The 72,089-nt window shown below is 39.9% G+C and overlaps 1 protein-coding gene across 3 annotated transcripts; it reads right to left on the bottom strand.

Moving 5' to 3' along the window:
* Positions 1-19,013: 19,013 nt before the first annotated feature.
* LNX2 (ligand of numb-protein X 2) lies at positions 19,014-71,629 on the bottom strand. Of its 3 annotated transcripts, none has more exons than XM_026074321.1 (10): positions 71,194-71,629; positions 46,874-47,375; positions 37,319-37,557; positions 36,108-36,307; positions 32,240-32,611; positions 30,542-30,688; positions 28,148-28,325; positions 26,140-26,371; positions 24,212-24,370; positions 19,014-20,474 (listed from the first exon to the last, which is right to left on the bottom strand). In XM_026074321.1, exons 2-10 carry the CDS (start codon positions 47,272-47,274, stop codon positions 20,339-20,341), a joined length of 2,064 nt encoding a protein of 687 aa, XP_025930106.1. In that variant the 5' UTR covers positions 47,275-47,375; positions 71,194-71,629; the 3' UTR covers positions 19,014-20,338. The 3 variants fall into 3 exon arrangements, with proteins under 3 accessions (XP_025930106.1, XP_025930107.1, XP_025930108.1); XM_026074322.1 differs by lacking the exon at positions 71,194-71,629 and adding an exon at positions 61,510-61,672; XM_026074323.1 differs by lacking the exon at positions 71,194-71,629 and adding an exon at positions 60,866-60,885.
* Between the last annotated feature and the right edge of the window lie 460 nt (positions 71,630-72,089).

The following is a 72,089-nucleotide window of genomic DNA, read 5'->3' as shown; positions in this document are numbered from 1 at the left end:
TGGTGTAAGAGCTCACTGGAACTTTTTTCTTGTTTGTGAATTCCCACACTGACTGAACATTTTTTAGCATTCAAAATAGCTGTTAGCAAGCTGAAAGATTCAGCATTCCCTCCATGAATGAACACATAYAGGCCATTGTAAAGACATTGAGCCAAGTTCACACTGGTGCAAATAGACGCAGCTCCTGTTGAATTCAGTGCAAAAATATGCTTACAAATGAAAGCTGAATTTCAGCTGGAGTCTCTTTATTCTGTAATAAATTACTAAATGGATTGTCAGATTTGATATTTTCTCATAAATATCTAATTAAGGAAAAAGCAAACCTCTGCTTCATAAAATCTCTGCCTGATAGTACAATAAAATGTCATAAATTCAATGAATGTTGTGATGATGCTTTTAGAGACTAATTGCCTTTCATTATCATTAGCACAGAACTGATCAGCACTGAGACTAAGACACTGCTATGCTGTGATGACTTCGCTGGATACAGGGCAGGCACTGGCCATATGGAAGYGGGGGAAGGGAGGACATTTGTATCAGATGTCAGCTTCAGCACTTGCCCTACCTGTCTATGGGCTGCAGACCACCTTGCATATCTGGGAAAGGGGAGCCCAGTTTAAATACCCCTTGGCTCAAAAGGATGTGCCTTGACCTCAGAGACTGTGGGTGATGCTCACTCCTTTACAGTTTGTTAGGATTGATGTTTCCAGGTCTAGTTACACAGACAGCAGTGAMACCAGCTGAAGGTGCTCTGGTCTCCACCTGCTCCTGTGCCCAATCTGATGCTCTTCAGTCATGCTGGTGCTCCTCACCATGGGGCCAGGCTGCAAGCAGGATATTATCCAAAAACCTGAGCAGCTCCTCAAGTACCTGGGGCAGCAGCTGGTTCCCTGAGCAGGCCAGGAGCTCTGGAGTAGGAAAACAAGAGACCAAGGGAAAGGAGAGGCTGGATATTTTAAGCTAGTTTTGCCACCAAAGAATAATAAAGGCCCATCAGGGCAATAAACAATGTGAATGACATCTGGAAACTGTTATTTTATCTTCCATCTGTTTCCAGGTGCACTGATTGCTCTGTTTCAACCATGCTGCTGTAAGTCTTACCTTTGGGAAGGCAGAACCAAGGGGAGGTGCATTTCCTGGAAGAGCAGCGAATGATGAGGTCTCTACCCAGGCCCAGGCCTTTGGGAGCTCACTGGTGTGGGCCATGCCCATGCAAGGAAAGACTTTTTGCATAATTTGCTGCTAGCAAAGCTGTGGAACCCATTGCCAGAGGGTAAAAGAGAGGTCAGGAGGGACTCACAGTGGATGGGACATTTACATGTAAAACACCTGGAGTTCTAGTGGACAGTGAGAAAGTTTTGAAGGAATATAAATAAATTTTTCTAGAGCTCATATTTTTCTCCCTCTGTCTATTCTCATATTTACTGTACTTTAGATGGGAGTATCTAATGGTGAGCACTGTCTGAGAAAGCAGGCTGAATCTCACAGCACGGGTCTCGAATTGGTCTCTGTGTATTAATGGTACAGCTGTTGCGATCTTCCTTGACCCAAGAGATTGCTTATTCCAAAATCTTAACCCAGGCTTGCTTTTGTTGACGATGTCCAGTGTGACATTCATATGATCATCAATTAGATCATTTAATAAACCATCTCATTTCATGCTGTTTTATGTAAGGCATTTTAGTTCACTTTATTTATTGCATTGCTTTGTATTCCTTTAAACCCAGACAATACAAATCACTGTAGTGCTGTTATTGTTGCCKCTAGAATGTTTACTCCTAGCTCTCTTTAGGACCTAAAAGGCTGAAAACTGCATCATAATTGCCCAATTAGTCCTAATGCTGCGTAGTGTTGACTGTTTAGTTACCATATATTGTGTACAGAACTAATTGTGGTGAAAGTAAATGAATGTGAAGGAAACAAACAAGCTACTAGAAAATAATTACTTGGAGTGTTTCTTTTTAGTACCTGTACAGCAGATTTCATTATAGTCAACAGCTTCTAAAGCTGCTTGAAATAGTGGTATTTGTCATTTTCATAGAAACTTGATAATGACATTAATTTATCTTAATGGTCTGTTCTATTGTTATAAATAGTAAAATTAGCTTAAATTGTCTTGCTTTTGCTGGTTTTGGATGGCTCCAAAGGGCCCCACAACAGCAGATGAGTAGATAATTTGGTGTGCTTGACAGATTTCCAATAATTTGTTATGTGGAACATGAGGTAATGCTAGTACCATTAATGTTCATTTTCCTCTAAATTCATTACTGCCCTTTTCCCTTTTATCTTTTTTAATGTCTGGGCCATTTTTCTATGTTTCAAGTGGAGCTACAAAGCCTATTCATATTCAGCTATAGTAGCTATTAACATTCTGCACATAGAGAACATCATGTAGAAAAACAACTCTTTATGAAATGATGAGGCTGGTGGCTATTTATGCTGGAAAGTAGGCAAAATGGGTTGTTTGCTGGTATTAGGGATTGGCTGTAATTAAGTCAAATGTAATTTTAAAGAAATTTAAATGTTTTCATTTTTATAGCAAAGGTAAAACACAATTCAGGGAAATTCTAAGAAGGTATAAATGCATTAATAAAAACTATTTTCCCCATGTTCTGCCACTCCTGTTTAAACTTCACAGAGGATCTTATTCAAGGCTATTTATTTGCACAATATTGTCTACCCAGTTTAAACCTAATTAGTCTTGGGAAAGTATTAAAATTAACAGTAATTTTATGTGGGTTTGCTGATATGATAATGATCTGAACAAACAGGAGAGCTTTTTATGAGTGAAAAATTATTTTGGCTTCTTCTCCTTTTCTTTCTTTTTACTTTTGCATCTAACTCACATGTGCATTCTCCTTCCCTCTGGATACAGAGCAATGGAAAGTGAGAAAGGAGATGCGGTTTTGCTTTGGCGCTGTCCATATCTTTCTAACGCACAAGCAGGACTTATGGAAATGTGAGCAGAAGTAGCCAGGCACAGGGCTGGCCACAGCCAGGATGATTATGGCAGGCTGCACACCACCACTGCCACATCCCTGTTGTCCCCTGCCCTCAGCTACCACCTCCTCCACTGCTGCAGAGGCTCTTGCTTGCTTTCCCACATCCCTTCCACCTGTGAGCCGCTGCGTCCTTCCTTTCTTTGGAGGCCATCATGTTTTCATCCCTTCCTTAATAGGGCAGTCATTTTTCTCCACTTGCAAATGGGGATTTTAAACCACAGTTTAGCCAGGACAAGGTCTCCCTCTTACTGGAAGAGGCAACAATTGCAGAGATGCAAAGTGCTGCAACTGCTTACTGAGGTTTCCTCGAGGCTCCCAAGTGTCCCTGCCAGCCCGGAGCCTCCAGTTGGGCGCAGGAGAAGAACAGCCAGGGGGATATGGCAGCATGGCGAGGTGACGACCACTTTCTGCTGCAATGCACATCTTTAGCTGTGAATCTTGGCAGGCCGACATAAATGTTTCCAGCAAAGCATATCTGATGAAACTTCGAAGAAAAAACACACCTAAATGACGGAAGTATTTTTGAAAACTGTCATTTCATAAAAACTCTTGTCTTTCAAGGAAAACTTTCATCAAAAATGTTCCTCATTTTTGTGTTATTTATACATTACTTTTGGCTTTCTTCAGTTTAAGTGTATAAGGCAACATGCACCTCTGAGAGCCCATGAATTAACGCAATAACCAAAACAATGTATTATTTTAAACTTATCTTTAAAACCAGCTGCTGCTTATCACTGATGGAAATGTCCTACCCTTCAATCTACCTCCCAGCGTTCCTGCTTGGTTCTGAGGGCGTGAAAACAGGACCCCTCTTGCTGGGCTCAGCCATGCAAGGGGTGCTCCCAGCCAGCCCCCTCTCCAGTCGAGGGCACAAACCCACCAGAGGTGATCCAGCCCTTTCCAGAGAAACAACTAAGGCAAACGGAGAGCTCACCTTCCTCATCACCCTGCTGATTACAGAGACAAGATTAGATGCTTAACTTCCAGATGGGTGAAGTGAACCGAGATGAATCCTCCCCACAGCCTCCATTTCCCAGCAATACCATCTACCCAGGAGAGCTTCGATTTCCCCCAGAGGGTCTACGCTGTAGTGCAGTGTGGCTGTCCCAGGTGACACGACCCACAAAGTGGGTCCCCTGCCAAGGCCGAGGGTCACCTGTGCTGGCCCATCTGCCASGGGAGGGAGGACCCTCTGCTTGGCCCTCTTTGCTGAGCTCCAGGACACGACACGGAGCAGGTCCTTAACCAGGACCCGTTTTCAGGAGCCTGAACATTATGTGCTGCCTGTCACAGCCCGTCAGGCTCTCTGTACCCATATGCAGGAGCCTCGATACTTCCAGCAGTCAGCGAGGAAGCAGACGTTTGCAAAGGGCAATTCATTCCGTAGTTACATGATGCAAATATGCCCCAAAGAGATCACATTTCTCCAATAGCCCCCAGATCACAGTGTCTGAGCTTGATATTCTCACATATATGCCATTTCCAGCCCTGGGACACTTTAAAAGAGATGGCTTGACCTTCCTGAGTCCCTCAGTCCTTGGGACTCCCTCAGGGCACTTCATTTTGGACCCTTATGGATGAGTCACCTGGGGCTGCAGCTAGAACTGATCTGCCAGAGGCCCTGGGCATGGGAAACCCTGTGGTTAATGCTCTCTGATATTGCCTCCCTCTTCTAATTTACTATCCTTTCCTACTGGTGTCTGCACCAAAGCTTAATGCAATGGTACRCCATCCTCATCTACAAAACACCTATTTCTTTTATCTATCAGAAACAGATTTTTAAATGCTTTTCTTCTGGTGAGAAGAGAAAGAAGCCTGGAAGAAAACCATCAGTGGCATTTGGAAAATTCAGGCACAAGGTSCTGAGTAAACTGCTGAGATAGATACACTATTTGATCATTAGCATCGGTCTGGAGCAATTCCTTCCCYGTGGAAACAGACTAGTCCCGGAGTCATGTGGGAGGGTTTACTAGAGAGGGGCCGCAGCCACTAGGTGCTGCTGGGGGATTGCCCTCACCTGGGAACGCGTGTGGGGTCTGGGCACCAGCAGACAGCAGATGGTTGCTCTCACATGTGTCTGTGGGAGCAGCAAGAAGCTGCACTTGTTGTCACACAACACACGACTCTCAACCCCAGGCTGCAGAGTCCTTTCTGGCGCTTTCTTATTGTGCAGCATAGCCAGAACAGGCATGACCTCCTCCTGGGAGGATGTGGAAACAGTGCTGTTCTCCAGCCCGAACTGCCACCCTGCACCAGGACATGGGCACTTTCCTCTGTGCTGTGTCTGTTCCCCAGACTCACAACCCACCCCCTTCTGAACGACTCTTCTCTCCCTCCTCTCCCCAGTGAATCCCGGTTCTGGGCGCCAGGGGAGAAGGGTTCGCAGGCCAGACCCAGGCGCATATGGACAACGCAGAGTGGCGCTGGCAACTTGTGTCACGAGGACACGGCTGAGAGGACTCCAGGTCCTGCTCAGTTCTCAACCTGCACCATCTTCTCTTCCTGTTTTTTGTGCAGTCTTTGGCCAAAGGAGGTGTTTTACTCAAACACAAAGTGATTTGACCAGGCTATTTTACCAAATCAGAAACTTAAATTTTCTTGATTGACAGCTGCTGGATCTCAAAACCAGCCTCTCTTAGAGAATTTACATATGACTTATTTGGACCGTCCTGCAAAGTGCTATGTTGCAACTCATCTCACCCTACTTCAGATGCTATTGTGCAAAAGTCTATACCTCAGGTAGTCATCCTGGGTTTCCTTTAAAGACGCGCAAAAAAATACTACATCTACAGTGTGGGTCATCTGATTTATTTATTTTTTTACATTAGGATGTAAGCAGCACCTAAAAGTGCCAATTTCTCTTCATTAACTAGAGAGCCCAAACTCCCTCGTATAACCATTAGATATCAACATGACAGGTATCTCTGACTGGGCAGATCATTTCTGTCCTTAGTGCTTAGAATCAAACTGTCCAAGGGAGAGACGCCCATGTCTGGCACAGGCGAATTAGGAAAGTTAAGATAGCCTTTTACATCTTAGCTTAGCTGAGGGGATTTATGGGAATTTATTAAATGACTGGTGGAAAACTAAGATTTCACARATAACAAAGCAAACAAACCTATTATCTCCCTCCTCTCTCTCCTCTCCCCTCTATTTTTCTCTTTTTATAGGTGAAATTCTCCTTCATCATGAAGCTTCTGGTTAGCTCAAAGATGGCATGGACACACTTAGAGTTGTGTCTTTACTTAAGGTATGAAAGTGTGATGTAATTATGGCTCTTACCAGACTTCCAAAGCTTACGTTTCTTTCAAAGTTTGGGCTTAAGCTTAGCTGCAGTTTTCCCAAAGGTCCAATTTGCTGTTCCTGTTTTGTATATATGAGTTTTACATCTTTTTTAAAGATCTGCTTGTCCTATTTCTAAACTGTGGGAATGTAGATATGCACTCTGAATTTTCAGAAAATGCTTTTTGTCTGTCACTGCTCCTGTGCTGAGAAATATATTGACTTGACTGAACATTTAGAATTAAAATATCTGATATTCAAAGCTTCCAAAGACTAAGTGACAGTTAAGCACACCTGGATGAAGCTGGAAATGGAACATTTTATCTGTTGTTTGAAAGCATCTGTCACAACATGCCAGGTTTACTTTTTGCTTCTTGGTTATCTTTTATCTGTTTGACATTGAAAAATCACACTAAATGAAGGGGAAATTTGCATTGCAAAGACATATTTTTGTGCTCAGCCTTCCTTCCTCATGATAAAGTTAGTTTTTGATTAAAGCATCACAAGCAATACAGCAAGTAAAATCCACTTGTGAGCCCAGGTGAGCATTCCTTATTCTTCTTTGAGAATGGGAGGCAATGGAGGAATGATATAGTGCGTGAAGGATATGGTTCATAAAATATTTACCCTAAAACAATGAGTATGTCCATCTGACTTTTCATTTATAGAATAATAACCAAAGAATGAGTCATAAGCTACATATCTTATTCGATTCTGTTGACTTTACCTAGAGTCCATTAGCCTAAGTTGTGGTGTGTGCTTGGGAAGACAGCGCATGTCTGCAGCAGCTCATGAAAGACAAACGGCATTAGGCAATGGGATAATGACCGGGTCATCCATGAAAATGGCTGCAAGCAATGGACTGTCAGCATTTCCATTAAAACCTCCTGTTTCAGGGCTTTAACACACATGTATAGAAGATTGATTTGATTTGGGGTTTTGCACAGAGGAGTTTGTTCGAGGAGCAAGTTCTTGTTTTAATTTTGTTTCAGAAACAACTTAAATTCTTCAGCCATAATAAACAGCAATAACTGAGGAGCTGTGGTTTCTTGTGCTAACAAGGCACATATTGAGACATGGTCAAGCCATTACAGAAATCTCTCATCACTAATCCATGTATTGCATAGTTGTGGATCCTGTGAGAAAAGAGTATGCACAAAGACTTTGACATAGTTGATTGGTCAATCAAGTGATTGGTTAATAGAATTAACCAATTCTAAAAATAAATTAAGGAACTTCTAAAAGCAGACAAATGCAATAGACTTCAGTAGATCTGGGAACGTTTTCCTCTGTCTCACGGAAGACTGGAGTGCAGGGGCAGATATCTGCCTTCCGAAGTTTCTGWAGCAGCTCCAGTTTGCATCTAAATTGATTCCACTCCTGATTTAAAGCAAGCAAACAAACATTTTCCTCCACCTTCCCTGCCTGTCAACAAAAATAATGAGACACAAAAATAAAATGAAATGAATGTGGACAGGCACATAACCGACAGATGCCTTCAAAGCCTGTCTGAGATGGGTTTGAATCACCTGTCCTGGTTGTAGCTGGCAGCAGCTTTTCCTTATCTTTGTGCAACATGCGATAAAGGGCCATTTCCTTCATCTCCTGGTTCCCCCTGTGGGCTCCTTGCAGCAGCCAGTGCTGCTCCAGCTTCCTTCACTGCTGCTGCCCCTCGCCTGGGAGACTTTCCCTGGGGCATGCAGCTCTCAGGGACACTGGGACTGCCCTTCAGAAACCCGGCTCAGGAGGGCTCATAGCACTCAAAACGATGGCATTTGGCCTGCTCCGATGATTGCAGTGCTCTAGGAGCTGCTCTGAGTACCCCAGGGATGCTCCAAGTGCCCCTGGCATGTCACTTGGGGGGCATGATTGTTGCTACAACATTTGATAGAGGAAGTGTTAGCAGAAACATGCAAAGAATTAAAACCTGGAGCTCTTCTATCAGTGTCGAGGTTCAAGCTGAGCTGGTAGGAATTGCCCACTTCTGAGTCGGAGTATACAGCCCCRGACATAGGTAGCCGGGGGCCCCAAGAGCCTCCTCCCTCTGGCTGCAGGGCTTTCTCAAGCCCGTTGCTGCAGCTTGAGACTGAAAAATGTTTAGGAGGGCCCCCCAAATGTGCCCCTCTTAGCAGCTTTGGGGAACTCCTTTGCATGGCTTGACATTTTGAGAAAAGGTGCAGCATGTCTTGAAGGTGAGAGGAAGATGAATTAACAGAGAAGGAAGCAAAGAAAAATGTGCGTGTTTTTTCACCTAGATAAGAATGATTTACAGCTCTCTAGGAAAACAGATCCATACCCTGAGGAGCTCAGCATCTGAAAGGAGAACAAATGAGTGAAATTCAATCTAGCCCAAACCTGGGCCACCCAAAAGGCTGCTACCTTTTTGGTAATTGCCTATAATTTATTACCTATAATACATAGGTAATTATATAGGTAATTATGATATATAGGTAATAAAATATATTTATTATCTATGATAGGAAATTACTTATAATTTCCCTATCTTGTGTTTTTGATTGTTTATTCACCTGTGTTCCTGACCACATTAAATATCACCTACATGTTGGGAAATAGGATGCTATTAAAACTAGTCATTGTGCAAGCACTGGTGTTGCAAGTTTTTCTGGTTGCAGGTGAGTGTTTTGGAGCATTTTGTTAGAGATTAATGCCAACCAACCTCACAGAGGATACCTGAGAGGACTACCGAAGTACAGCTTCATGTATATGGCCAGTGATGGAGGCAAGATTTTTCTTTAAGGGTGTGGGGAGAAATCCCAGGAGACATGATTGATGAGGAGTATTTTTCTATGCTTGATGAATCAGTAGATTTCTGGCAGATGCCTTCAGATAGAAAAAGGAGGGCAAGCTCTTTATTCAATAAGCTGCTTGGGAAATATAGGTTCTATAGACTGCAGTTTAGGTTGCTCTGGGCATCTGACATATTTGTTCTGAAAATAAAACTATTTTTGATGTCAGGAAAGGTACTAAAATTTGCATAGATGATGCTGTGTTCCAGGGAAAAGCTAGTAGAATAGAAAGGAGAGAGAACAACTGGAGATACTGAAAAAAAATAACCCCATGAAATTCCCCTTGGCAGGATATAGCATACCTGAGTGGAGCTTACTGTGTACATAGGTGTAACCTGAGGAGAGGGCTTCTTAGGCAAAGAGGAAGAGAGGCCCAGGGCTATACCTGCATTGCTAAATAAAGCAGGGCCAGGAAAGCAAGTCCAGGTGCTAACTTGTTGATTATATATATTGCCACTCTTTGGTGTACTTTAAGCTTTGGCCCACTTTCTGGGCCAGACAGCATATCAAATTTGGGATATCATTTGGGAGAGAGTGGAGGGCAGGGGCTGCTCCCCAAAGGCAGCATGTCTGTTCCTGCACCGGGCTCATCTCCCACCACCCCCCAGCACTTTTGCTCTGTCAGGCTTTGCACCCTTTGGGGCTCGCTCTCACACCACCTTCAGTTTTACATCATAAAAACCACCCCCAACAACAAAACACTGATGTGGGCTGCAACACAGTCCTTACACTRTTCCAGACACTTTGTGACCCTAAGACATAATTGTTATTTACTGTAATGTGACTTTTCAGTTCATTTCTGCTCTTCCAGTTGAAAAGCATGCACAATAAATAGTACTTATGTCTTAGAGGCCCAGAGGGGCTCCAGGGCTAAGTGACTTGGCCTTTTGGAGCCACTTTTCCTCTAAGGGCCAGCGAACGTCCCGGGCTGTTGGGTGCAGCCTGCAGGTTGTCTCCCCCTCGACTGGTGGCCAGCCCCACCGTGGCTTCCCCAGTCCCACTGCCCACCATGGTAGGCAACACCCCATGAGCAAAGGTTTTGTTCAGCCAGGCAGGGAGGGGATGCAAAGGCTGCTGGCAGCAATATGTCTGCTAGGACACCTGGGACACCTGGGTCTAATCTAGCTGCCCAGACCAGCAACTCAAAAGTTTCACCATATAAAGGTGGATGTAAGATAGAAATGCTAAGGCAGGTGAGAAACTGAAGAAGTGTTGTGAGATACTATACCATGACCATAGAAATGATCTTCTAAGGATGATTAAAGGGATATTCACACAGGTTTCTGAAAACAGTGTGGCCAGTCCTGGAAACCTATGGCTATAGTATTGGCTAATGCTAATCAGCAATTCAGCATCCATCCATGCAAAAGCCAGTGATACAGAAAGTTTCACATAAACATTTATAGGAAACTAATATTGCCTGAAAATGGTCAGTGGCTATTCATGGCTGTTGTGAAACTGGACTTGCTTATACTGACTGGAGGCCAAAGATGTTTAAACTTTTTTAAAATGAGCTGTGATGCTGAAGGAGCATGCAGGGCTTGTTGCATGTGGCAAAAACAAGGCAGCGCTGAAGGCACAGAAAGAGAGTTCAGCGTTGATTTACACACACTTCATGGGGAAAAAGCCTTGCATTTTGTTCCCAGTAGTTATTCTCACTTCTCTGAACCTGCTCTGGGTCTCCGTTATCCCCAGGACACAGGTTGGTTTCACCAYGGGAAGTGTTACTGGAAGAGATGGACTGCTGAACTAGAGTCTGGTCCGTTTTAAGCACAGTTAACGTACAGCATGGCACCAGGAAGAGAGGGGCTGCTCCCGGCTTACATTTCCGTTCAGTCAGAGAGGGAAGGCAAGGACGCCTGCCCTGCTAGGACTGGCTCTGGTCAGTGGGTAAGGAGGTACGCGGGGAGGCAGATGCAGCCAAAAACACCCAATGTGTGAGAACCTGGCACTTTCTACTGTCCTGAAAAATACTGCATGCATCTACAATGGCAAAGAACAGCAAGGAAGTCACAGAAGTAGCTTTATATTGCTGGGAAGTTGTAACCCAATGGGCAGCAAAGGGGGAGGCAAGGCAGCCTCCAAATACCAAGAGAGGCTCTTTGGTCTGGGAAGCTCCCAGATAAGCAGCTACCTTTGTACATGACAGCTATGGCATAATTAGAAGAAATGCCATGTATTTAATATCCACTGGCAAAAGTGAGGATGTGCTGGAAGATGCCTTGTGCAGGACACCTTAGAAATGACCTGATTGTTACTAGCTGGAGTAGTTATTAGATTAGATACTGAAAATTTCTTATTACTGTTGCCTGTGAGTTGTTATTTTTGCATGTGGGTGGAAGAGGCAGGGAGTAATGTTTTTGCATACATGAGCTATTTGTCGCCTGTTGCTGTGAGGTGTAGGGGCTTATGCTGTACAATGTAAGTTAACTGAAATTTAACAAAGCAGATGTCTGTGGCCTCCTTGGTGCTGCGTGGTTACTGACAGGCTCACTTCTGAGATCGGTCGCAACACACCAACATTGCTAGAGAAACTGCTCCTAATCACGGTCTGCGTATAACTGAGTTGAGCTGGAGACAGGGAAATTGAAATTCAACAAGTCTTGGAATATTTGCTATTTTGCTCCTGCAAGAACTCCCACAAACATATTTTTCAAGTTTTGTGGTAAAACCCATTTGTGCAGCTCAGGGCAGGCTGTAGCTCTTTTCTGCATCATTARTTCTCCGGTTTATTTTTCTCTTTTCAAATTTCTCTGCAGGTCACTCCCTGAAACATTCCCTGGCTAGGAATGGAAGAGCACATTGAAATCATTATTGATAAACAGTTACGTCTTTGAGCTACACAGAGCCATTATTCCACAAAGATGTGAACAAAATGGTTTTGCATTGTGTGAATTATTTTCCTATTTGAAACACAGAATCTCTCTCAAACAGCTTTAAAACCCATATTGTAGTGAAGCATCCAGTTTGTTCCATTAACTACTCACAGAGTCAACTGGAGAACCACTGTTATTAATTTCAATGGAAAGCTAAAATGCAGTTCATTTTCTGTAATTGCAGGCCCATCACCTAAAGACCCAGCAAAAGCTTTTAATCCGAGGCATTTTCAGATGGGTATGATCAGAATTACATCGCATATCTTCATAAGGTGCATAATTATGAGGGCTTCAGTCACAAAGACGTAAAAAGAGCTAAACTTCCTGTGCCATCACAAAATGGCTCCATCTTGGGGCTGGGGGGGCGCTGCGGAGGGCACTGGGGGGTGGCGGGCTCAGGGTTGGTCCCTGTATGGGGCTGGCCCAGCGCTGCCGCTGCAGCCCTCTCCCCCACCACTGTGGTTCTCTCCCCCACTTCGACCCTCTCCCCTCCTGCCCTCTGCTCCACCGCCGCTATGGCCCTCTCCCCATGCAGCCCTCTCCTCCGCGGCCCTCTCCCCTGCTGCCCCACGGCCGCCATGCGGCACTGATGGCTGATGCCGGTGTGGGGCCAACCCTGCCGTCCTCCGAGCCTCCCCTTTGGATTTCTACCAGCTCCTCTTTTACTGGGTTGGCCATTTTACTTTAATTCCTGGTCAAGCCCCAAGGTTTCTTGGGGACAAGGAGCAACCTGAATGCCTTCCCAGGATCTAGGAGTGGTGCTTCCCCCACGACAAGGAGCAGAAAATAAAAAGCCGCCCTGGAGCCAGACCGCCAGTGCCAGTGGCAAAGGAAAGCGGGTGAGAAGGGAGCCTGGAGATACCCTTGCTGCCTCCCTGCCACCGGGGCACTTAGTGGGGGTAAGATCCTCTCTCCCGGCTGCAGCCGCCAGGGAGGAGAGGAGAGACGCCTCCACGGAGTGCAGCAATGAACGCCAGTGCTCTGGCCCCACCGCACTGACGTCCCAGCCTCCGACGGGACTGAAACATCTCCGAGGACCAGGCGTGCATGCGTGACATGCCGGGCCGGCGTTTTGCCAGCCTCCGGCAGCCTGGGGACATCCTGAGCTAGAGCTCTGCCACTGGGGAGACCAACCCGTGTGTGTGCATGTGAACACATGCAGCAGAATCAGACACCACCACTCCATTTTCAGCTTGGAAAGAAGCATTAATCTGAAAATCCATTTTTCACTGAGGTGAAGCATGGAGGGGAACAGTTTGGTCTATCTCACCATCTTCAGAAAGTTGGTAGCGACTCAGGGCTGGCACGTCTGGGATGCAGCTCATTCAATGCCCGAACTTGGGAGATGGCAGCTCAGGAGCGCAGAGCATGCATCGCCTGTTCAAATAGGATGCAGGGAGAGCCCGGAGGCTGGGAAAGGCATTAGCAGGCTGGCCAGGTGCTTTAGAAAAAACAGCACTTCAAAGGGTCATAGGGGAGCAGCCAGGCAACCACTGCAGAGGGAACTGGGGCTGCAATAGGCAAAGATGTGCAAAAAGGTCAGGAAAAACCTACAGAAAGCTTGGCAAGAAAAACCTGAGGATAAATGCCATTTAGTTTAAGGATGAGAAGGCCCCTGTGAGGGGCAGAAGATTCAGCGGAATAAAGCTACACCCCATCACAGCAGGAAAGGAAACCACAGCACAGCGGCATAGCCAAGCACAGGGCTCGCACATCCTTGTTAAAGAAACGAACCACCATGATTACGTGGTGTCGCGGGTTATTGATTCAAGGAATGCAGGCCTGGGAAGGATCTTCTGGTGGCTGTAGGCAAGGTGCTGGATGCGCAACAGCAGGACTTACAGCTGAGCATTTGTTAGACCCATTTCAGTGCAAGGCCACAGTTTTCAAGTGGAGTCCTTTGTATGAAGCTCTTAAATCTGAATTACAGAGGGCTCCTGGAGAAACTCAGATCAGTGGAAATATGTAGATGCCAGAAGACCAACTCACTTAAATGAGGTGTTTAACATGGATTAACAACCTCTTCAGCACCCCTTTCCTTACAGTCATGGCTACGGTCTTCTACTTTGACTAGAAAGTACTGATGGATGTTAAGCCTGTGACTGCAGTGGTGTAGGTACAACAGAGCTGAAGCATATTTCTTTCCAGCAGCGTTTTAACAATAAAGAATAGAAACATAGTACAGCATTGCAAAGTGATGATACTGTCCTGGGTGCTGAAGGACTCAACCCTTCATCTTTAATTGATTTCAAAAAGAGCTAAGTGTCCTTAGTACCTTGGTGGATGAGGACTCAGCAGACAAAGGTGGATAATTGGGGCAGCAGAAGTAGCTGTCTGGGAAGCAATTTAATTAAAAAAAAAACAAAAAAAACCCMAAAAGGTCAAGCCTTTCCTCTGCTGTGCTTCATTTAATCTGCACATGTACAGAGGAATTCAGGCTCCAGGGTTTTTTTTAGCTGGCACATTTCCCCAAACACGATAACATTTTTAACATTAGTGGATGACATTTCATAATATGTTTAAAGATCTGTAATATTTTATGCTTGTAGCTTTTTGTGATTGTTGTTCCAATATGGCATTGATGTCAGTATTAAAGTTTAATAYGATTATAAAGCTCAATTGTATAACCAAGGGTTATACTCTTTATCTGTTCTAATCTGATTAAAATGCTTCTCCTCAGTGGCTTTCCACAATCACTTTATATCAAAATCTGGGAGCAAAGCCACCAGCAGTTTGGTTTGTCCCAGATCAAAAGAAATACCAAGTAGGTTCCTTATTTGTGTATTTCATTACTTATCATACAAAGATTGATCCAAACTACAAACCCAAGTCTATTTGGCTTTAGTAGAACTATTCCCCAACAAAGTTTGTGGAATTGGTCTCTGATGGAAAACCAAGGGCCAGTGCTTGCCGCGAGGCTGTTTGTTAAAGAGTTTCAATACCTGCCTCCGTTAGGGGAAGAGGAAAGGCATTTTGGATCTTGCTGCCTAGTGCTGAGGTTGCTAGGCAATGAAGTAACCACAAGTAGCTAATGTCACTGCTGCATCTAAAACCCATCACAGCATTAAATTCATCATTGTAATTAAATTCTCTCACTGCTTATGATACCATCTCCCTTATGTGAAGTATCTAGTCTAGTCTAGTGGTAAACCAGTTAATGCAGCAGACACATCCAACTCTAATTTCTGTTGCCATTTGGTGCTCATATACACATAATTTATTTTGAATCTGAAGGCACAGTACATAAAATGTACTGCAATCAGAGAATGTGATTAGTCCACACATAGGAAAAAGCATGAAGAGGTCTGCTTTACTAAAACTAATATCCTGTAAGACAAACTCTTCCTCTAATGATTTCCAACACTAGCGTGGCAGAAAAGCTGTGTATAGCCAAATATACCTGCTGAAATAGTGATGCTTTTACACCATGCTTTGGGGGTAAACCAGAATTGCTAGATGAGTCTGCTACACAGCAGAGGTTTCTCTGTGTGCTACATTTTGCGTACCCATAGTGTTAGGCAAATCTAAGATCAGACTTAGAGTGTAAACAAATACTTAAGCTTCTAATTTGTTTACGTGAAACCTTGCGCCTGCGTCTTAAAAGGCAACAGTAGTTGCTTTGCAGACTGCCTCTCTAAAGTTATCCAAGGCTGAATTATCTGTAAGGCCATGACTGCTGACTTGAGTGTACACAAAGTCGGTATTTGCCGACAACGGTATTTGCCGACAAATTTGCAGCAGACAGCATGGCAAATCAAAGGGGCCTTGCTTCCACTGCCTGTTCTGCCCAAGCTGGAGCCTTGGAAAGCCACGGCTGGCTGCTGTTGCCAAGGCAGGGTAAAGCAGGGGCAGGGAGTTCAGCACTGCTGCTACTGCTCAGGAAGGAGGGTGAAGGGGGGCAGCCCTTCCCAGATGCACATCTGCTCCCAGCTATCAAGTCACAGAACAGGCTCTCTCCTTACCTCTCTTGCCCAATTCCTTGTCCATCCTATGATGGGAGTGGCTGGCTCTCATACTTCCTTGGGCAAAATTGGTTTTGCTTCCCCTGCTGAGGAGCATGGTGGTTCTGCTTGGCTGTACTTACAACTCAGACTCCTCCACACAGCTTTTACTAGCACGGTTTAAAAACAAAAGCAACTCCCCAAAACCAAACACATTCTTTCCCTTCCTAAAACATGCTTTTGGCACAATGAACTGCATGGCTGTTGCCCAGCATGCTGTGCCAGCTTTGATAAGACTCTCAGACCTCTTTGATTTATGAGTTAAGTTTTCTGAGTCAGTCCACAGAACTGAGTTTATCAGTTGCATCAAACACAACGCAACATTCACGTGCGCTGTATCTGTATTATGCCACTAATATTTGGGGGGCCCGTGCATGTTATATGACAACAAAGAGGAGGACTGCATCAGCATTTAGCTAAAACTAAGCTTTCTTGACACACAAACGTTTTGGAATTGCCATAGAAGCATAAGTCTAAAGCTTTGCTCATTCTCCAGGGAGCAGAGTAACAAATGTCAGAGTAATCTAAGAATTGTTCCTTTACTAGCTGGACATAAATCATATCAGGTGTAATGAGGTCATTGTCAATCATTTCCTGTCTCTCTTTCTGTCACAAACACTCTTTACCTTTATGTCAGTGGAGATTCATTTTTTAGGCAAGAAAGCTTGACTAAAAGCTATGTCTGATACAACAGGGATGATGATATTCACTGACCTCGAGTACAACATCTTCTTGAGCTGTGCAATGTCTGTGTCATCAGACATTGCAAGGTGGTAGTCATTTGGCCTTAACTCCATGCTTGCTCTCACTGCTGCTCTGCCTGGCATATTTGTCCTTTTAACTCATCAGGATCTTGCACATTAGATCCCTAGCAAATCTTCATGATCATTTAAAATTGCCTCAGAAGTAAATGGTCAAGTTTCTTAATTAAATGGAACTTGCATCACTTCCAATATTATTTGTGTCGCAATGTATCTGAGAACCAGCAGTTTAAGATTTTCATTATAACTGCCCCCAAAAGATTAGTGGATTTTCAATGAGAATTTTAAATACTTTTGTGATACTGAATTTTCCTCCTCTCAGTTGCTCCTGACTCTAAACAGGAAGTTTAGAGCAGCCAATGAAATATTAAGTCTCCAGATTTTGCTTCATTGGCATGTTGTGAAGCAGAATAAACTGTTTTATATTCTTCATTGAAGATTCATGTGGTTGTTTGGGGAGGCTGTTCCTCCCATGAAGATACAGCATACAGATGACTAAGTCCACACCACCTCACAAGACAGATCTGTGCACATTCAGCTGCAGCAATAAAATCATTAACCTGTCTGTAAATCAAAACACTCACAGTTTGGCTCTTACGTTACAGGAAGCACAAGAGCTAATAACCCACTGGCAAACACTGCGGGTTTCTTGTGAGGTTTTGTATGCAAGCATGTATTGTTTTAAAGGGACTTGCCTATTCTTAACCCACTAACTACTGTAAAAATAAGAGTCTAGGTTCTGGGCAATACGAGTAGTAAGACTTCATTGCATCAGTAAGAAATTACTTTAAGATTCACTCTAGCTAGCAGACATCTGAAGACAAATTTGAGCATAACTTTGTAAGACTTAGCTGCCTGCAGGAGACCTAGATGGGAGCTGATTACCAGGAGGCTCAAATTTCAGTTCTGTGTTATTATAAAACTGACTTTTCCAGCAAAACTGTCTCCTTGCCTCAAACCTGTGCTGTGAAAGCATCCTCAAGTGGATCAGTACCAGCTGGCACTGAGGGGAAAAGAGAAAATATTCCTTGTGGTAAAGTACCATAAGGCACCACTTCTACCTCCTTAGAAACATACTATTTCTCACTGATGGAATTACTAGTTAAACAGCTGATGCATCACTCTGGCCTTATGAACACGCTCTCAGATTCTTTCAGTAAATTCGCTAACTGCAATTTGTGAGAAATCACAGGGGAAAAAAAAGAAATCTTTAAACTGAGTCTGCATTTACCTACACAGATCTTCTGTAAAGAGTGAGACAATACTTTAAGTTATCACAACGACTAGAATGAACTTTTATTTTCATTCATCCTTCATTAATACCACACAATTAGATAGCAATATCTGAAAAAGATCTTGAAATAATTTAAAACAAAAGGCACAGAAAACCAAACCAAACTATGTGGCTATAAGACAATGGGGGAAAATGGTTCAGGAAAGGAATTAATTCAGAACAAGCTTTTGTCGCTCGATATTCTGACCAAAAGCTGCAGCACACTGAAACAAAACAGCACAGTTTAAGCTAACCCATGCTTTTGTTACACACACACACACACACACATATATATATATACACACAAACACACACACACACACACATATATGAACAATTCTAAAAATCTGATTTTTGTAGGGTTTTGAATGAAATGTTACTTTTAAAATAAAAAATGTTAAGTCCAATACATATGTCAAAATCTTCTCTAAAGACTATACTAAGATGTACTTCACAAAAAATTTGCATTAAAAGCAAAGAATACAGTTAAACAGCATTTTTAGATGGAAGGAAATGTGTTCTCAAATCAGTTAATGTATCAAATAATTTTGGTGTTTGCTTCAAAAACAAAGATTCTCAATACAGTAATATACTGTACAGGACATTCTTTTGTATTTTAATATTATGAAATCAAACTGATATCATACATTACAGAGAGAAATAAAACCACTTCATTCATATGAGATTTTTACACTTTTTTGCAAAAGAGTAACTTTATTTCTTTTTAAAACAAAGCTACTGGAATTAATGACATGCAATAATATGCCCCAATATTATAACTGCTAAATTTGAAAATAAAGTTCATGCTTCACAATTGAAATATGTTGTGATTCTTAAATACATTCGCTTGTAATTAATAATACAATATAGAGATCATTCATAAAATCAGTTCAGGTTGTGAACCTGGTTCATAAATGAAACTCTTTTTCAAATATGCCAAACACTGACAACATATAGGTTTTGCTCCAGGTCAGCAAATTAGTTTGTGTGCCCCCATCCCCCCTATCTCTCTTTCCTTCTTTTTTTTTTTTTTCTTTTTTTTAATAAATGGGTGATTAGCCTGAAAATAGCATGGAAAGGCAAAGTCTAAAAGTTACAGGTTTTATTTTAAAAATACTAAATACAATCAAAGATAAATAGTATTATTCTTACTGACAGCTTAATAGCAGGTACTCTCTAAAGGAAAAAAATCCTGAAATGCAAGACAGATAGTTTCAGAATTTTATATCAAGGCATTTGCACATTTGTCATGAGGTGACAGAATAAGAATGAACTTTGCAGCTTACTTTGCAGTTGGACTTGAATGAAAAGAGCCTTCCCACCTGTAAACCGTAATGTATGCTTTCTTAATAGCTTGCTTTTTTCCTGTAAATAATTCTCTCATTTACAAAGTACAAGTCAAAGTATTGTTTCCACACATGAATAAAGACAGCTGACAACTACAATATAAACTGTAAAAATGATTTTAGTAAAAACGTTCACAAAATTGTCTGACATAGCAAAACATTCGTTTGTAAAGTAAAGTTTACTGCAAGCCATTCACTCAAAGGCGACCTCGGGCATGTGTATTCTTGCCAGCATTGCAACAGTAATTACTTCCAAATTTCTTTTCATTATAGGATACAAACTCTGTAATATATTAAAGTTTCCTAACAAAGAGTCCAATTATTGCACATTATAAAAATTCCAGTAATATCAGGCTTTTGTCCTACCTTTCTATGAGCACTGATGCCCTGCAAGAAAAATCAYGGGGACCAAATGATTTCTTACGAGTATTAAATGCGTCTGAAATACTGAATCAAAAATGGACAGGCTTACAAAATGAAAAGGCCTACCTTTGGAAACTGATTTTGATTCATAGCAGCAGATAGATATGTCACTGTGTTACTGACACATGTTCTCTTCTCAGTGAAGAATGGGCACACGGCTATTATATTTATATATTACACATAATTTTGGACTGCTCAGAGAAACCAAAAGTATCACTAAGTTCTTCTCCTGACTCTACAAGAATATTACCTGACTGAGAAAGCTCAATGACAGCCATAGAGGAACGGGAGTTTTTATGTGTGAGCATGTGTGTGTTTGCATTTGTATCAGCAATGAACACAGCAAACTTGGTAGAAATGGCTGTTTCAGAATGGACAGATACATACAGTGAGTCTGAGAGGCCTGTAAGAAAAAATGAAAACAAAGAAAAAAGTGAATGCAGCAGTTTTGGCCCTGCTTATAACCAGCTGTATATCAATAGGAGAAGAAAAGATAAGATAAAAGGAGATTTTTTTTGCCAGCTATCTAGAAAAAGAAGCTGCTTGAACCAAAGTGATTTCACAAATCTATATAAGGCTTCCAGGCCAGCAAATCACGGTTAAAGTTACTTTGTTCCTCTGCTCCTTCAGCATTGGAACGAGTGCAGAATGGCTCATTCCAACTGTTGATAGTCCATTTACAGCAACAATCATATCACCACACCTAAAAAACACAAGAAGAAAACCAGATGATGACTACTGGCCTGCAATCAACTATCACACACCAAGCAACAATCCCTGGGGTAATAGGTTTCCATCAGGTTGAAGTGGAGCTAAAAAACCCCCAAGAGATTCAATTTTTAGTCTGTTTTCCTATTGAAACTCATTTGGGCAATTCTTGAATCACTGGATTTCAATCTTAATATAAAAATAGTTCTGCATTAAGAGCTGGCTTGGAGGAAAATGTGAGAAGAGAGAGCTGGAAAGATCTAATGTGGTAAAAACAAGATAATGAGATAGCATGTGTATGGCAGAAGCATTTATGTTTGTGTGAATTATAACACATTTACACCAAACATGCCTTTACTGTAAGAGGTGCAAGCAATGAGGCTTATGGTTATCAGCCATATTCCAATAGAGAATCTTGTTTTCAATGGTTTAGGATTTTGTCAAATATAACAATTTGGCTGAAAGTCTCCCACAGTAGATGGTTCAACTGAGATGTAGTGTCTCCATGCTTTGAATCAGGGAATAGGAATTTGGGAGGCAGATGTTTCTGGGCCTTGAGAAAATTTGCCTCAAGGGATTAAATTTCAGTTTTTATCAGCTCAGGAGAGATTAAAAAAAAAGAGTACCTACATTCTTTCTGTGTTAAGTAATGTTTCATCTCCAGACACCACCTTCTCGCTATGACTTGACTGTGTGTTTAGCATCCCCCAGAGCACTAAAATGTGACTCTGGAGATTGAACAGGACTTTCCCTGAAAATGATCCTCTCAGCTACTGGGGACACTAAAATGGAGAGCAAAAAGATGTTCTCCTGAACTCTCAATGCCCACCACTAGGACAGAACAGAGGAAGAGGAAGCAGCACGACCAACACTCAGTGCTAAGGAACTGTAAGGAGGGGAAAAATAGGTGTCTTAATTCAGAAAAACTTGACTTTTTGAAGTCTAATGATCTGGCAGATATTTCCTAAAGCTAGTAAGAGTAGTAACCCATTTTCACCTACATACACTTAAGAGCTAGAATTCTGATACATGAATTCCTCTAAGACTTGGAGCATCAGCACACTGTCAAATTAAGTACACTCCATTATTAGGAATAAGACACATGGAGCTGTAAATCAGGCTTGGCAAAAGTATGTAGCAAAGAGTGCATCTGTCTAAAACAACTTTGGTGTAGGTAGGGGCATGGACAACCATCGAACTTCCGTACTTACTGAAGCCAGCTAGTCTCCCTAAGTTTTTAATACAGAGAGGGGAGAGAGGAGAGGCTCAGAGCAGCCTAACTTAAACTCCCTCAGAATTTAACTCAGAGCAATTCTCTTTCTATCAGTGAGAGCAGAAGCCTGGGGTAAGTAGCTAGCTAGTTTGGTCTCTAAACTTAGACTGTGCGAATGCAACCTGTTCTTTCTCACGGTATTAGTAACATAAAGTTAGAAAGATCTATTTAGACCAGAAGTTCAGAAACCAATGTCGCAACCCCAGAAATGCCAACAGAATGGAAGTGGGTTTGGCAGCAAGCATAACAAAAATGTTTCGAATCCGCATCAGAAACAGATAGTCTCAGCACAGTAAAATAATACCTCTTAATGCTGTGAAATCAATATTATGCCACACAGAGGGGAGGGATTTTGACATTTCAACATTTTGATTTTTAGAATAAATACACAAAGGCAGCAAGTTAGCAAAAGTGGCTGTCCTTGAACTCCAGTCTACCTGTTAGTATAATCACCTGGGATGAACCAAATGTGCATTCAGAAGCCCGTCTCTGCCTGAATGAAGGTATCTCATCACTCAAGAAAGCACCCAAACCACAAGGCTACAGTTTACTGAGTGGGGGTCTCACTCACTCAGCCTTTCTGCTGAAGTCATTTCACCTCCTATAAAACCCTACCAGAAAGATACTGCAGGTAGAAAAATGTCTTAACTATTGGACAATGGGATTATTTTCTCCCTTTCTCTCTAGCCCAACAAAACATTTAAGTGATTCAAACAGAATTGGAACAGCTTCAGAAAGACCTGCCCCACAAGAACTCATGGAGCAGGATCTAAGGAACTTTCCCTTGTAGATGGGAGAAACCCATTTTTAAGTCTGTATTCTCAATGGGACACAGCAGATTTGAACAGAGGGCATCACATCACAGAAGAGTATTTTTGCTGTGTGTTACCATGGGGTAAGTACGACCACAGCCACTCTTTCCTTCTTAGGAATGATACTTAAATTTCCATTTGTGTTATGACTTCCAGTTATTAATTCCCCAAGCTGAAATTATTTCCTTTAGGTTGAACTAAAATCTTTCATTTAATCCAAACTATTTCATACTTGGCCAAAAATGTATGTTTTTGTCCAGCCAAACTATTTTTTAATTTATTTATTTAGTCACTGAACTGAAAAATCAATTACTGGCAAGGCTTAAGGCATAAGCATAGCTTTTTCTTAAGTTACTTTTAAAGTAACTCTATATGTAAAAATCACACCATAAAACTTTCCAAACTCAGGGCATATTCTTTACTCTCACCTTCACAATAACCAGTTTATGAACCACAGAATCTTTAATAGGAATTGTAAGTCCTAATTCTGAAGTGATCCTGAATAAGCCTAAAGATGTGTATATGCATACCAGACCTGGAGATTGCATCCAAATATAACAGGCAAGTAGAGTTGTAGAAGCATTCAGGTTGGAAGGGGCCTCAGGAGGTCTCTAGTCCAACCTCCTGCTCACAGCAAGGTCAGCCATGAGATCTGACCAGGTTGCTCAGGGCTTGATCCAGCTGGGTCTCAAAAACCTCCAAGGACAGAGACTGTACAACCCCCTTAGGCAACCTGTGCTAATGCCTGGGTGACCTCATGGGGAAAAAGTTTCTCCTCATATCCAGTCTGAACCTCTCATTTGACTTGTGCCTGTTGTCCCTTGTCCCCCTGCCATGTGCTGCTGTGAAGACCCTGGCTCCGTCACCTCGATCCCCTCCCCGTCCGTACATGGGGGCTGCTGTCAGGTCCCTGAAGCCGTCTCTGCTCCAGGCTGGAGCAAATTTCCCCCAGCCTCTCCTCACAGGGCAAGTGCCCCAGTCCTAACCATCTCAGTGGGCTCCACTGAACTCACCCATTTATCAATGTCTTTCCCACCTACTAATAACTCTCAGGGGTGGGGATGCTGTTCTTTAACGATCTTTTCAGAGGTACTGACTTTTCCATCTACTTGTGCACATTTCCATTAAAGCTGCTACACCCATCTTTAATACTGGAGTTTTCAGCAGGGGTTTCAGAAGGCTTTATGAAAGAATGCTAGCAGTTATCCCCATTTTACAGAAAGAAGTTCTTTCGAAATTTTTAGCTGTTCTCAAGGAAGACAAAAATATTATAGAACTAGCTAGCCCTGGATATACACATTTTTGCAATGTCTTACGGCTTAAAAGAAGAGTTAAAGAACCAAAGGAGGTGGAAACTGTAGGTGACACTGTAGGTGCAGCATATCAGTACTAGAGTTGGGGAAGAGGACAGGAGATGGCAGAGGTTCTAGCACAAGGTCCAGCTCTCTGACAGATACCTTTTCCCCAGCAGAAATCCTCCTTACTTCCCTGCGTCACACTCATTAGGGAGGCAAAGCACTACTGAGTTGCACAAGCACCCTAGCACCTGGATGTAACCAGGTGCTACAGCATATTTCATTAAGCAATTAGTTGCACCAGTACACAGCTGTTGAAAACAGTATTATTATTACTGTTAGTTTAGCTTACTTTAATCTTCCGTCAAAGTACGCTGGTGTTCCAAGAACAATCGTTTTAATGAAGAAAGGCTGGTTTGTGTGGTTCTCCTCATAGCCACCAACAATGCTGAAACCCCAGCTTCCTAAATTGCTCCGCCGCAGCACTACATCATGGCAGCTATGTAGGCAGCTGTGGAATGGAAGTAGAGGACAGAAAGAGAAAAAGCTATGTATACCACATATAGATATTTTTATATTAGGCACAACACCTGCTGTCTCATCATTACCACTGCGATAAACATGGAAGAGCAGGGGAGGGATGGTGATTAGTATTCCATTCCCAGACAGAGCAATTTTGCAATATTCAAACTCATGAAAAAAAAAACAACCCATGCTCTTGAGACAGAAACATGTTTAAAAAGAAATAATGATAGATAATTATTCAAATATAGTTAACTCCGTAAACTGATAGTAATAAAATGGTATTGTAGGGATTTCACAGGTGGCAAAACTGTGGGTGGGAAATGGATATCCATGCGTAGTTTGCAAGTCAAAAATACAGTGTACTTTTTTTCCCCACCCCCAGCCAGTTTAGGCTCTTTCAGCTTTAAGTGAAGATCTAAAAATTCATGCGATGTCTTCTCTGTCTCTGAACTGCATCACCAGTAATAAAAATATTAGAAATGATTAACCATTTTGTTATGCAGAATGTAAGTAAATTCAGATAATGTTCTACTAACTATACTTGCATATGTGTTATCTTCCCCAGTGAAACTTAACTCTTGCCAATGAAGTAAAGATTGCATTTAAAAAAATGAACTTGGAAATTAACTTTTGGGTTAAAAAAAAAAAAAGATGCCAAGTTTTTTATTGATCTTTAATACTGTTTAAAGTGTAGCAGCACAGTACATAGGATACAACTTAAGGAGCAACACATGGTCATACCAGTATACAAGCAATAAACTGCTGCTAAGGCATGGAAAACAGATATATTTACCAAAGTTAAGAGCTATTTACTGAGATTACGTAACTAATTAGTATCTGAATGGAAGACTATATCATACAAATATATTGACAGAAAAACTCAGAAAATAAAGGAAAAAGTGAAAACTTTGTTCTGTTATCTTCAGACTGTATTCTCCTACCAACATACTTGGTTCTTGTTGATTGATGCTTAAACTACAGGCCTGAGCCTGGCAATGCTGTCAAGGGCGGAGGAGTTAACCTGCACAGTCCGACTGAAGTTAACAACATCATTCACTGTAGTAGGAGCTCTTCTCGATAGCAAGCATTGCCAGAATGAGTTTATAGCTGTAGCCATAACAGTGTCAAAAACAGAACAGTAAAAATGAAACATGGTGATGTCAAGCAGACTGCAAACTGGAAAAGGGAGGGAGCTTGCAGCAAATCTGAAAGGGTTTTTGTGTTTGGCAGAGATGGTAGTATGTTCTTGAAAAAATACACAAGGATTTGTAACTTCAGGCTTGTACATCTGCAAAAGACCTGTGTAAAAACTTAGACTGGAGAGTCTGATTCAACATTCTAAAGTTATTTTATTTGGCCTTGTAAATTTAAGTAGTGGATTAGCACAGAGAAACATGGGTAAATATTTAGTGTTTTTTTATTAACAACCTCTCTGGTTTTAAAATATTCTACTGGAAGTTATGATATGGTTAAGGGACAGAAAAGATGACTGGTATTCAATGAGAAGAATCCACTTGAGTAGTTAATAGAGTCTATGAGGGGATAAACCAAGTCCATCCATCTTCTAGTTTGCTAAGAAAATATTGCTCCTGTTCACAAAACTCTTTGTGAGCACACTGCAAACTGAATATAGCTGAGGTGGTTGGTCAGGCAGAAATAAGAGATGTGCTGCAAGCAATACCGCCCTTGCTTTTGTATCTCTCTCAGACTTAGCTTAAAACAGGTAATTAATTACTTTATTATGAAATTCAGTACCTTGGAAGTCCCAGCCACATGACCCATGATGGTGACCAACTGGCATCGTATTCATTTTCACTGATAGTACTCAGTTGTTCTTCGTTAGACTGGGGTTGCTCTTCTACAATCTGAACTTCCAGCGCTTTCAGGGCAACTATCGAAGAGGCAGCACTGGCTTTCAGCATGGCTACTGCCTCACTGTGACTTAGGTTGGTCAAATCAATGCCATTGATATTCAGCAACACATCACCTGTTTAAAGGCGCAAGTAAGAACATGTCAGCCTGTCAGAACCACTCCGACATACAGCACCTCTCTCACCAGGGTTTCATTTAATACTGCATTTTTTGGAGCTAAGACCATCTGAATTACCAGCTTCGGCACATGAATAGCAACACATTAACCCTGAAGCCTTATATGGTCAGTTTAAAACATTAATGTATAAAACTGGATCTCTGTTGTTTATTTCAGCAAAACACATCAAATGCTGTGGCTTCTATGGTAATATCGCCCTGAAGATTTGAGATAGAAATTACCTAAACATATCACACATCTCTACAGCAACTGCTATTGCAGATGCCATTACAGAATGGTTCTCAATGGTATATCTTAGGTCCACTCTATCTTTAAAAGGGAAGGAAAAATGATGAAAAGAACAATATAGGCACCACAAAGTAATTAAATCTTATAGATAAGTGAGGCTTCATTGAGCGTTTCAGGTCTCCTGCTTTTTTGAACTTGTTATTCGGGAGCACAAAAAGAAAATCAAGAGCTACTGCAAAGGTTAGTACAAAAAACAATCTGTTAAAAGGAAGCAAGAACATCTGTACAAAGATAATAATCTGGAAAGAGTCCAAGACACTAAAAAAATTACCACAAAATTTTATTCAGAATATTTTTAGAAAGCGTCAGGGTAAAAACAAGAATGTTGTTTACTGTCCAAGCAGTAAGAATCTTCTTCACACGATGTCTCACATAACAACAAAAGCCATCAAATGCAAAGCAAAAGTGAGAACATTTGGTTCATGTTTGGAACTTTCAATCTTTTAAAAGCTTTTGCCTCCCAGGGAAAGCTGAAGTTGAGGTGGCAGCTTAACTTGAAATCACTTTTGTTTTTGCTGTGGCTACTTTAATGTTACATACTGAAACAGCAATTGCAATACTTCCATAAAGTGGAATTTTTCAAAGAAGTTCAGAAAAAGAAAGGATACACATTGATGTGTGGGTGTAAAAGTCTGTATCTCAGAAGCATAAAAGGAGGATCCCATGCTGTTCCTTTTAAGTTTGCACTTTGACTTTTTTTTTTCCTGTAATTCTTTCTTAAGACAGTCTGAAATTCCGTGAACTCTGAATCATGGAGATCCCACATGCAGTTGCATCACACATCTTTCTTTCACATACTGCACAACATGTTTTAATCTTCGAATGCTTCACCCTTGCTCAGTCAGGGCTGTCTTCCATCTAGCCCCCCTATACCCTTCCTGAAAGCCTAGGAACACAGACAGGTGCTGCAGCACATCTGAAGATCAGCAAGCCCAAGCTGTGCCATGCAAAGGACGAGAAAGCTTTCAGGAACCAGGTGATTTACTGAAGAAGCTCTGGGTGTGACTGTTCACTCAGGTGAGCTGTGATTGCAGCAGGACCAGCTCAGCTGTGCAGCCCGTACACTGGGCAGCGGAGGTTCCTCAGACAGAGCCAGGCACGAAAACAGGACATGTGCGCTGCAGTGCAAAGCATCACACCAGACCCGCTGCTCAGGCGGATCATAGTCAGCTTTAAGGAATTTAGGCAGACACTTCCTGGTCTCATCCGCTTCCCTTGTTATCATTCTCTAAACATTCCTTCCCTAGGCAAGGGGGAAGTGGCAAACTACACATTGTATTTCCATTACTGAAACACGAAGAAAAGCATCTATGACTGCTTTGCTACATCTGTTAAAAGACTTTATGACACCACCTGCTTTCAGATAATAAACTCATCAAAAAGCAAATCGGAAGCCACCCTGCCACCAGGAATGCCAAGCCCTACCTCGTTTAATCCTGCCATCTCTTGCCAGACACCCATGAGGCTGTACGCTTGTAACGAAGATGGGCAATTCTCCACTTTTGCTGCCTCTGCCTCCTGCCACTGTCATTCCAAGAGATTCATGTGGCTCTTTTTTCACAGTAATGTGCTTTTCATGGCATGTAACACACTGGGAGAGATCCTGTTGACAGGGATAAATCATGTTGTTAAAACTTAACAAAACAAAACAAACCCAAAACACAACTAAATACACCCCAAAGCTGTATTTTGGCACTTTAACAGATTGGTTTAAAAGGATTAAGTCCAGAGAGCAAATTGACTTCAACGGGATTTTCTCCAGCACAGAAAAAAGAAAAAAAACCACTCACAGATACCACTCACTCAGGAAGTTTATGAAGGCCCAACCTGAAAATCTCACTCTGGTTTCTCTTAGCTCCTACTTTGGAATATGCTAAATTTTAGGACTGTGCTATAAAACCATATGCTCAAAAGACTAGACAAAAAACAAACAAATCTTTTGAAGTTTGGTGAATATCAGCATTACCTCATTTGTAAGTCAAATATGACCCAAAACTACAAAGAAGATCCAAAAGAAATGAAAACATGTGCTTTCATGATCACAAAGAAGAAATGCTTAAAGCCCTTATATGCCATGTTTTCTTTTGCAGCTGACATGTAGAATCTCTCAGAGCACAGAGCGGCTAAGGCCACTCAATGCTATAGGCTGTTAATGGATGTCCAGGCTCCCTAATGAGTTTAATGATGACTCAAACCTGGAGCAAGAAGAGAACACTGTATTTCATTTTCTAACACATGAATTGTAAAGTTCAGCCCCTATTTTGTTTTGTGCCATCAAAAGGATTTAAACCTGAATCAAGATACATTTTATTCAGCTCAAGCCTTTCCTCAAACCACTGAACATTCACCTGTAGTAACATTTTAAACCAACAGAATACTTGAAAGGAATTCAAAATAACAGAAGAAAGAAATAACCCAGAAGATTCTTCCAAATACAAATACTTCTATATAATCCCCGCCATTTCTTGGAAAATGGAAACAGTGCTTTATTCCATCTTCAGTACCACATGCTACTTCTGATTCAGTCTGCTCCCTGGATATACAAGTCAATCGCATACATAGCTGTACATATATATCATAGCTTACAAACACAATTCTTTTTTAATTCTTCAGGCTTTAGGACTAATTGACTAGTGCCATGCAATTACATAAATATTTTTTAAGCTAACAGACTTCCAAACCAACTGTAGATTACTCTAATGTAATCAAAGATAAATTACATGAAACATAGGAATAGTCTAGCATGGATACCACTGGTGGTTACACAAGACTTACTACTTTGAAAGAGCCCACAGATGATATTGATATGCTACGGAAAACACCTCAGCTAATGAATCAACTTTGGAAGTGTGATCTGAATACAACATATATTGGTAGATGGAAAGTGGGTTCAGGCCTTGTGTTACTCTGATATAGATCAGCTGTAATTATTTTTTTGTGTCGGGAAATGTCCTAATGCCATGGCATGTACTAATGGCACATGACCACTCAAGGCATTCAGGAGCCTCATCTTTGGCTCTCAAGAGGAAAACAAGCTTCCTGACTTTCTCACTGGAGCATCTCTCGTTCTTTTCTGAAATTACCCAAACATTTAAAGGAAAATACCATCAACACATGTAAATGCTCCCAACAGAGGTATGATATAAAACAGTGATAAAAAGAGAGTGGATAGGAGGAAAAGGTGGTTTGGTTAACACAGATCAACATGACAATTATTTCACAAAGCCTGAACAGTGAGAAGCTGTATTTTTCTAGCTACAAAAACAGCTGAAGCACAGGTTTTATTTCTGCAGGTCTTCTGGATAATTTGACACTAGGTTTGTGGAAGTCTCTTCATTCTGCCTTGCCCAGCTGGATCCTGCAGAATTCAGCAGCCTTGCAGCCAGCACTGTTGGCTCATGGAGGAGATAACACAATCCTCCTACGTGCTCTTTATATACCAGATGGCGTATGCCACATCTCCTGTACCTGCTGGTTGCTGCCAGCACAGCAGCAGAAAAAAGAACGGTCTTGAACGAGAGGCCTCCCATGTGGCAGTAACACATTGCCTGCTATCTCATACAAGGTCTTACAGCTACAGCTGTATGAGTTCAGAGAACTTGCTTTTGCCACTGCAGTCAGCAATTCCAAAAAAAATATTGAAATGCTGTTGCGTACCTTTCGTTCCCATTCCTAACATGAGGCAGGACTTGAGTACTTGAAGTCTTCTCTGATTTTTAAGTCAAAAAAAAGATGTAACCCTTTCTGCCTTTTTACACTCTTAGACCATCACATGACCACAACTGTATTTGTATCTCTCTTAGAAAGGGAAATACCAACCTTATGCGAGTTGGGTCTGCTGTGAAACAGCTGTTGGGTCTGATGCTGGTGTGGGTTGCTGTTATGAGTCCCTGTGTCTCGGATAATACTGACCATCTGTGACTTCAGGGGTCTAGAGAGGATCAAATTCACTCTCTCCCCACTGGCCTGTGGAATATATAAAATAAAATAATGAAGTTGCTATGATACTGATTATTAGCTAGGGGGAGGGAATCATATGATCAATTAAGAAAAAAGGAGACAGCAAAACTTGTTTTTCAGTTCCTTGGGGTGCCACAAACTTCTTGCTCTGCACAGTCCATTACTGGCTTCTTGCTGCAATTCCCTATCTATAGAATGGAAGGGATTTTAACCCTCCTCCTTTTCCCTTGATGTTGTATCTATATCAGCTGGAAATGCTTTGTAAAAAAGACCATTTCTCACTTGGTGTTACGAAGCTCCAAACACAAGGAATCCCCAAATTCCATTTGCCGTCTCTAGGAACTTCTGCAACACAATCATGTAACAATAAAGAAAGAAATACATGCACGACAGCTCCAGGGTCTGCGGATTTTTGTCACAACTTCTAAACACCTCTGATATTTCCTGAAGAGACTTCAGAGAAAGATGGCATATATGGGCAGACCACCAAATTCTGGAGTTTTGGGAATACAGGAGACTCAAATACCAGTTACTAAATGAAATATCCTTCTCTTCCCACAAAAACACACCTCAATAGATAAAAGTTATCCAGTGTAAAATTCTGACCATTTCATTGTGTGCAGAAACTGGGAAACCGCCACTAAAATCTCCAAGATCATTGTTATTTTCCTTTAACTGCAATGACAACCCTTAAAACGAAATCTGAAACAAGTATTTACTACCCCTTGGAATCACAGTTCTCTATTTGGCACTGGAATTGGGGGTTAACACTTGCACTATACTGCAAGAACCTACTACTGGGCTATTCTGACTTTACTAAAACCAGAGTAATTTTTACCAATATCCAGTCAGCAGGAAGTAGCAATGTGCTGCAGCTGTTTCCTTATAGACTAGGAGAAAGGAAAGTAGTACAGGTTTTCCTGCAGGAACAGGGAGAGGTAATGCGTTAGACTGTATCAAGCTTTGGCCAATATTCACTTGTGTTCAGAGCAGAGCCAGTCATTTGGAATAGCCTTTCCTAATACTCAGGAAATGAGTTTTACTGAATGGAACTTATGGAAGACCTATTTTTTTGTTCCCAGCTGCTACCTGTTGCCTGTATGAACTCTGGCAAATCACTTTGCTATTTTAAATCCCCAAACTATGCACAGGCAAATCAATACAAAACAATACCCACTTCTAATAGAGCTTACTGAGATCTAGAGCTGAAACTGTGGTACGTGCAGAAGTACTATAATAATAATATATATATTTTTTCTGCTAAGCAATTGGCTACACTGTACTCTCCTAGCTCACATGAGCAGTCTTCTAACCTTCAGGCAGTATGTTCAGAAAGACTATTGTGCTTTTCATCTCTAATGAGGTGAAATTTGTCTGTTAGGTGCCAAAGAAGACCTTGTTTTGCTATACCATTTCCAGAACATAAATCACAATGAATAGCACTGCTGCAGGCTTTTAGGTATAATACACAAGCTGTTCGGTCTGGGGAAGCTCTACTGAGGGCTTCCCCCAAGAAATAAAGTTGAGCGAAGGACTCAGGTAGGGAATACAAATTACCTGTATAACCTGAGCAGCAAGTTCGGGTGTCCCATGCTTCAAGTCATGTCCATTGATGGCAAGTACTCGGTCATTGCTGCAGAGCCTGCCGTCTTGAGCAGCCAATCCCCCTTCCAAAAGGTCAAGAATAAAAACTCCCGGCTCATCTGTTCTGCGTACGAGTTTAATACCAAGCTGCTCACTGGAGTCGCGCTTGTGCAGCGTCACTTGAAAGCTGTCCTCCCGCAAGGAGCTGGTGTTCTCCGCGTGGTTGTGCGTGCGGCTCCCAAATCGCCTCTCTCTGAGTACGGTGAGATGCAGCACTGTGCAGGGCTGGGAAAGAACAGCTCGAGCATGGTTGTGTGACACATTGCTGATGTCAAAGCTATTGACCTGCAAAACAAAACAAAACAAAACAAATCAGAATAATATCCACATGAGTTTAATTGTTCCTGGCTACGGATATAAACCCCCCAAACTAAACTCAGATATCTGCAAAACTCAAAAAAGCCCTGCTTTGAAGTGACCTACCTATCTGATTGTGCTGGGCCCCCTCTCTCTTCCTTCCAGCCTTTCCTGCAAGCTCACTTTGCTGCTCAAGGTACAAGCCCATTTCCCACAAAGACGACAATGTCTCTCCAGCAGTGAACACCCTCCACCGTTACATTCCAAGCTTTTTGCTCTCCCAGCCTCCTATATTTGTATTAGATGGTCCTTAGATCTTTAGACTGTTTGATCTTCAGGGCAAGAACTTTTTCCGTGTGCTTTCAGTGTCAAACGTTATCACTTCAAACTATAAAATAATAGCTATAAAAAGAAAACATCCAAATCTCTGAGGAAAGCTAACATCTAACAAATGCAGCACTTCCATGACAGAAAAATTAAAAAAAGTTGAAATCCAAAACAAATTTGTTCATTAAGACAGAATAAATGGTTTTACTAGCTCTGAAGTCTTAGTGTAAACTTAGGAGTTCCTCCCCTGACTTGGTTAAGGTCAAGGTTTCAGACTCACAACTTGTATTCCTCAAAATTCAATTGTAAATGAAAAACAGATCAAGCCCTCCTGCATTATAAACAAGAATTCTGTTTGTTACGTGACCCACATTGATACAAAGATCAATTATCTTCAGTCATTTCTTGCACTATAAATTTACCATAAAAAGTGACAGAGACATGAGATTTGGGAGAAAATGGGAACACCAAAAAAAAAACCCCTCACAAAAGCAATATTTGCTTGCTTTGCAAGAAGTAAAAGGTTCAAAACTAACCTTGAAACTTCATCCTTAACATATGCTGTTATGACTTGATGAAAAAGAGCCTTGTCATGCCCCTAATTGCAGTAGATGAAAACTAATAAAAAATAGACTACACAGACCTGCTTTATCTAGGCCTTCTAATGCTCCCCACTGCAACCTAAGTAAAAATATAAATTTGCAACTTCCCACAACATAATAGTAGTATTATGATTAAAAAAAAAAAATCCTGGTAAGAGAAAGGACCCAGAAATCTATGTATAACAGCAGTCACATTTACGTTATGCATCTGTGTTGAGGAGCTCCGAGTGGTGAGCTTCGAACAATGTAGCTGCGGGGGCTTTAGCACAGCGAAGGTGCAGCTCTGCCTGCCTGTGCCCTGTCCCTGCGAGGGGCTACCAATGCAGCAGTAAAACGGGAGGCACTTCCCCGCTCAGCTGCCTCCGCTTGCGGTCTGATGCCTCATGCAGACCCGCCATCCGCGGCAGCCCCAGAAGCTCGGACAGCGACCCGGGGCATGAAGGTGCGGACGTGCCCTTTTCTGCTACTGCTCCTAGCCAAGCAGCAACCTTGCGCTGAAAGAAAGGATGCACAACTGGAAAAAATAGCACTGAGAACTGCCACCACTGAAACCCAGTAGGGCTCATCTGTCAGAGCCATTAAATTAAATTTAGTTTTATTTTTAGCTATCACTAGCTAAAGTAAATACATAAAATACAGAAGCGTTCAAAGGGCATAAAAGAATATATGCAATAAAACTTAATTTTTTATTCCACAATATGGTACTTATTTTCCAAATAAAACAACCTGGACATCTCTTATAAAAATACATTCTCATTAGAATATATTTTACACGAACTCTAGTCATAGTCCAATACAAAAAAAAAAGGGACAATTTGTTAGAGCACTTTGAAAATGTTAGGCACCTATCTACATGCTGTACTTGACACCCCGTTACAACATGCACTTTTATGTAACAGTTATTAAATGCTGTTCCCTTAGATCTTGAAAGGAATAACACTTCTTGTTTGACTGGGCAAAAAAAGGCTAAGTTTCACCTCACAATTCTTTCTGGCTTTCTTTTAGTCCTTTACTGCTCATAAAAGCCTTTGAAGACGCACTCAGAAACACGCGAGTGAAGTGTGAACACCTAACTACATTTAACTCTGTGCTTAATTACAGTCTGCAGAGTCTAATCCTGGTAATTTTAATGCAGGAGCTCAGCACCTGTGCAGGGATATTCAAAGCAATAAAGATGCTGTAACTTGCAAAAAGTTTGGCTTTTACCTCCCGTACCTTTCCCTCATCGTGACAAAAGGACTCTAATGAACACTCTCCTGGATCCTGACAGCCTCAGTGTTAGCTCCTTGCTAACTGCAGCTTATAAATCCTATTYATAGTCAACTTATAGCCACTTACAGCTTTGGAAATTATAATTGACACCTGCTCAAATGGCAAGAATTTCCAAAGCTTCAGTGACAAGCTCCCTATTCTGGCAAGCAAAGAGAGCCCTTGAGTACTGAAATCAATTATGTAGCATTCAATCGGTGTCTGCAATTGCTTGCTAAAAGGCAACATTTCGGAAAACTCTTGGGTTTCTTTCTTGACCAGTTACTCTCATAGCACTCAAAGAGAGGAAAATGTTTCTCAAAAGAGACTATTTTTCTGGAGTGCAAGCTAGTTTTATTTTAAGGGTAACTAAAATATTTAAGCTACTTCCATCTGCTGGATTTAAAAAAGCAGTGAAATAGAAAAAGACTGATACCACTTTTGGACTGATCTGAGGCTAACAGATCAAAAGCAAACGTTCGTACTGAAGTCATTTTGAAATGATGATAATGTATTTGTTTCAGGTGGAATGATTCAAAAATAGGAAAAAGGTGGAAAGGATTGTCCTGCCATACGCAGAATTCAGTTACATTCTTAGGAATAATGTAAATAACCCTCCTCCCAAGCTAAAATTAAAAATTTCTGAAATTAATAGAATTAGAGTTTTTAACACTGTCTTTGGCTTCTTACTTAAAATTGTAACAAAAATACAGACTCTATCATAACCTACTTATAGTTTAATTGTTTATTTAAATTTTGTGAAAAAATATTTATAGCAGCCTGCTTCAAATCATGCCAGTGAAGAATATCACAGACTCTCTCTTTTACAAATACTAAAAGATGCAGATCAACTGCATAGCCTATTGGAAGGTAACACTGAAGCCAGATTAAAATAACAATTGAGATAAAGTGAATCTTACAGCCTGCAAGTGCTTTTTACGCAGGGAGAACTATGCCAAAGTAAACTTTGGTTTCTTTGGAAAGCATGCATAAAGTTGAAATAGAGACCACACCCCACAACATTTAAAAACAGAAAAATAAACTCAGGTTTTAAAAATGGATAGAGATGCTAAGGAGGAAAAGTAATTCTAGGAGGCTGATCCCATAAACAACATAAAGCATCACAGGCAAAAGAACTACAGCAACAGACTCTGTTCTGAATATTAATTTGCCTTCCAACTGATAATTGCAAAGCTAACATTTACACAACACAGTCTGACAAGGAAATCTCCCATTTCATTTAACTGGCAGTTCTGCAACAACTGAATGCAATGCAAACAGATAGAATACATAATTAGATTCCATACTTGAAGTATTTGGTCTCCAGCAAGAAGTCTTCCATCTCTGGCAATGATCCCATCTCGATAAACCTCTTGAATAACAATGTTGATCAAAGGCGTTTCATTGCCACCCACTATGCTAATTCCTAATTCAATATAAGGATTGGACCGATGAATTTCAATAGTAGTGATCTCTCCTTCAGGCAAGGTAGGTGGCTGTTGATTTGCTGCCAATTATTTTTTAAAAAAGATGATTAATCATTCTTTATACCTCATTTGTTTTCAACAAAGCAAATCACCAAAGGACAATATAGGCACACCACATGACAATAGTTTAACAACAAAGTAAACAAATGCAACTGGATTAGTTCCACTATTTGTTGAAACACCTAGTTGAATAGGAACAGCTCTATGACAAATTAGTAGTATCCATGCTTCCTGAAATGAGATTTTTTTGCTTTTGAAATGGATATTCTGAACCCTTTGGATCTGGTCCTTTAATAATAAATTTCACTTCATTTTCAAAGCCAGTCACTTAGGTATTCACATTAACAGCTGCCATTGAGTTAACAGGTCAAGGGAAGGAGCAAGCCCATTTCTGAAGCAAACATGGAGACAACTAAAGAGGAAAAAGTGGGGTGCTAATGGATGGCAAATACACAGGAAAAGGAAGGGGAAAAGACCACCTTCCTCTGTGGTAAGGCTCAGTGCTTCCTCTCTAAAATCCCAGATGCTAGAGACGTTACTGTTAGTTCGATGCAGGTGGATGCAGGAGTTACTCAGTTGCCTTTTCGTTTGAACAGGACAATATTCCATGTGTGGGAAGCCTGCTGATCCAGGGGGGAAGTGGAAGGGGAAGAGGGGAAAAGAAATCTTATCTTAGAAAACAAGTTTTGTAATTTTATAGAAAACACTCTGCTTCGATCTAGCCTCTAGGCCAGCATTTCCAGATTAACATGAACTATTGCACTAGCATGTGTTATGATCCAGTACCATATCTATACGGTACACATATCCAGATAGATTTTTCCTTCCTAACTGTGATTTTAGCCCAGTTCTATATTTGCACATAACAGAGGTCTACAAGTACTTCCCCAGAAATTGTGACAGGAAGAACAAAAAAATGAAGATGGGCATTCATTAATTGTTTGCGAGAGACGAACTGTAACACCATAAATGTTTCTATGTTTGACAAAAGGCAATTGGAAGAAGGTTTTAGGAGATAAATGATGACATACTGTCTGCTACTGTGTTCTCCTCAAAAGCAGGATTGTCAATGCTGGGCTCATCTGCCCACGTAGGAAGGGCAGGTGACGTGAAGCTCTGCTCCGCAGGCACTGTTCCCTGATCTGCATCTGGAGATAAACGGCTGGGCTGCTCTGTCCCGCCAGGACCAGCCTCGCTCTCAGCTTCTGGCTGCAGCTTGCTAGTTTTCCTTCTCTCCAGAGCAACCCTCCGATGAGAAGCCCCAGGACACCTGTGAAGAAAACATTTATACTGTGCTTCAAGTATGCAGGAATATATGCAGCACAAAATGTCAAGAGTGTTCCATAAAACAAAATCAGTTTTCTTCAAAGACATGACTTTAAACTAGTCATAAAATAGTTCAGAACCAAATGGATTTTAAGGCCAAAATATGTTTCAGTGGACAGAACCCCAAAACAATACTGCCTTCTTCACAAAAGCTCTACTGTGTTCCTTTCTGGCTGTGAACTGGATGTGCTCTAACACATTCTGAATGTGGGCTTATTTTCTTAAATATATATCCCAGTTTTTGGAATAAACACACAGATTAAACAGGGTTGGCATGAAGTTCCACAGAAGAGGAGCCCTGTCCAAAGACACCTTTGGAGACTCCTGAAGCAACCTCCCTTGACTATAGTAAGCCAAGAGAGAAGGAAGCATGATATTTTTGGGGGGTCATTTGGGAAAGGAAAGAGAGATGAAAATTTTACCTACATTAAAAACAGAACATACATAATAGCTCTGCCCATAATCTCCTTTTTAATCAAGAGAGGGTTTTTCATTCTCCTGTCTCTATAAGTCGCTTCCTGACTTAACATAGCAGGTACAATTTTTTGCTCTCCCTTAAGTAACAGTGCCCCATCACCATATTGCACTTTGCACTGTAAACTCATTTTTATGAGATTCCATTATTCTTAACACAATGATTTTTTGCTTATGCTTAAAATCCTACAACAGTATATTGCAAAGAAGGGCTGCAATGTTGCAAATTCACTGAAAGCCTTCATTTATCCAATGGTTTTACATTTGCTTGTAGATAATTGGATACAGATATCAATCTTGCATCTGCCTGTGTGATGCAGTTTTACCAGCTTCTGATATTGCAAGGCTTGCAGTATTTGATGCCTGTCTTAAAGCTCCTGCTTTTGGAGCTGCTGACCACATAAAAGATATTAGTATTGTAGCAGTATCACAAAAAAGGAATAGTGTTCTTGAAAGGGCTCCCTTTTGGGGAACTTGACAGATTGGTATAACCAAAGTAGGAATGATTTATTTTGGCAACAGGAGAAGAAATCTGTTAACAGAATAAAAGGCAGCAAAAGTCTAACAATGTCCTAATTTGTTGAACTGGAATATTTTAAGAAAAATTACAATGCTGCTTTGGTATTTTGTAAGAGGATCCGATAATTACATGGTCAAACTGTTTTGACATGAAGGATTTTAATAAAAGTTTTCTCTAAAGAATTTTGCTAAAAAACATCTGTATAGCCATTGTGACCCCAGCAATGTTAAACACATGCATACATCTCACTATATATATATATATATATATATTTCACTTAATGTATGTTTAAAAGAATGGCATAAGGAAACCCAAATATGCTGCGAAATATGCACGAATACATAAATCAGAGATGGTTCACATTATAATGGCATGTTTAAGGAATCATATCTTGGAGCTTTCTCCAAGATGACATGTTTTAAAACTGCTGGCCATCTTGTTCTTCAAAGCCAAGAACATACAGGCATGAAAAAGATAAAAATCACTTGAAAGGTCTTCCTTTGTGAAAAGGTTTCTTTGATTTTAATGTAGAAACACAGCTACATTTCTTGGTTTGTGCTCAGGTAATATTTATTACATAAAATCAGTGGCTTAGCGGGACTGATCAGAGTCAAACCCAAAAAGCAAAAAAAGAATTTAGAGATCAGGCTAGGCTCAATTTAATCTGGCAACCAGAAAGACAGACAGTTACAGGTGAAACTCAGCAGGAACTGCTTCTTGTTGACACTTACCCAGTGCAAACCTGAAGACAAGAATGCCAAAAGGCCGGGAAAAGAAAAGAGGCAATCCCTTCCCCCAGATGCAATTTCTAAAACACTGTAATTTTAACAGATTAGCCACCCTCTCCCCCAAATTCTTAGCAACAGGGATTGAAAAAAGGAACGCTCTCCAGCAACGCCACTGCTCAAGCACCACAGTGCAGGGTAAGTGCTCCTGAAGGAGGCAACATCACCTTTCCTGGGAGCTCTGACAAACACGCCTTCCCACGCTGAGCTTCACCAGCTCAGGGAGCTGCATGTCTCCGCTGTCCCTGAACTGCCCTGCTACAACAGCAGGGATTTTCACAAAAGAGGTGAATGAATAGCTCAAAGTTGACAGTGTCAGACTACCATGGTCAAATCCCACAGTTTGCATATCAGCATCCAGCTTTACGGGACTACTTCCACAAACCGGATGATTCCCTGCAAGTCTTCTAACAAAATACTGCGCTGCTGGCTTTTCACGCAAGCAGTTCACAATGCCTGCGGCTCACGAAGTAGCTGGTGTAGGTGGCAAAGCACACCTGAGAAGTTGGGGCCTTTTCAACTATATCAAAATAGGACTGAACAAAACCCATACTTGCAAGTGTCCTACTTCTGTCAAAGCCTTCCAAACGGCAGTCGAATCGTTCCCCTCACCCCACCTTTTACAGAGCACTTTCCTCCACCATTATTTGGCAGCTGATTAAAGTCCTCACACAAAATATAAATAGACTGAAGGCTTATTTTCACCACAGATATTTAATTATCATTTCAAAGGCTAATATCAAGAAATGTAAACAACATCCTGAGCACGACTACTTAACCCAATGGAAGCGCTTATATGCGGCACTCAACAAGACAAATCTATGAAAAAAATTAATCCTGGTGACAGAAACCCCTTCTTCTCCAAATTAATCAGTCATTATAACAGACGTAGACTTTCAGCCTGATAGAACAGAACTGCCTTGGCAGGAAAGCAGCTGTCTGGTGGAGATGTTACTTCATGGGATGCCAATTCTTCGGTCTGTAAACACAACATGTCATCTACCAAGCAGCAAAACTCAGGACTGGTATTCAAGCACATTTATAATTTTCATTTCCACTTGCAACATAGAGTTGTTGTTTTTTTTTAATTGATGGTAGGAATGCATTATTCATAAGCAAAAAAACCATACATCACTTGTAACAGTTAACAGATGCCAATAAATCTCTTCATTAATATTGTTTTTGCCAAATATTAGGGATAAAGACCATTTTGGACAGAATCCTGCAACAAGTTGTGTATGCAGGTGGACATCTGAGGATCCCACCTATCATCACAGATTCTTTTGTAAGGGTACAGAAATCCCTGCTCATGCAAGAAACTGCACAAATAGGGGCCTGAGACTGAAATGTATTTTACAGGAATGGTATTTCATAGCTACCTACAAAGCCAGAATTCCTTATGTATGAGTCAGAAGAAGGAAAAGCTTTTTTTAATTTCTAGCAATTATTTAACTGCTTTCATGAATCTAGATTGCCAAAGAATAGAAATATTGAAAGAACTAACTAAAGCAACTGAAAGATACTGTTTATCAGGAAACTTGAAGGGCAGTTGTTCTTGGGAGGTAAAATGAGCTTCTAGCTGCATTTATTGACTCCCTTCTCCCTTTGGCCTCAGGACCGACTTTTCCACAGTTCTGGATGTTGACAAAGCGTAGCTTTTACCTTCGACTTCTCTCAATCCATATCAGATGGAGAAAAGTTTTTGAAAAGGTTTTTTTTGGTGGGGTGAGGGAGTTTGCACAATCAAGTCTGCTGGGTTTCTCATTTAAACCTGACTCCTTGGAAGGCTAGCAGTAATCTCTCTCTGCAGATAAAAAGAGCTTTCATACAAAATTAAGATGTAGTTTACAGTGTACTCCAAGGGATAACAGTAGGGCCTTGAAAAACACATTTGCTCACTGAGTACTAAAAAGAAAGATTTCATTGTAACTTATGCCATGAGTGTGCAGTCTAGAGGTTCAATAAAAGCAAACACACAAAATAGCCTCAAAATAGTTGCACTAAATCATTTTCCAAGTATAAACTGAATTTGAAGAAAGACTGCAGAGATGCAACTGAAATGCCTTTGCTATTGCTCACGAAACTTTGCCAGCAAAGTGACCTTAAACACCATTTCTGGCAAGTTTTACAGCTACAAGTCAGAGCAAAACATGTTGCTTCTTCGGAAAGCTAAGAGCTTGTTTCTTCTTTGTTTTTTTTTTTTTTTTTTCTTTTGCTAGGGAAAAGAAAAAGGGGGGCACTAGGAGTTACCCAATTTTGGGAAATGGAAAGGACTCAGGAAATAAAAAAAAAAAATTCTCTCTCACTTTCAAACACATCCAACAATTTCAAGGTGCCTACAGGAAGCCAAGGTGGCTTCAGAGCAGGAAAAACCCACAGAAAGATCCCTCAGTTTTCCAGCAATGGAAGGAGTTCACAGAGTATGGAGAAATTCAGAATGTGTTGCCTATCTGCTATGTAGGTAGCAGACAAAGACGACATCCCAGAAGAGGGTTAAATCCTATAGTAATTATTTGATCCTCTTCACTTCTCTTGGTGTTAAAAACAGAAGTGTGGGGACAGTGCTTGAGGCCAACATGAGATCAGGTGAAAATAAAAACAAAAACAAACCCTTAGAAGCATTGAAAGTAAAAACCAAAATAACTGGGATTTCCCTGCTTTTGAGTGATAGAATTTTGTATTTATGCAATTAGTTTTCTTGTTAATCTAAATCTATATTTTAAGCATGCTGACTGCTAGATAGTAAACAGCTCAGTAATTTTTTCAATTTCAGAAAATACAATCTTTTTGTAAAGTTGATATTTAACCTTTCACAAAATTGGCCTGAATGTTATCAACATTAAAATATTTGGAAAAATATCCCCATCCCAAATAGTACCTTTCTTAAATTACTATACTAGAATACAGCTGGGAAAAATTGAAGCCCAACTCATTTGCAAAACATAAACACGTGACCTAACTCTCTTATTAAGAAGCTGTACTAGGTTAGGAATTTTTGTACAACAGAATTTGTATTTCAAGAATTGAATTAAAATCAAACACAATAAAAGTTCAATAAGTTTTTTTTTGGGGGGGGAGGGGGATTTCTACTTAATAAATTACCTTTAATATTTAGAAGTGGAATCGGCACATACTTTCTTAAGCATTAACAATTTTTGTATACCAAATGGTCAAGAAAACCAGTACAACTCAACATTATACATGCGTTTTTTTCCTTTAAGTCAGATTATGTGTATTATGTTCAACTTTGGAAACCACAGTTCCCAAGTGAATCTGATGAAACTGAAAGACTGATAAACCAAGGGTATTTTCATTAAGCAATGAGGTGCACATGGAGTGCAGTAAGTGACCATACAGTAATCAAATTTGTGTCTCATGCCTCAAATCTCCTTGCTAAAACAGCTTGCAGTAACTATACTCTTGGAGTTGCCTGGTGGATATTATGCCATTTCTTCCAGCTTTTATACTCAAAAGGAGCCAATTCTAACAACACTGGAAACTCTGTGTGAACGCTTTTGAACAGTGAAACCAACCAACCATATTCCATTTCTTAGAAATGCAAGCTAGTTCATGTGTTTACTAAGAGTGGTTTATATTAAGCTATTCTGAAAATTATACTACTACTGAATTTTATAATTCTTTCCAACATTTAATAATCAGTAGCGTAATTTTATTGGATTCACTAATCCATATGAAATCTCATTCAAACAACACAGTTACTGTCATCTTTTATGTCAGCAATGATAATTTACAGGTGTTCAGATGTTTGCAAATAAACTTAATTGAGAATTGTAAATCACCATGTACTCAAAATGCATATCAGCATCCTAAGACAACAGAAGGAATTCAAGATGAGCAGGGCTCTGCAACTAAAAGCTTTTTTTCATACTGACAGACAGGAATAGCTGGTGACTCAGCTCACTCAGGTTTCATAATATATGTTGTGCATTAAGCAAATGAATATTTCATATATACCTAAAGTGAGTACACATAGTGTTCCATGTACAAATAGATTACACGTCCCTGTTGTAAACAGTCCTAATATCACTCAGAGAGATACCAGTCAAGGAAAATGGATGGAAAAGGTGAGGGAAACGACACTCAGAAACCAGAAGATGAACCAAATGTGTAGCAGGAGTCTCGCTAGCATTGTGTCTTTTATTAAAATTAAATCAGTTTAATGTTAGGATTATAAATCTTGCAAAAATTTAGGCTTTCTTTCCCACTGCCCCCAGTCATCACAGAGATTAGAAATGACTTGCCTTGAGGAAACCAGCAAAAGCCTAAGTTAATGTTGAAACGATGAGGTGGGAGAGACAGACAAAAAGGCTACTCATTAGTAGCTATAGCCCTCTGACATGGAAACTTCACATGTGTACATTCAGGTTGTGAGTACATACATGCCCAAGTGCTGAAAAACAGATAGCTCACAAAATCCACACAACTCCACACAGCCCCCTCCTCTAGGGGGTTGCAGGTCCTGCACCTTCAAGTTTCGCTCAACCTCAGAACTCCTAGAAATGTTCAGGACTTGCAGCAAGAAGGGGGTATGCTGGAAACATGCATATGAACAAACCGTTTCAGAGGAATGCAGTCATGCTCTTGCCTTTCTCTGAGAAGCACTTGTCTGTATGCATGTCCATAACATGCACAACTCCCAGAAGTCTCCTCTGCAACATCATTTACCTGAAAAAGGTCTCCAGAGTCTCCAGTGGAACGAAGACCGAGACTCTGAATGAAATTCTTGGGGTAGCTGCAAGCATCTCCTGATATAATCTCTCCGCCCTTGTGGTCACCAGTATCACTTCAACTCTAGCACACAGAGCAACAAAGGTAATCCTTGTCGCGTGATTGATTGACACAGTCCGATACTGACTGCTGGGACAACTCAAAGTGACTGCTGGCACATGACTTTGGTGGAAGTGCTTGTCACAGCAAACCCTTGGCTAAACACCAGAACCATGTCCTAACCCCTCATGAAATGATGAAGCTACTTGTCTAGGAGGAGATCTGGCTGAGGCGTGGGAACACACCTGGGGAAAAGGGATAGGCAGCAGTCCTTTGTGGAAGCAGTGGTATACCAGTGCCAGGCTTCACCATCCTGCATTTAGCTCTCACTCTGCATTTCAGTTTTTGCTTGCCTAGCTCAAAGAGACAACACCCTTTCCTCCAAGACGAACTGAAAAAGACTAGACAGCTTGCAAGGGCAATAAAACCTTCTCTATCAGGAGGCTCTGGTGGAAAGGGAAGGAGAGGTTGGAAGGAGACGGGAGTGTAGAAACAGTGCAGACTGCACAGTGTTACCCAGTGTCTAGTACCTCCTTGTTGGATAATATGGACCACCAGGTAAAAAACAGAGAGTCTCTACCAATTAATGACAAATGGGGGGCTAAGTGAAGGAGGCAGCTGGAGACAGACATGAGTATCTCCCTGAAGTTTCCTTAGCACTGAAGACTGAGATGCAGAGGTAGTCTGTGACAGGGGTTGGTGTTGCAGGTATCACCACTGTCTTTATTGTTCCTAACACCTCATTATGGCTCAGGAGGTGGAATAAGCTAGACTGGACTGAGGGCAGAAAAATGAGGAATACAGTTAATACTACCCTTATCCAGGGGAGAGGGAGATAGCAAAACCTCTTCAAAGCCCTGAGACCTCTCTCTGCAAAATGAACATAGGTTTTCAAAATTAAACACAATACACTATCTGAATTAAAGGAAAAAAAAATGAGTAAATCATTTTGAGTTGTACACAGAAAATCAGATGCAACTCATTTGAATTGGATCCTTTGAAGTAAGATGCATTTTCCTTCTCTACATAATTCTTTATTATATTCATCATATAATTTCTTACATCTCCAAAAAGTTAAAAAATGTGTTAGTTACTTGGCCTAGATGTGTATAACATTTTTCAGCTCTGACTCATGCATTCCATCACATCTTAGCTTTAACATAAAAGGATATGTCCATGTTTTTGTTCATGACTCAAATAATGAAATAGCTAATAATTAAAGAAACCCTATTTACTGAAAATATCCTCTAAACTACTGAGAAAACAAAAGCAGTCAAATACACCCCTCAAATCAAAGTTAACATTTTTCCATGACAAAAATGGCATTGCTCTACACGGAAGAATGAAACACATCTTCACACACACAGCACAGTACTGCACACATCATAGGAAATATTATTTTGTTACAAGAACAAAATGCACTAGTCTACACAATATGAAATATCATTCTATCTGAATTTGATTGTCTATTATTTCCTTCCTTATATCAATATTTAAATATTTGTGGTAGGAAGGCATAAAACAGAAGAACTATAAAATTATTAGCAGTTCAAAATAAGGTCCTAAGCATTTAGGTGTAGATAATACTTTACAATATCTTGATAAATATCTTAAAGGCTGCCATTACACCAAGCTTTAGAACAAAAACCTGTCTGAATCAGGCAGGTGGACTTCCAAGGTTTTCACATATTTTCTACTCCAACATTCCCCCAAACGATCCTTGTCATCTGCTCTCCTGAAGTTTCTTATAACCCTGTAACTTTCACATTACACAAGCAGTAGCAGTCCTCATAATAATATACAGCAAAATGCACAAAAATTCAGTTGCTTTCAGGTCCCAAATGAGACTCAGGATGCAGAAGATACTGGAATGCAGCTCTGACACAAAACCACTTGCTCTAGCTAAATTTACACCTTTCACTCATCTGAAGTGACGAGTTTCTTAATTCTCCCAGTTTAAAAGGGTGTTGAAAGCGTTGTATAAGCAATCAGAAAAAATATCCCAGAAACAAACAAAAGCATGCTCACATAACATACAGTCAACCTGTGCAGTGAACAGATTTTTTAAAATAAAAAGAAAAATAGGTCTTGCAGGAGTCTCAAGAGATACCCATTCCATCTGCCTATCCCAAAGCAAAATCAGTTCTGCCTTAATGGTTTCTGACAGAGGTTGGTTTAACCTGTTCTTAAACACTTCCGAAAGTGAGGAATGCACAGCCACCCTCACCGAGGAATCTTTCCCGATGCCTGACCATTATATAGTTTTTTCCTAAAACCTGAACTAAATCTCCTTTGCTCCTACTGCACTATTTCCTTCCTTTGCGGATATGGTTTGCATTTTTGAGGACTTCTCTCTCATTTCTCTCCTCCCTCATCCTTTCTTCCCCTCTGCTCTAAATAACCCCATTTTCTTTAACCTTTTCTCCTAAATCATATTTGCTAGACCTTTAATCAATCATTTTGTTCTCCCCCTGACTCTCTCCAAGTGTTCCCCAATCTTCTTGGGCCGTGATGTCCGAATCTGAAAGCAGTACTCCAACTGAGCTGTCACACATTTATCATTTCCTACAGTGTTTGCCATGAATTTAAAACTCCCCACCAAATCACAGCTCTCCGCCTCAATTTAGATTCCTACAGAAACCAGTCTACCAAGCGTGCAAGAGACATACACTGCAACCATGTGCATGGCTCACCTGTTTTTGAGATGTGCTGCCAGGTCACATCGCTGCATTACCTCCTGACATACTGAAGAAAAGGGGCATAAAACAAACAACTTGTCTAACAGTTTATGAACGAGAATGCTGGATTTTTTGCAGAGTTTAAAATGGAGTCTTTTTCGATCCAGCGGGCAGAAATCCTTCTCCTGTAGAAAGTTCCTTAGGCACTTGTAGCAGAAAGTGTGTCCACAGGGAGTGTCCAATGGCTGCAACAAGGGCTGAAGGCAAATATGGCAAACCAAGTCATCATCCACTTCATTCTGGTAGTTGTACAAGTGATTCTCCCTTGTCCAGTGCTGCTGGCCACACTCGAAGCACAAAGGGTTCAAGGAGGCATTCTGCTCCACCAAAGCCATGTCGTCATTTGTAGTCCCCATTGCACAACTAAAACTGTTGAAGAAGCCTCTTCCTCATAGGATAGATTTATTCCTGTAAATCTCAGGGGAGAAGCAACTGTTCTTTAATCAAGTGTCATTTTCTGCAACAAACAACAGAATAAAAATAATTAATTTCGCATGAAGTTTGAAACTTATCAAGAAACAACAGTTAGATTAACAGATTATTTTTGTTTTCTGGAAATTTGTCATAGAATAGAGCGATGAAAAAGTCCGTAAGCACGATTTTATTTTAAAACAGAAACATTTTACTGCTTTATAACAGCTGCTCCACTGCATAGTTTTCACCTGCAAGATGACCAGCTTATTAAGAGCAAGGGCATTACATTATGGTATCTCACACTAGAAGCAAGCAATTGGTGTCTAGCACAAAACTACTCCATTGTGGAATAATGATTATATGAACAAGTAATTGTGTCCTTTAATATGTGATTATTATTTTATTCAGTAATCTGGTCCTACTCTTCTTTTTGGATTTTGACTATTAATATAGAATATTGCACATTAAAGGTCTAAAAACCTTTTTTTTTTTAAATAACAGAAATGATTGCTTACCCTGTTCTTTCCTACTAATTATTGTTATATACCACAACCTACCTTTGAGTTTTCTCTGTGGATTGCTACACATTAAGAGGAACTGGTTCTATTCAATATGACGCATTTGATTTAGTACAGAGGCCAGAAATAGAAGTATGGAATAAAGTAATCATATGAAGTATTGGTTCTAAACAACCACCCTGTTTTGCTTTATACCTAACACAATTAAAATTGCAGCATGCTCAATGTGTTGATAATCATGTCAGTCAAAGGAATGCATGTCTGTCACTATGGAATTCATTTTAAACTTAAGAGTTAAAGTTTGCCTGTCTTAAAATAGCTACATGGTTAAGAAACTGTGCAGCCACCAGCCTATCACTTCAAACACTAAGTCCTTATCCTTCCTGACTTTATCTGTCCTTCTCTCCCTTACAAAATCATATTGCTTGAATCTCACAACAGAATGATTTAGAAAACAAAACAAGTTCTCCCACAATAAGAAACCTGTTAATCCATTAATTTTGGTAAATGTACTCATTAAAGAAAAAAAAAAACCTCAAATTTAAGTCATGCTTATTTTGTGTCCAAATTCTTTACTACAATTTAGCAAGTGACAATCACGAGGCTCACTTCTTATATTCTAACAAAGCAATAGCAAGCATACAGAAAGTGAAAACTCCTTGTCTTTGTACTAACCCATCATCTTTGTTTTTATCTGCTGAAATATAGTCATAAACACATTCTAAAATTCACATGGAACACGTGGATTTCACGATGTTTTACTTTTTAAGAGAATCGCTGTTTTGGTTTTTACCCCTTAACCTCGCACAGCCAAACACAAGACTTAGAGCACATTTTGCAAGGATTACGATATCCTTTGACGCAAAAAGGATTAAATAGTAATTTGTAATCCAGGATTCTATCCTGCTGTGGAAATTGATGCTCTTCATTGCCCTATCTTGTAGTAGATAATGTGTACCTTCTGGAAAGGATTTTATGAGGGAATAGCATATCAGTTCTTTGTTAGTGGAGACTAAGAATACAAAATGAGACCCCAAAAGATATTACTTAAAAACAGTCTTAAACATATTATGTAAGGATTCAAAGACTGGAAAGCAGATAAGGAGACTAGCACACAGGCCCTCATGTGCACAAACAGCAATTCTCTAACTATATGTTCATGCTCCTAGATTAACACAGAAGAAATGAGTCTGGTCTAATGGCTGTTCTTTAAGTAACACAAAATAAATCAGAGGATAAATGTTCTTGAAAAATGCTGCGTTGATCTGTGACTTTACTGAATCATTCTGCCACTTATGGCTCTAGGGAAACCAAMACAAACATTGAAACATGTGGCGTATTTTACTTAAATGTACCTGGAAGATTAACAGACATTAGCAGTGGACCAAGGCGTGCAGAATAAGCTGAGAAAGACATTTTAAGAGGGTGTTGTCCAAATGCTAGACCAGCTCTTAAAATTAGCTAAGAGCAGGACTCTTCCTCCTTCTCCAAGTAACCAAGATCACAAGAAAGGAGGAAGACCTACATCAGCAAGGCTACAGAACCATGCCAGGACTGTGACGTGTACTTCAGACCCAGTTACAGAGCTTTGATGGTGAGCATCTTGAATTCTCCTTTAAAAAAGGACAGGCTTCTCATTTATATCCTTTGAGGTCTATGTTACTTACACTGCAGTCTTCTACAGAGCACAACGCAACATTTTACAGCAAATATATTTGAGAGATACTTGCTGTGGTCAAAGACAGCAGCGTCTTTTCTTTTGGAAAGATGTGATTAAAATAATTCTTTTATACATTAAAAACTTCTTAAACAGAAACCATAAAATTTGAACAAAAAGTAAAATAAGAAGAGTTCTTGAGAGAGCAGGCCTTCGCTGGGATGTTTAAAATTATAATGAGAAACTTACTTTCTTCGGAAGTTAAAGAATGGTAAATCCAGAAACAAGCTCTGTTTACTGGAATCACAAAGGTATATCCTCACTGACACACAAGCAGTTCCTCTCTAGTGGTGGTGACTCACTAACACGAGCCAACAGACCTATTCCTAAGACTGAATATCTTAATAGTGTTCTTGCAGTGACGAAGCTGCCGTGAGAGCCAGGCAACCTCGACACGAGAGCTGGTCTCTCCGTCCTGCCGGCAGACAGGGTGTGCATGCTTGGTTGGGAAGGGTGGGAGCTCAGGCCACGGGCAGACAGGCACCATCAGATCTATTTCTGCTGGTTGCTGACATTGCCTCTGGCCGCTTGGCAGAGTGGCTGGTGTTCTGTTAGCTGACACAATCCATAAAGATCCCACTAGCTAAGCTGACCACTTTTTCTGAAGCGGATCTGACAGCACTTCCACAATCTCTCCGTCAGCAGAGCGGTGTGAGTGGTAGCCCCCAGTACAAGGGAGCAATAAACAGACTGTAATATCTTTGACCGAGAGAAGTATCGGCAAAATGAACATCTGTCCGTGGCCTAAGCATGCCCTGCTGGAAGCAGACTGCTTCTTCTCTGCTGGTGGAGCCTCTTCTAGGAGAGTGAGAGACCTGCCCTGCTGATCCCCCGCTCTTGGGAACTGCTGGTTGTCTCTTGATTCCACAGCAAGTTCCCTTCTTTTCCCCCCAAATAGTTCAAACATTATATCAGTGCTCACTGCAAGAAACAGACAGTCAAACACAACATGAAGATTCAAAGGGAAAAAAAAAAAAAAAAAAAAAACTTTACTTTAGCCCTGCTTCCTTGACTCCTGTGTTGCATTTAGGGCAAACTTATTCAAGAACAGAAGAATTATTCACTAGGATTTGTATAGATTATATAGCACAGTCATCTAATTATTAATTCCAAGACTTTTTCAGACTGTTCCCAATGCAAAATACCTACTGATTTACACAGCCCACAAACACAATATTTATAGTCAGAGAGACAATTGGGATTGCAAGCAGGGTCTAAATTTCACTAATTTACAGGCACTATATCCCTGAAACAGTACCAGAGCACTGCAATTTATAACATGGTACTTTATCCCTCCTTATGTATGCCTTATATTCTTTGCTGTATCAGTACAACTGCAGATCAGCATCTCCACAGGATGCATCAGCTCAGGAAAGCTGCAAACAAGGTAAAACAGTCTGAAGAATAAAAAATAAAGAGACTAAAAGAGCCAGCCAGGACTCTGTTTTTCACGTCATGTAATTCCCTACCCAGGACTTCATTATAAAAACAGAACAGTGCAGGTGGTGCCCTGCTTTCAGTTTTGAATCACTATCCCATTTGGAAATTGGGCATGACTGGACAGCGAACTGTGCATTTATTTATTTAAAGCATGTATGAAAGCAGTTTTAGTTTGAAGAACATAGTCTTATTCATAGGCCTTCTGTAGTTCCGATTTATTGATTCAACTAACAGGTTTCATGATTTTTATTCCAGCCCTCTGGATAGGTACTATAAACACACAACCAAACCAGAACTGTAGCAATAAATGAACCCTTGTAGTAATTAACTTCAGATAGAAGTTAATACATATGGAAATATGTATTTTGCAATCAACTTTGTGAGAGATTTCTGAATTTCTTCATTAAAATACTGGAGATTTAGATCCCTTTAACTGACTGTTAAAAATTCTACAACAAATCTGACACTACCCCAAAAGTAAACAATTAAGGAAAATACCCATCTTATCAACAAAACCCTTTTAAAACTACCTTAATATACCATAGCTTCCCATTTTGTTTATTACCCTATGCATTTTCCTTAACCAAAAGCAGAGTAAAAGAACACCCTTTAACGAATGACACCACTGCTCCTTTGCTGTACTCCACTGTCCCTGCACCAAGTATGCCTCGAAAACAGATGGGATGCAGATCTCTTAATTCTGCGGCTAACAATTATTTATGCCAGAATGGACATTTTCTCAGTAGGTGAGATGTTATCTAGCCAATGAATCAATGTCTAATTTAAACAAAGTGAAGGTGCAGAAACATCTACTTTTATTTCCTCTCAGTTCAAGGCCACCGTATGCTGGCTGGTTCATCTTATCTCAGAGGGCTCTAAATTTTGTGGTCTGCCAACAGTATAGGGATGCATCAGCATTTCCCTTACCCTTCAGCAGTGGGGAAGGGAAGGGAAGGGAAGGGTAGGGAAAGAAGTCATAACAACCATATAAGAAGTTGTTATAACCATAACAACACTATGAAGGCTTCCCATGGCCCTAAAGACAGGCAATACTTTCCTGATCAGTCAGTCAGATTTGTACTTGCAAGGTGATACCTAATTGCTCTTATAAATCTATCAATAACTGAACAATAGTATGGTCATCATCCTGGATGACATTTACTTAACTAAGTCACAGGAGTTCTGAGGTCTGTTCTCAGTCTTGCACTACAGCCTCATTTCCATGGTACCCGAGCACCCAAGCTAGGTAGGACAAACCTCATGTTCTCTAAATTCCTCTGCCCTGTTCAAATGCTAAAGTTGCAAAGAAAATCTTTTAGCAGCCAGGTGGAGTGGATTAACACAAGGTATAAGAGAAGACGACTAGATGTGGTTACAGTCATTGCTTAAAACCACATCATAACCAAATTAAAAATTAGTCCTTAGTTCCCAGTTCTGTACCCTCTACAGGAATTACAGTATCAGCTGGTGATTCATAACTGTTAGAAGCAGACAATAGTTTGAGTGGACTATTAAAAGACAGCAGAAACTTTCTGTAATAAAAAACATGATGAGAATAAATAGCTGACATACAGTACTAGAGGGGAAGAGTGTTATTTCACATCTTCCAATAAGCATGACCTAGCTCATTGGATACAATCTCTGTTTTAATATTAAAACTGTATAGCAAACAAGTGAAGCAGAACTAGCAACTTGTATTGACTTTATAATGTCCATGTTAATTATTCAGATATCTGAGGGCTTTACTGYCTTCAAATGCAAAAAATCCAATTCTGCCTCCAGTGCAAGTTAGTAAAAAAAGTAATCCTGTTAGAGTCTTTTTCTTTTGAAAACACAAACAAAACTGAAGTGCTATGATGTCAAAAGACGACATCTGGTAGCTCAAAGCCAGAAAAATGTAACAGAGATGGGAAGAGTACATCAATTATACTCTGACAGATTTCTGTTAATGTAAGAGCAATGCTTTCACTGAATCCTGATATCCAATACACTTATATTTGTGCTGACAGTCAACTCTGTTTTCTATTTATTTATTTATTTTTAAAGTCATTCAGCAGAATGACAGGGATTTTTACATTCAAGCTGAAAAAATTTTGCAAAAAACACTGAATTAGTTTATTGTTCAAAACTGAACCACAATTCAGCAGTGCTGGGCTTACTGTAAAACCATCTTTTCACAAGAGCTGGTTTTACAGTCTCTTCTGTGCTTGTCTTTTTTTTCCATCAAAGCAATGCCCAGAGAGCAAAAATGTTAGCGGCGCGCCAGATGTTGACAGGACACTAGGCTTGCAAAAGCAATGGGTGGCAGACAATGCTTGTGCTTTCACACCTCAGGAATTCAGGCTTAAGGGTTTTAAATATGTAATTTCCTTTAAAAAAAAAAAAAAAAGCCAGGCACACCCCCCCCACTTTCTGGTATTTCTGAAGGCGGGCATCTTTGCAGGTTGCGAAATGAAACCCTGCCTAAATCTGGTGAATGAGGACTGTTTGGGAAAATTAATACTAGTGCAACTTGTGCTCCATGGTTGTGGTGTGCTACGTTTCCATGGTAACGGGGGCTACGGGCTTTAATTACAGTAGCCACTTCAAGCGCGGGTGTCTCTCTTAAGGACACCTGCTGTACATTTCCTTATGAAAAACACTATGAGAATGGGAAAAATCAGAACGAGGAATCCCCACGTCACACCCTCTGACCCCTAGCTGCCTGCGAAGATTTAGGGGATCCAAGCAATGAGCCCATCAGTGAATGAAAAGATGTAAAGAAAGGAGAAACCATGCACAGATCTGGCAAGGGCGAGACCATCCCTCTTCAGGACAGGCCACGGGGTGACTCTCGTCTCCCCAAACGACACCACCAGCGAAACTGGCATGCGCGACACAAAAGGATCATGGTAAGAGGCAGAAGGAAACGACTCCAAAAGATTAGACAAGTAGCCAGAAGGTTTTGCTCAAAGCACACGAAGATCATCAAGCAGCCATCTTCTAGAGCACAAAATGGAATGGCTTCTATTTTGGGACCCGGAGATTAAAATAGCTTTAGTTTAGTCAAATCAGTCTTGAACGAGACAGCAAAGATAAGAATTGTAACCATGCAGAGGTCTCTGCAATGAAATATCAATTCATTACAACAAATACAGAGCTACATCAGATAAATCATCTCAGAATAGAAGGAAGAGAGACAAGAATACGAATGTTTAATGAAGCTACATCTACACATCAAAAAAATTAAACAGATTAAACTTGGAATATTTATTCTGAACAACAGGAGCACTGAAAATGAAAAAGTAGGACATACAAATCAAGTCATACAGACGAATAACCTATATTCTGATAGTGAGGCCGCTTTCCTGACATGTGGGAAATGTGGGTTGAAATGTAGGTTTAAAACCTTGCAGAAAGAGAAGGGAACCAGACTTAGATCCCTTCCTCCACAGGCAAGTGACAGCTGTCGAGATTTTCAGTATTACAGGCAACAATCACAACAATTTTCTTTCTCTTCCATCCCTACCCTCCCAGTTCAGCAAAGAGGCAGTGGCTGCCATTACGATTTGCAAGAAGCTCCCACTCTCTGTGGTATGTTCAATTTTCTGATACCTGGTATCGGGGAGCTTTTCCAAGGCAAGAGAGTGTCTTGTTTTTGGGTGCTAATCGAGCCTGGTGTCAGAAGGACACCGAGCTGCCCAGTCGTCCCTTGACAGAGGCTCAACGGAGCAACAAAACCTTCGAATGCTTAAAAAGTCTGTGGCACCTCTGGAGTTCAGGTGCTCCCAGAGTCACACCACAACTGGTTGGCAGTTCCAGGTTTGCAGTTTTTAGGCCTAAGTGTTTAAACATGCTCTACTTCAAGCTCCTAAATCCTTCTGGGGATTTTGCAGTGGTGAAAAATAAATACAATGAAATAAATTAAAATGAAAGTAAAAATAACCCACACTTACCTGCAGTAACACCGGTAGAGCTAAAAAACAAGTTTCCTTCTTAGTGCAAAGAGAATAACCAAAACAACTTTTCATTACCATTTTCATAAGAGGTAGGCTTTTCTGTTCAGAGGGACTGAAAAAAGTACCCCAACAGTCAAAAATTTAACTGCAAGCAGACAATTAGTGAGTGTTACAATCTCAGCGACAGAGCACAGAAAAAAGGCAAGAAAGAATAAAATATCTGCTTATGCAACATGGTGATTTTCGGCAGTGCAATCTGTCCAACAGCACTTGACACATGCACCACCCTTTCTGTTTGGAGGGATGAAGGCAGAGAAAGCTGTCGATCAAGATGCTAAACCTTCAGTAAAGCTCACCCCCATGCACTTTGCCCTGAAATGAGGAATTTCATGGATGAACAGAAAACATTTAACTAGATTAAACATAGCTGGTTCCTGGATATGCACAGACACAAACTGATTTGATTACTACAAGTTTTAAGGAGTCTGAAGCAACTCAAAGAAAACAAGGAAAAAGTGAGCTGTGCTCTCTTTCTAGCTTTTCTGCTCACCTGTACAGTAAGCCCCAAACACTGTGGGTGTGAAAGGAGAAAATCCATGGAGAGGACATGCTTGGGTTATTCTTAAGATGGCTTCATGACAAAGAAAAGCTGGGTGGAGGGGAGGAAAGAAGGATAAAAGGACTTTCTGTGTAGTTAAATTTCAGGAGTAAGTACTTTCAGGGAGAAACACCAACCCCATCTCTTCCTGCAGGCGTAGGCCATCTTGCATAAATGTTAGATCTGGTTTCCCCCATCAACAACAACCTAAGCGATAATGGAAAGCTATTCTGAAAGATAAACTACACTGTTATTAAGCAGTTCTTGTTATAATAAAATGAAGTTACCACCTACTGATCTAATAAAAAAGAACAATTTACCTCAAAATGAGAATTTCTAAGATCTATACAAGAGAGCCAAGAGTTTCTGCCCATCTGCAATGCTCCTGGCCTGTAGAAGGAATCCCTGAGAGAGACAGCAAAGAGGGCATTCTTTACAAATATCTCTGTTAAATGATAAGTCATATTTTCTTTGCTCTGCATAAAAGCAAATACTTTGAGTTAAGGAGTACCATACAGCCTCAAAGAATCCACAGAAACACTTAAGACAACCTATGCTTAGAGGAAGACATCTCAAGGAATGTGAGAAAGAGTGTAAAGGATGGTCTAGACAGAAGGTTTGAGGCTTCAGTTTCCAGCCTCAACCTGCCAAAAAGTATCCTGGCAGTTCAGAAGCATCACTTGAAGAACTAAAGTCAATCACCTAAAYCAGTCTACCCAGACTAGATGCTGCTTATTTACTCCCTAACAAAAGAAAACAAATATCACCACATCAGGATGGAGGAAGCTCTTTAAAAAAGGAAAAAAAAGAAAATTCCCTTCCTAATTCATCAGTCAAAACAGTATTTAACTCAGGCCATCTACATGCAGGCAAAATTAGCCATGAGATACTACTAGCTAATTAACAACCGCACTACCTGCAGAGTGACTGGACCAGCTGATCACTCTTCCACGCAGTCTGCAGCACAGAGCAACAGGCAGCAGCTCACAGGCTGCACTCGCTCCAGTCAGAGCAACGCCTTGGCAAGCAGGTAACTTGTGCTAAACACATTACCATGCTCGAGTGAAGGGGCGTGCATGCGCACGCATGTGTGTGTGCCTGTGTGCGTACGGGAATGAAGTTCAGGATGCTGTTAACTAGCTGTAACTTGAATTAACTCCATTCTTGGCTTCTTGGATCATAAGCTCTTTAGGGTGCAGACTGTACCCCTCTCTATTTGTTTAACTCCACTAAAGACATCTCACTTTAACGCCGTACCTAATTTAGTTTGCCTTTATCCAGAGAAACCTTTCTGATCTGAACAAAGAGTTATTTTCAGCACCAATTGGCTGACCCAGCTATGGAGTCTGTATTACAGGTAGAGTGCAAATTCTTCTCATGCTCTTGTATATTTATTCATAACACCTCCCTATTATTTTATACAACATTTGGCAGAAAATTAGAACTTTACATCAAGATCTCCTGCTTAAGTTCTCTATCTGTACAAGCAGCATACCTCTTAGACACACATACATGGATACCAAAAATAAAAGGCTCCATGCATAATCAGAATTTACATAACAGGAACAACATACTACATTTAGAAGTTGTAGTCTTAAATATTTAAATATTATCTTAAATAAAAATATTTAAATATTTTTTATAAAAACAGCTCTTTATATACATAATACACTAGTACTTGATCCAGGGTTTTACAAACAGCCGTCAGACAAGAATCAGAGAGGGAAGTGGACATTTAGTTGATTATGTAAAGTCATGTCTGGTTATATAAATAAATTTAACAGAGACAGAATATGGACATAAAGACGACTGCATTTGTTCTAGTCAAAAGCTAGGAATCATATATTCCCTACTTCAGTGTAATTCCACAGCCATGAAACAAGTAGGGAGCAGAGAGCGTCTGTTGAAGGAGAAAACATTTTTCCCCAAACAATTCTCTATTCCTTATGTTTTTTATTTCAGTTATGTTCCATATTATCTTGGCTGACTACATTTTAAATAAATAAATGTATCCCAGAATTTCAGTACCTACCAAATAAGGAGGCTTTTACCTAAGTGCATTTATCTGCACGCACCTGATGTACAAACTTTGGCTGCTACAGTATGTCCCTTGAATCCTGAAAAGAGTGTTCTTCAAAATAAACTATTTCAGTAGAAGAAATGCTGAAACACAGTCCTCTAAGGTTCAGGTGAAAATGTGAGCAAAGGTGTATAGTATTAACACAACAGAGTAACCCAACAGAACAGGTTCTGGTATCTACTCTAGAGCTTCTCTAGTTCAAATGAGTGCCAGGGGCTAAGCGTTAAGTAACTATCTTCCACCTCCCCATACAGAATGAATAATGTGAGGGAGTGAGCTCTGAACTGCTGCTACAGCATTTCTGTGCACTTTCCTTGGTAGGTTCATTCGGTTTAAAAAAAACAACCACCACCCCAAAATTCTTAACAAACAAAGGCAGACAAATGAAAACCATTACCTTGTAGTTGAATAGTACAATTTAAAAAGGGAGACACTGAAATGCCACCAGAAACCACATAAGAGCAAACTCCTCAGACCGCTAGCTAAATGCAGAAATTATATAAATGTGTGTGTGTGGAGGGGGGGATGAAAAGTAGTTTAAAAAGCAGCACAGTGTAAGCAAAGAAATAAACTAGAATAAAAAGTGCCTGATAAAAGCAAGAGAGGGCTAGGTGCATAGCCAAGGGTACTTATCCTGCAAGTAAACAAGGGGAAGAGTCCAGAGAAGTCTGGCAAGGCACGGAGGTATCCTGTCGTAACAGTTTTTCAACTGCAACAGTAGTCTAGCAAAGAAAAGCTGAGTTGCTAAACAAACAAACAAACAAACCAACAACCCCCCCCCCGAATTATGGGAGATGAAAATAAGTTTACATTCTTAGATATTTAATCATTAATTTGCAGAACATATAGAAGACACTCACTTTAATAGGAAATTCTGGTTCACCATATTTTGGGAAGAGTAGGAAAGGAGTGATGAACTAAAAAACCCCAACAGGTAAGACATGCAGAAGCCTAACTTCAGGCGTCAGTTTTCTATATCCATGGTCAAAATGGCTCCAGCAATAGAAGCTGACAGAAGCACCTTATACTGGGAAGGAGCCAACTGTCTCCTCCTCCTCCTTACTGTCCAATCTCTTCTCAGCATGTTTAAATTTTGCATTTGAGATTCTACAGGGGATGGCTCAGTTTTCACTTCCTCTACTATGTATTCAACCCTTAAGAACCAGCCCTTAAAACACCAGTCTTTCTTTGAAGGATATTACTTCATTAGCATTGCTTTTGGAAAAAGGTCTTTAAGAGACGAGACAACTCAGCCTCAGGAATATCTGTCTTCTTTGCATTCCCTAACCACAATGTTCATTTTCCAAACCAAGCATTTCTCAACAAGTTAGGTTAGGTTCACAGAAATAAAATTCAAACTCATATTTATTTCCATACCTTTTTTTTTTTTTTTAACCTACCAAGCCACGCTAAAACATTTTCACATGTTTTAAGCCAGATACTTAGACAAAACATTTTTAAAGTTTATAAACCTCTTTTGAATTGCTAAATTGCCCAAGAGCCAGAAACCATAACAGACAAAGCTCCCACTGCACTAGGAGCTGTACAAACATACCCAAAAGATAACAGTCTCTCTGAGATAAAGACTAACATCTCAAAGGGAGATATTGAACTCTTTTCATAAAAAGGGAGCACAACTTTTGCAGTATTGTGCATCAAGACGATGAGACAAGAAATGCTATAGAACATCCACTGTTGTGGACAATAGTCTACACTTACAGAGGAAAACGCAGCAGTAGCGACTGCATTAATAATGCTAGGTAAACTTAACACAATAGCATCAGCATGTAGTGGAATACTTGGAAATAACATACTTCCTAGGTTCTATGCTTCTACAAACAACAGGGGACTATATAACTCAAGGAACTAGTTCCCCTGCGAACCACTGGTTCATAAAATCCAGATCTAGCCAGAAATGACTCAAACTTGCTATCAAGTGGCTCATATGAAGAATCTCTAGCGGATCAAACAGACTACGCTACAACTCACCTTCACGTGGCAGAGTTACCAGGAAGCTAAGGAACAACTAGAAAGTCAGCGAACACTTTATCCTGAGAAGGGTCCCTTCCAGATCAGGTTTGCAACACAGGGAGGCATGAGGGAATCACGCACACACACACAATCAGTCTATTCTGTAGTTATCAGTTTCCAAAGAGATCCATACTTATGGGTCAGAAGAATGACATTTCACATTTCTGTAAGTAACTGTTAATATTATAGTAAAACAGCCTTGATTTTCACCGCCCTTGAGAGTTAAAAAGTTAATCATTCCAACTTAAAAATAATGAAGAAAAAGGCGGGCAAATGGGAGTACTTAAAAGTTTTCATTTTGTCCTTTTTGCGTCCAATCTGAAAACCAGGTGAAGCGCAGTCAAGAACATGATGTGATTTTCACTCAAAGGAGAGATCCTACTTTAAAAGCAGTAAACTCAACTACTAACAACACTGTCTCATGCTATCAATCATATGAGATGAGAAGAGAGAAACAATAAATAAAATCTCTTGCAACTACTCTGCCTCCATATACTGAATAAATGCTGCTATAAAGAAAACATATAGCAAAAAGACACAAGTCCTGAAAAAGCCATCCTAGTTGAGCAATTTTTTAGATTAAAAAAGTAAAACTCTTAGAAGTTACTCTAGAAAACTACTGCATAGTATAGCATACTTTGGCTAAAAGAAGTATTTTGCATACATTTTCCTTTATGAACCTCAGAACCAAAAATACATGAAATCAGATCTACAGCTTGTCCATACAGATCAGTTTAACTGAATATGTGAATCTCAAGTTTAACTTCTGAACTGGTACTTTGCTTTAGTTTCAGTCAATGCCTACTATTAAAGATAAATGGGAATAAATTTAAACTTAAGTGTTTATGAAGAATCTTGTATTTTTCACTAAATAAATGAAGATAAATCACTGCAACTTTCTCATGTGATATAGAAGAYGGATCATTTTTATTATGCTGAATTTGGAGAATGGCACGATCGCTGGAACTCTGACTAGCTGGATACTCATGTTCTTCATTGCCCTGCTGACTCTGTTTAGAGGTCTCAACAGAGCTGAGGAGAGCATGAACACTCTGCCTCAGAGATTTTTATTTAGCTTCAAACTGGGGGTCAAAGCATGCAATGAATGCAATGAACTAACTGTAAAACCTTGTTCCAAATAATCATCATAAACATTGGTATACAGCATGCTTAATTTAAAAAAATACACAAACAAAACCCCCAAACCTTACCAACAATCTCAAATCTTCAACCAAAAAGCCTCTCAAACAGCCAAACTTGACAGTTCATTTGCTCTCTAATTTCTCTTTTCCCTCCTTCCCCTCCCCAAATCCTGGAAAAAACAGTGAGATAGGAATTACTCTTCTGGGGCAAACATTTCCACTTGAAAACATTAAGTACATTTACTTCAAAATAAATGCACACAGTAACTTTTATTTCTATTTTTCTGCCAAAAAGTCCTAAAAGCAAACAGAATTAGTAAAAAGAAAGAACAAAAGCACAAATGATTTCTTGTTTTATTTTTTAAAAGTATATCATAACTTTTTGTTTTAAAGAAGTCTTAACCAGAGGAGTCCTGTTTCCCAAAGTCTGCAGGCATTGTACAAAGCACAGTGAAATCAGATGCTCTCTTTGTAAGGTAGCTCTAATGGCTACGTGGAAGTTTAACGGTGCTTCTACAGTGTCTATTGGAAAGCCTTATGGATAACTGCACAACTATTACTACATATGTATCCTAGGAGACCAAAGAGCTTTCACATTTAAGAGCTTATTTCCCAGCCACACTCTCAATACAAGTCTCATGAATTTATAAATAAAACAAGTAGCTTGGAGATAGGAGGAAGTTGTTTTAATTTCAGCCAGAATTTATACTGACCTTTGCTTATTGATCAGTAGAAGCATTTCATTATTTCACTTCAACTTCTTTCTCATCTTCTGACTAAAAAGATGTTAGAAATCCCTCATAATTCATGAAATGTGTTCTTAAATTTTAAAAATGAGCAAAGCTAGTATTTTTATATGTTTAAAAAACAAACCACACTCATGCATGCAAATCACCAAAAAGAGCTCTTGTGTTCATACAAGTGAAATTTAGACTCCTGACCACAAGATTTTGCAAAACATTAGCCTGTTAAATATAGCATATTAGAGAAGCATAGGATTTAGGAAATACCTTCAGAATGAGAAATGCAAAACAAAACAAAAGGCATAAAACAGTTAATTTGAGAGAGACTCACTTTACACTTTGGCTTAGAATAGTCTGCACATTTGAAACAAGCTCAATTTAAAATATTTTCTTTGTTTCTTGTTTGCAATTCTTGTCACAGGTTCTAACCTGCAATTAAATACTCCAAGTCCAGCCTCTGAAGAATAGCTTCTTTAAAAATGCGGAACAGACCCCTAGAAACAGCCAGGTAGGATTGCTCACAAACCCTCGGCAGGCAGACAGGGAGGCAGGCAGCACAGAGGAGCTATTACAAAACCTGCAACACAGAACACGACAGCCCCCTTCCCTTCATCTCCTTTTTTAGCCAAATATTTCTTACCATTTCATTCTAGAATTTGCAGGAGGAGAGGAAGGAGTACCACATACCTGCACAGTATAAAGGAAAAGAAGAATACACTGTTGTTCCCATGGAGGAGGGGAGGGATCACATGACAACAGAGAACTTGAAGGAATAAGGTTGTCAGCACGCTGGTTTATACAAATGAATTCACCAGTGGGTAATTAAAATAGGACCAACCCCTTCTATAACCACTGGAGCATCTCTCAGGATTTGATTTACTTAAATCAGTAAATTCATCTGATCACCTAACCTCACATGAATACTAGCCAAGCCTCAATGGCTACAGCTCAGTAAACACTAACCATTGCAGAAGCCAGTATAAAAGATCTGCAACATTCTCATATACTATGTCCTTTTCAAATACTAAATCTAACATTAAAATTAACTGCAGGCTAAAATGACGCCAACAATTTCTCATGAATGCATAATGAAACAGTGCTACTATATCTAGCGCATTATACTTTTAAAGTACATTCAGAGAGCATGTGTGGGTATCACACAAAGCAAGAATAGTTACGGTAACACCATGTATATAGCAGCTTTACAACACATACAGGGCATTTCCAAGCCCATGTCTTGCCGTTAACATGTGCTAAGAATATTATGTAAAGCCTAGACCAGCAACAGAACGATTGCAGAGAAAACAAAGAGTTGGATTATATAGCATTATTTTCTTTTCCTTACTCTCTATTTAAGAAAATTCTGCTACTTAAAACAGTGCATTTAAGAAAAATGTTAAAATTGTCCTCAAAGTTCTGCATATTTTCTGGAAAACAAACAAACAAAAAAACACCCTCTTAAATAATTTCTGTATGGTTTTATAATTTCTCAGTAATATCTCAATACTAGAGGGGAATTCAGTGCATAAAGTCAGTTTTACACCTTGAAATTATTCTTTTATCAATTATAAAGGACTCTCTTTTTCTTGCAAAGCAGTTCACTTTTTATCTTTTCTAATACTAAATATACTGAATATTACCAGAGCCACAAACTACAAACTACTGTGTTCCACTATATTAGCCACCACTTTTACAATGTCCAACATCTTGGATTTCAACAACACCGTTTTCAAACTGAGTATCATTTGTGTCATACATACATAATACAAATGACATGCAGATAATACAAATGACATGCAGCAGTCTACTAAACATGATAATTGCCATATCCCTCAAGAAATTCTCCTCTCCCTTCACTTGTTTAGTTCCATCAAAAGAAAAAAAAAAAAAAGGAAAGAAACCCAAACCCCACAAAGAACAACATATAAAACAGCAGTAGGAAAACATGTTCCAGTTGAGAAACGTTCAATCTGATGTTGAGACAATGGATGCTTCAGAAGACTTCAGGATGGCCTTTATGGCATCCATTTGAGAAAACATGATTGCAAAGTAAATTATACATCTGAAGAAGTACCAGAATCTTTTTTCTTGACTACCTTTGGCTTGACATGGTCTTAAGCAAATGAGATCGGATGAATAGCATAACAATGAGGACTGATGTCTTTTTGGTTGACAGAAAAGAGCTCCATGGCCTAGATAAGCCACCAGTAACCCCTTAAATAAATTATCAGATTGAAAGCATGGCCCATTTCACTCCAGTAAGGTAAAACCTGCAAAGGTATTTCAAAGACCTAGACAGAGCTCCAGAAACTTTTAACTTTTGTCAGAAACATTTATAATGGCACTTAAATAACAGCACAGATGATATTTACAGCCGGCTAGGGGTATTTTTTTGGATTCTAAATGTTTGCCACTGATAGAGTATTTCATCTGGGGAATCAATATAAGCTAATCCTGGCAAAAGCATTCATATGTCAGCACACACCTGCATGGGGCTTACTTTAGTATAAAAGTGTCATTACCTTAAAAAAAAAAAAAAAAATGCTCGTAACTGGCATTTGCTAACATACCAAGATCTTTTAGCATGGACAGCAGGGGACCTTATCTGTACTGTGAAACGGTACAGTGAAACTTTGTGTACAGCAAACAAAGTGGGCAAAAATCAGCACATAGAGCTGCTCCCTCAGTCTACCCATGATGGTGCTAAGGTTCCTCAAAATGCCCAGCTTAAACAAGGATGCTCCTTTGACTATTGGTGGAGGAAAAGAGTCAGGATTTGCCTTCTCTTTTAAATGCTGGGAGTTATGGAGGCAACTTTATAATCTACTAGATTTACTGTAGTAACTTTGATAGGATACTTAGCCCCTATTTAAGCCAACCACTCAGAAATAAGAGAGAGCTCATCCCCGAACACTGCACAGTAATACAGAGAAGGTAAGAGCTGGTTAGGATGCTTCCCTCATCCAGTCTACACTCCTGGGGGTTTTTTCACATCGTTTTTGAGACCTAGTAACAAGGTGGACCTGTCTCTTGAGCACGTTGCCATAGTTAATTTCTCTTTGGTAAAACATGGGCTAAGAAAAGCTAATACACGGCTTCATCCAAAAGTTTATAATACACATGCCATCAGACTAAATTGAATTTCTGTTTTTAAGCCCCAAAACTTCTTTTAGGAGCCATGTCTTCAAAAGACCCAAGTGGTTTAAAAGCAGCATGTTCTCATTCTGATTGATGAACCTATTCCTTTCACCAACACAGAGTTTAATGAAACTCTACAGTTTTAGCAATGCTTTCCAGTCTGGCAAATTAAGATTTTAAGATTTGATTTCAAGCATGCATGCCACATGACTACAGAGTTTAGTATCTGAAATGAGTAGTTGTCTGACGACATTTTATTAAAAAGAAAGAAAAAATCCTCCAAGACCACAAAAAAGAGGTTTACCTCCTAGAAAGAGGTAAACAACTTTTACCCTCATTTAAAAGTTGAGAAATGTGCACATCATCACTAAAATAATTAATACATAGCCTTCAGAAGAGTCCGAAGGAACAATTTAATTAACTGTCTGCTAATTTCATAAATGACAAGAACACACAAAGGTAATGGCATCTTTTAATTGAAAAAGTCCTGTTTATTTAGCTGAGCAATTGTGCTGTTCCATCTTGTGCATAAATATGAGGAAAAATGTTTTAAACTCACTGCATTTTCAACTTTGTAAGGTGTGACAAAAGAATGTAATGAACATGATATAGTTGCTCTATATTGTACTTATTTAATGCCTTTTATCAGAGAACCTCAAAGCCACTAACACCTATTAAGGCCTTAACATGTTCGCACACTTTTGACATACTGTTTTTCCTCAGTTTACATATGGAAGTAAAGAAATTGTCCAAAGTTATTTGCTCCTGTTACATGTCTTACCCTGGATAGTAGCAGATACCAAAATAGAACCATCCCTGGCCTAAAACCATTAGCCCAGGCTCTCTTCACGAACACCGAAAGGCAGGGAGAAAAAACAATTTTATTGGTATGCCACTTCAAACAAAATATTGCCTGATGTAGGAGATTTAGTTTATATCTATAGTTCTACCCACTTTCATACAATGTGCTCCTCAATAAGCCCCACGAAATATTTCTTGTAAATCCATTTTGCAATTTCTCAGCCTTTTCCTTCACGTGAGAAAAGCTTCCTTTCAGCTACTACATTCTTTGATAAAAGCTGCTTCTCTTCAGTTTTAATAATCTAGGAAAATAATGTAACAAAATATGTGAAAGGCTTTACCTCATTTGTCATCTTTAGACTTCTCAGGGATCAAACTGAACTGAATTAGTATTCCTTCTTGCAGCCACAAAACTCAAAATGACTTTGTGCTGCTACTTTACAGCCATCAAAGTCTATTTGGCTGAACATGAAACACCTAAATTTATAAGCTGTCCATCTCCCTATCTAATGGATGCGCACAAAGCATTCATTTATACCTGCTTTGGGACATAAATAATTAAAAAAAAAACCCCACTGACTGAACAGATTCTTCAAGCACAGCAGTCTGCAATGAAAAGTTGCTCACTAGACTGAAAGACTTCCCTGACAGGACTCAACAACAGAGCCATAAAATGAACCTCAGCGGCTTGACGCTGAGCAGCGCTGGCACGCCAGGAGGCAGGCAGCTGCCTTGCAAATCGGCATCTCAAGACCCCGGGTCCCACCTGCCCTCCTCTATCAGCAGCCCTGGGATGACAGAAACGATTTGGCACAGCACTGGCTCCCTGCCCATCTATTATAGGAAAAGCATTCCCTAATATAAATACCATTAAGTGCTGATCCCACTAGTATCGCTCTATGATATGTCCAGTTGAAGCAATTAGTTTGCTTGTATATGTTAAAAAGAAATTTCTGCAATTCTGTATCTAAAAATGAAATCTTTACTTATTGGTATTAGCTATTCATATTTACTGTTCTTGAGAGTTACCCATTCTTGAGTCTTTATTATATTTACATTTTATATAAACTCTCTCAGCAGCAAACATTTACCAGGCCTACCCAACTGTATTCGTTGCCTATCATCGACTTCCTAGTGCAACCAGATATGTAAACATCTTTCTAAAATGATGAAACCTTCCATTACTTACATGCACTATGGTTTATTTACTAATTCTTGCAATGTTTTCAAGAAAACAGAGCGAAGACTGCACAGAGTCTCAGATTTCAGGATTTTGCAAGGCCAGTATTTACAGTGACCTGTCCAGCAGTTCACAGAATTTTACCTACTAATTATTGTACTGAAGGAAATTATTTTTCCCTATAGCATGACTGTTGCTAAGCTCAAAAAATAGTGACTGAACTACAGCACTTGTTTTAGAAAAACACTGAATCTCAGCTTGAATGTATTATTTACTTTGTAATCTATTCTGATAGTTAAACAACACTGACTGCTAAAAGTTGCATCTCATTTCTAATTTGAACCTGAACTTTCAGCTTCAGAATCTTCTTACAGGTATGTTGGTGAGCCTGAAGAGTCTTTCTTCTACAACATATCATCTCATTAATTTCTCAACTTTTTCTCTGGTAAGAGGAAAATGGGCTCCTGAATAATTACAAGGCAGCTTTTTCAGCCCTCCAATCACTTCTGTAGCTGTTTTCTAAAGTCTTTCCCTATTTCAAGTGTCTTTAGTGTCACCACCAGAAACTGGCAAGACACAGGCAGTGTCTCTGCCCTACACCCACGCAGCAGTAGCACCTTTATGTCTCTTTTTAATACTCCTGTCCCTATACTTCCTCAAAGGACTCTCTTAGGCACCTTGCCGCAGAACTGGGCGAGGAGCTGTTTTCCAGCTGGAACTTAGGACAACTCCTGCACCAAGCGCCTGTACTAAGAACATGTACGGGGTAGGCAGATTGTGCTATGCTAGGCTAACTAGGTAACAGCCATTAGGAAGAGAGACTGCCCACAGCTAGAGAAAGTCCTAATTATACAAATACTTGTTGCAAGTGTATCAGTCACATTCAACTTGGGGAGATTTCCAAAGAGAAATGCAATTTGTGTATGTACCTTCCATCAAAATGCAGCTGGGATGTGGGACAGGAAAAAGGAAAAGGGAGTCCTCAACAGCATAGGAGAGCTCTGAATTTTTCCTCAGAATACCAAAATTTGTCATGAAGAGACCAGAAATGTAATTACTGATCCTGAAGCTGACTTTCCTCAAAACCTGCCTGTAGGAATTCTTGTATTGCTGAAGCTTGTTTCTTTTTAAACAGGTTAAATGCTGCCTATTTTTCCCCTATCGACAGGCATACTTATTCCTCCTTTATAACAACATTCTTCCAAGTTTTCCATAACAAACAACGCAAGAGAGATCTGAGACTTGTTCATGAAACTGCCACCTGCTATCTCAACAGGCAGCATGGAGGGGAGGTCAGCAAACTACAGTCCTCACTCCTGCCTTCTAGTGATCTTTGAATCCATTTCCATGGAAACAGAAGATGGATGCAAAAAGATAGGTTAAAGTTATCAAAATACATACAGAAAAATAATTCATTTTACATGATACACAGAGGAAATAAGTAGTTTGTTAATTGCATCTTCCAGATTAATTTCTGCTTCCATTGGGTCATGGCACAGCGAAGTGGTTTAAATCAAGGGATTTACAACACTTTAAATGAGTTTAATAAAGCTAAATACTTCAATATAGAATAAGCTTTAACTCAAAAGAGCTACCATTTTTCATTACTTTATAAAATCAGTTTAAAAATCAAATGTCTTACTACCATTCCTGGTAGAGAATCTTATTTAAATTTTACAAGAGCAATAAAAATGAACAACACATTTTTAAATATAACTTAAACCTTCAAACTTAAAAGTGTTCACTTAAATCCAAACCACACTGCTTTTCATGACAAAATTATATCCTTTTAGTGCAACAACATTGCTTTTTCTCCTTCCTTCCCTCCCTCCCTGCCACCAAAGGTGGCTTTGATTTCTACCACTGAATAGCTCCTCCATTAGTTGTATTCCACCGGAGAACATAATTTTTGAAGTGGAAGAGACTTGACTTGGGGTTGAACTATTGCTGGCAAAAATCTCATCTCATCATCGTCTCATCATTTGCATATCCCCAAAGTAGGATGACTAGAAAATGAAGTATGAAGTAATGTTTTTCAAATTTTCCCTGCAAATCAGCAGGTTCAGTAACTCAACTCTAGTTCCTCCACATTGAATCAAGCTGCACACAGTCCGGTCAACCCAGCAATTCAAACAACATTTGTTATCTTTTAGCAAATACCTGCTACTGACTATTTGCATTTCACAGGCTTTCCCGTAACTTCCAGTTATAGGAACAAACCTCAGGGTGACTTAAACTAACACTATCTCATTTCATGTTTCAGACCAAGACTGCACACAGGTCAGTCACCAGGTCTCTGCTGAGGTAACTTCTAACTCACAAAACCAGAACTTATGTCACTTAAAAAAAACTGCAACCATCTCCCTACGCTCCTTACCTGCATCATGGCTAGAGGGCTATTTTTAAAATGTCCTATACACATGCATTATCTTCTTTTTTAATGAAATAAAAATTACAAGAAAATTATTCACACAAAATATGCAGACTCTCTGCAACTGACCTGGCACATGACCTTAAAAAATGAACTTAAGGATATTTGGTGTAATTTATCAACTGAGAAGAATCCACTGCACTGGTACCTTTCATAACTTATAAAAGAATTTTAAAATAATTCATTCTTATAGAAGTATTATATTAGGAGTGGAAGACATATTTAGTTCTTTCCACGGCAAAGCCTGCATTCACTTTGTGGCTTTATAAACTTCAAAATTGTTGCACACAAGTAAAGCTCTTAAATAAATAAATAAAGCACCCTGAGAGTTTTTCTTACAGGATTACTTTGCACTGTAACTAGAATGGTACTTCTCCTTTGCTGCAATATTATGTTGTGGTACTAACTCAGAAGTTCAAACCATTTACATTTCTTTATTACCAGTAGCAATCTAAAAATTGCTGCCATCAGTAGTAAATCTACATGAAGGCACGCTCCTCCGGTGCATTTTATGCATAGCAATCGGTTCATAACACAGTCTTGTGTTGTTTAAAATTCAGTTTATTCTTCAATTACTCTACTAGTCCAACTCTAATTTATTACATTTTCTGGTACATTTGATTTTGGATATTATGATGTCCTGGCTCATGCCATTAGAGAGGAAACATAAAATGGTGAGGATGTCTAGGGACAGCTGAGAATGAGATAGCAACAGCCTGGAAAATTAAGACCAGCACTGTCTCTCTGTGCTCACAGCTAGACCTTTCCTGCATCATCTGACAGAATATCTCCAATACAGACTTGACCACTTCTTTCCATCTCCATCCCCTTCTTGCCGGAGCCCTTCCCGAGCCATCACCCGAACGGGAAGGCAGGGAAAAGGGCTTGAGGCATGGAGAGAGAAACTTTCGGAGCTTTCTTGTCACCTGCCTCTGCGTTCCCTCCCCAGCGAAGGCAGGTCTGACATTATTCCCTATGACAGATTCTGACAACTTCAAATATAAAAAACCCCCATGTGCCTGCACAGGCTGCACTGTCCCAAGAAATTCCATACAAGGCTTTGAAAAATTTATATTTCCATTCTTTTGTCTGTGTCACTTCAGAAAGCTTGAAGACAGCTCACCAAAACAATAACCAGACATGAACATTTCACAGTTAAACCCATGCAGCTGCCAGAACAGAAGATCCACGGGAGGTTGGCAGTATTGGAAAGAACTGGTAATGGGAAAAACCTCACTGGGCCCAACTCTTCACTAGTCACACTTTCCTTTGGAAAAAACAAACTAATTTTCCTTTATAGAACAAATAAAGTTTTCTCCTGGTTCTAAGTTGTCTTGCAGCTCAAGCAATATATTCAGTTCTTTCTGTACCTAATAACGAGGAAGGATTTTAACAACGATGTAGTTGTTGCAACTCTTATTACAGACATTTAAGAAGATCATGTCAAAACAATGCATAAAAACCCATGTAAAAATACTAAAACAACATGAGTCAGGTTGCAAGCTACTTAAAAAAATTAAGAAATGTCAGTTTTTAGACTACCAACCAATTGCCCACCCTTTTGAACCTATGTTAAAATACCACTGTTTATTATATGTTCAGAAACTATTTTCTCTAGCAGTGCAATCCCACGCAAATGACAGAACCAACAGGGAGTAGCATGAAGGTTGCACAAGATACTGAAGTACGGTATTTCCAATTTTAGGTTGCTTGATTTCACACCTAAAAAAGAATCCACTGAAGGCAAGTTATTGGTGCATGAGAGATACAGAGTATAATTTTAGCTTGTGAAGTCTGACGGAGTCACAGCAAATCAGATCAAGCCACATTTATTTGGGATGGTGCATGGACGGACTCCTCCCTCTTGTTACGCACTAACCAAAGCCCCAGCAAAATGGAGCAGTTAAACATTATAGAAGTGCCACTGTGAGGATGAGCCTTAGAAAATAGTTCCTCTCATTTTGGCGTACAGGTGTCAGAGAAACTTACCAAACTCTTAAAAGCAAATAACTTCAGCTCCAAACATTTTCTGTTCTGAATTCCATACACCCTTACACAATTTTCCTTTGTTTAAATTGCAAATCAACTCAGAGGATTAGCGTACCTGCTTTCATTGCAGTATGTTGGCAGCGAACCCTTGATTGAGACAGCACACTTGATTTCACTTCCCAATGTGAAGACAATAGTTAATAGCTTTAATATGAAAAATAATCCTTGTTAACTTATGTTAGTCAGCTTCATTTGCGGCACTGCTTCGAGAACGCAATGGAGACTGAAAGTATGCAGCAAGAAAAGTAAGATTTTATATATAAAAAGATTTGATAATCCCTCAGGAAACAAAGGAAGTACACAGATAATCATATTAAAGATTATAGTTGTTTTAAAACAACACATAATGTATTCTAAAATATCTGGGAAGAAAGACGGTAGTTTTAAAATCAAAACCTTGGGGGAAAATATTTTTCCCTCAAACAAAAACTAATTTGTTTAACTATATTAAATACTAATCCTCTTCAATTTGTGTTAAGGCACAGCATTTTTTCCATTCAAGAGTTTTATCAATATATTTAAATATAATTGTAAATATTTAAATAGACTTAAAATACAGTTCTAATAGCTGGTGAAATAATTTGTTATTCCACTTTTTTTGGTTGCTTCCATTTTATTTCAAATTCAAAGCAGGCTAACCAAGTCAGAAAACTAAATAAGCACAGAACTTAACCTCTGAATTACAGAACAATGTACCACATGATTTTAACAAAAGTAATCTGATGTCTGCCTTTTTATATGCATCTATTCATCAGCTGGAAAATTAAGAGAATTACTGATGCATTATCTTATAAAGGTTATTACTTTTCCATCACTTATTTACCATTTTCTAAATTTTTCTTGTGGTGGTTTATAACCATCCCCAAGAAAACCAACAATTTTTTCTTGACATTTTCTATAATCAATGTGGATGGTCAATGTATATTCATAGAGAACTTCTATTTAAACAAC

The sequence above is a fragment of the Apteryx rowi genome, unplaced genomic scaffold (assembly GCF_003343035.1).
Source record: "Apteryx rowi isolate R43461 unplaced genomic scaffold, aptRow1 scaffold_386, whole genome shotgun sequence".
NCBI classification, from domain to species: Eukaryota; Metazoa; Chordata; class Aves; order Apterygiformes; family Apterygidae; genus Apteryx; species Apteryx rowi.
This window is presented reverse-complemented; position numbering and strand designations above follow the sequence as displayed.

What these genes read in the sequence shown, in the direction of transcription:
- LNX2 (XM_026074321.1), bottom strand. Translation starts at nt 47,274, where the DNA reads ATGGGGACTACAAATGACGACATGGCTTTGGTGGAGCAGAATGCCTCC. An exon ending in GCAGCACATCTCAAAAACAG is followed by an intron (nt 37,558 to 46,873) that starts GTGAGCCATGCA and finishes TTTTCTTCACAG; the next exon opens with GTGTCCTGGGGCTTCTCATC. An exon ending in GGAGAACACAGTAGCAGACA is followed by an intron (nt 36,308 to 37,318) that starts GTATGTCATCAT and finishes AATAATTGGCAG; the next exon opens with CAAATCAACAGCCACCTACC.